Below are 60,948 nucleotides of genomic sequence, written 5' to 3' on the forward strand. Positions count from 1 at the left end.
CTCTTAATTCAAAAAGATACATGCATCCCAGAAAGTGAAGTGAAGTGAAGCAAAAGTTGCTCAGTTGTGTCCAGCTCTGCGACCCAGTGGACTGTATAGTCCATGGAGTTCTCCAGGCCAGAATACTGGAGTGGGTAGCCTTTCCCTTCTCCAGCGGATCTTCCTAACCCAGGGATCGAACCCAGGTCTCCCACATTACAGACAGATTCTTTACCAGCTAAGCCACAGGGGAAGCAGAATTGTTAACTAAAGTATAGATTTTATTTAAATTTAACAAAATTTTATGCTAGTGTTCAATATTTGTTTTCATACTTTATTCAAGACTCCACATTGTACTTAATTGCATTGTGCAGCTTCAGGTGCTTGCAACATATTCTGGTAAATTCTCTTTTCATTTTTATTCTATTATAAATATTTTCTAATTTTCCTTGTTATGGCTTTCTTAGATACACCCATCATTTAAAGAGGACATTTAATTTCCAAATACATGAGATTTGTTAAAGCATCTTTGATAATAATTTCTCATTTTGATATTAATTTCTCATTTAAATGCTTTCCTCTCTGAAAACACTCTGTTTTTTCAGTCTTCTAACTTTACTGAGGCTTTCAATGGCTAAGTCAAAGATCTCTTGGTAAATGTCACATTGCACTTGAAAATATATGGGTTATTTTCAAATATCTTTTGATATTTCTAACATAATTCCACAGTGATCATAGAACAGACTTTGTATGGTTTCAATACCTTTAGACTATGAAATTTTTGCACCTTGTTTATGGCCCTTATGTGTTTCAGAGTCTCCTAGTTTATAGTCTATGGGAACTTGAATAGAATTTATATCCTACTGTTGTGTGAAAATTGTATAAATCTTAATTCTGTTGAATTGGTTCATGATGTTTTCATGTCTACTATATCCTTCTACTTCTCTCTATATTCATTCTATTAATTTTTGAGAGTTTGTTATTGGAACTCCAACTAAAATCTTAATTAATCTACTTAAAAAATAATTATATATGGAACTGTTTTTTTTTAAAAGATACACATATCCCAATGTTCATAGCAGCCTTATTTACAAAAGGCAATCATGAAAGCAGCCCAAAATGCCCAAGAACAGATGACTGACTTAGGAAAATGTGATATATTTATATGCCATGGAATATTACTCAGCCATAAAAAAGAATGAAATCTTGCCATTTGAAGCAACATGGATAGACTTAGAGAATATATGCTTTTGAAATGTCAGAGAAAGATGAATACAACATGACATCATACATGTAATACAAAAATAATACAAATGAATCTGTAAACAGAAACAGACTCATAGATGTGGAAAACAGATTTATGGTTACCAAGGGGGAGGGGAAGACCAAATTAAGATTATGGGATTAAGAGATACAAAAACTACTATACACAAAATAGATAAGCAATAAGGATTTACTGTATAGCACAGGGAATTATACCTAATGTCTTATAATAATTTATAATGAATATAACCTGAAAGAAATAACTATGCTATACATCTTAATACAACATCATAAATCAACTATACTCCAATTAAATAAATGAATAATAAAAACTATAAAGAAAGCTGAGTGCCAAAGAATTGATGCTTTTGAACTGTGGTGTTGGAATAGACTCTTGAGAGTGCCTTGGACTGCAAGGAGATCCAACCAGTCAATCCTAAAGGAAATCAGTCCTGTATATTCACTGGGGGACTGATGCTGAAGCTGAAACTTCAGTACCTTGTCCACCTGATGCAAAGAACTGACTCATTTGAAAAGAACCTGATGCTGGGAAAGATTGAAGGTGGGAGGAAAACGGGACAACAGAGAATGAGATAGTTGGATGGCATCACTGACTCAATGGACATGAGAGTAAGCTCCAAAAGTTGGTGATGGACAGGGGAGCCTGGTGTGCTGCAGTCCATGGGGTCGCAAAGAGTTAGACATGACTGAGCAACTGAACTGAACTGAACTGATACTTTGTTTTATTTAGTTAGTACCCTGGTTCTCATAATATATAAATCTTTTGCATTTTCATTTTGTATTACCTCTTTTATCTACAAAATAGTCAACACATTTAAAATCGTTTAGTTTCACATAATTATCTTTGCCATATAAAAATAGTGACTAAGTTTAGGAAATAACAGGAAACAATCATACACATTGAGGCATATAGGAAATTACAACACCTGGTCTCAAAACATTTGATTAATTAAAAATATTAATATCAAAAATATTAATATATCCTGAGTTGTCACTCTTTAAGTTAGCCAAATATCACCTTCCAATCGTAACTAAATTTAAAAACCTTGTAATTAATTAAATCTTTAGTGTGGATGGCTAAATTCAGACATTAGAAGCCCCAAAATCTCAAAGCTACCTGGAGAATAGTCTTTGTTTCATTTTTTTTTCCTTCAGCTATATAGATACTGAGAAACACAAAGGGCTTGAATATTGGTACATATGTATATTAAAAGAGATACATCTTTGAGAATTTCTATCAGAGAGGAGTATCCAACATTTTGTTTTAACGAGAAACATGCCCAGTATGTGAGATTTCAGCCTTCACCAACATCTGTAAGTTTTTAATAACATTATATTCCAGTGCTGAATTCACTCCTGCCTAGTATTTTCAGTTTCCTTAGAGCAAGGGTCCCTATGTAAAAAATGACCAGCTAGGAACAGAATTCTTGAGGAGAGATTTCACAGTGAATATTGAAAATCATTAAGTACACTGAAAATATATATGTAAAGGGTAATTAGAGAGGTTAATTTCCAAAAGTAGTCAAGATCAATCTGAATTTCTTGGATTGTGCATGAGAACTCTTCCTGAAACTTAAAACCTTACCAAACAGTCTCCTCATTGCCATCTTCATCTCCTTGTTTCTAAATGTATAGATAATAGGATTCATAAAAGGAGTAATTAGAACATCAAAGATGGCTAAAAATTTATCTATGGGTAAGGTAGGGAATGGCCACACATAGACAATAATGCAAGGGCCAAAGAAAAAAACTACCACAGTGATGTGAGCTGAGAGGGTAGAAAGGGCCTTGGATGAACCACCTGAAGAGTGTTTGCGAACTGTGACCAGGATGAAGATGTAAGACACCATCAGGATACAGAAGGTGCCCATGGAGATGAAGCCACTGTTGGCAGTGACCAGAAACTCCAGTCTATACGTGTCTGTACACGCAAGTTTGATGAACCGAGGAAAATCACAGTAAAAGCTATCCATTTCATTGGGGCCACAAAAGGGTAAGTTGACAACAAAAGCCAGCTGGGCCACAGAGTGGATGAGTCCAATGGTCCAAGAAACAGCCAAAAGAGAAGTGCACATTCTAAGGCTCATGATGGTCAGGTAGTGGAGCGGCTTACAGATAGCCACGTACCGGTCATAGGCCATGACTATGAGCAGCACCATCTCTGCACCCCCGACAGTGTGAATAAAGAACATCTGAGTGACGCAGCCTCTCAAGGAGATGACTTTGTGTCTTCTGAAAAGGTCAGAAATCATCTTTGGGGTTGCAATGCTGGAAACACCTGTGTCAATGAAGGAGAGATTGGCCAACAAAAAGTACATGGGCGAATGTAAATGGTGGTCTGAGAGAATTGTGAGCACAATGAGAAGGTTTCCCAACATACTCGCTATATAAAATACTGTGAAAAATAGAAAAAGAAGAATCTGGATCTCCCAAGAACTGGTGAGTCCCTGCAGCAAAAATTCAGACACCACGGAGCGATTTCCTCCATCCATCAACTTCACGCACAAGGTTGACCCTGAGGTTAACTGAAGAGCAGAAGAGGGAGACAGGCATAATTAGTAAGTTGGAAAGAAAGTCCTTGCAAAAATGTCAGAAACTAAAGATCATCTTGCCATTGTACAGAGTTACTTAGAGCTTACACAGTACAAGTATAACAAAGAGCCAGAATCAGAAATGTCCCCCGCATAAATCTTCACTATCGTTTAATCATGTATCTCAAATCTAGTTTGGGCTTTAGAGTCTAATCAAGAAGGGGGAGTGTAGATAAAGGCACCTAAGAATTTAAAAAGAAGTGAGTCATGGGACTTCTCTGGTGGTCCAGTGGTTAAGACCTTGTGCTTCTACTGCAGGGAGTATAGGTTCAATCCTTAGTCAGGAAACGAAGATCCTCCAAGCTGCACGGTGCAGCCAAAATAATAATAATAATTTTTAGATAAAGTTGACTCAGGAAATGGAGATTTGTACTTCCGAGTTTCTCTACTGAAATATGCCACAGAATGAAAACATGTACAAGAAGGTACAGAAAATTGTCTGGAGAGGTGCTCTAATTTATTCTTTACAATGCTGCCTGATTCAGTGTGGATAGACCACAATTTATTTACTAATTTCCCTATTAATAAGCATTAATAAGCAGTTTGCAGTTTTGGGGGCCCAACAAACAATGCTGCAAATATCTTCATGTTTGCGTCCTTTATGTCTTTGCATCCTCTGTATCTTTATGCATGTCATCCTTTTGTGCTGTTTTCCTTTCACGGCATGAATTCTCAGGATGTGATTACTGACACATCCTGAGTACTTATATTTTTAATTTGTGTAGGTTTGCCTGATTGCCTTCCCAAAAGGCTCTAATAAGACATATTTTCACAAAAATAAATGTTAACATTTTTTAAATTGTTGCCAGTATACTGGGTAGAAAGTGATAGCTCTTTGTTACCCTAAATATTCATTCCCTGACAATCAATAAATTTGAACATGTTTTCCTGCAATTTAGATCTGGTCTTTTGTGAATTACTGTTCCATGTATTTTCCTATTTCTCATTGTGCTTTTTCTTGTCATTCGTAAGAGCTCTTTTTATATTGTAGATGTTAAGTTTTTGTCATTTATTATATTTTAAAATCAATTATCTATTACTTTGTTTATAATTTCTTTGGCTATTCCCAAGTTTTTAGTTGTTATATGATTAAATACAGCTGTTACCTGACTTATAGCTACTGAATTTAGTCTTGATAAGATCTCCCTCACTCCTGGATCATACAACTACACCCTTAGGTTTTCTTTCTACATTTCATTGTTTTTTGTTTTCTATACTGTGCTCTATTACTTTTATATATGTTTTAAAATATAAGTCCACTTTTAATTTCTTCCAGGTATAATAGAATTGTAATGGCACTATGTGTTAAGTGGCCCATTCTTTCCCCAATGAATTTAAATACCATTTTTGCATTTTGCTAAATTTTCAGATAATTTGGAATCTGTTTCTAAATTCTTTGTTCTGTTTCCACTGATATATTTACCTACATCTGTAGAAATATCAGAGTATTTCAAAACTATGGCTTTTTCTTATGTCACTTGATAGAGCAAGCCCCTCCTTTCCTGTAATTATTTTTCATGCTTAGTTGGCTATCCTTTTTTTAATTAATTAATTATTTTTGGCTGTGCTGGGTTTTCGTTGCTGTGCCCAAGCTTCCTCTAGTTGCAGGGTGTGTGCTTCTCACTGTGGTGGCTTCTTTTCTTGTAGAGAGCCAGCTCTAGGCATGCAGGCCCAGTAGTTGCAGCACATGGGCTTAATAGTTTTGGATCTCAGGCTCAGTAGTTGTGGCACAGGGGCTTAGTTGCCCTGTGACATATGGGGTCTTCCAGAGCTAGGGATCAAATTTGTGTCTCCTGCACTGGCAGGTAGATTCTTAACCACTGGACTTCCAGGGAAGTACAGTTATTCTTCAGTATATACATTATTCTATATAAACTTTAAGATCATTTTACCCAACCCCTCAAAAAAAATTCCATTGCACTTCTTGATTTTAACAGCATTAAATTTATATATTAACTTGGAATGAAGTAGCATTGTTATTATGATGGTATCTTCCTATTTTAAAATATTATGCATCAAAAACCAATACTTGTAAAATTTTTTAAAAAAAAATTTAAAAAAAGAAAGTATGTATCTAAAGGAAAAAAAAGGAGGGGAAATATGTATACCTACGGCTGATTCATGTTGAAGTTTGACAGAAAACAGCAAAAGATTTTAAAAAAAAAAAAACATTATGCATCTACCCATCTGTTCAAACCTTGTTTCATGTCCTTTAATAAGATTTTGCCTTTTCCTCCATATATATTCTATACCTTCTTTGTCAGACTTATTCCTTGTATTTTTTAACTTTTTCTTGGCATTATGAACAGAATATTTTTTCTCATATCCATTTCTAGATTCCTCTTGCTAGAATGAAGAAAATTTCATTCTGTTATATGTAGCTACCTTACCACGTGTAATAGTGGTAAGGTAGCTACATAATAGTGTTATGGTGTCTGTGTAGTAGTGTTTTACTGCAGTGTCTTGGATTTTCTTGTTTTACAATAATATCTTCAGCAAATAGAGAACTTTTTCATATTTAATTTTTGTTGATTTGGTTAAGATAGTATATTCATTTTATCACTTGTTAATATAGAAGCCCTATATACTTGTCTATTCTTTTCACGTTTATTGTCTCTTCCAGCAATACATTTCTGCACTCTTGTTTTAAAATGATATGCCAACTATTTTTAATTAATTTCCCACTAGTAGGAAATTAATTTTCCTATTAATTTTTTTAAAAATAAATTAACTTTTAAAAATTAATATATTTTCCTCCTACTTTTTCCCAACACCAAATAAGCTGAGACCTTTTAAATACTTTTCACACCCATCTTCTCATTCCTCTCCCCATTTAAATTAAATCAGTTCCTTTTTATCCTCTGGAACTTCTATTTGTTTTACATATTATGCCTCCTAAATCTATCCTCCCTGTTTCATTTCCCATCATCATTTCCATTTCATTCTATTTATCTTATGCACTTTAAAATATCCGCTCCTGGGCTTTCTTGGTGGCTCAGTGGTAAAGAATCAGCCTGCCAATGCAGGAGACACAGGTTAGATACCTGATCCAGGAAGATTCCACATTGCCAGGGGCAGCTAAGCCTGTGGGCCACAACTACTGAGCCTGTGCTCTGGAGCCTGGAAGCTCACATGCCCTAGAGCCTGTGCTCGGCAACAAGAGAAGGCACCGCAATGAGAAGTTCGGGCACCACAACTGGAGAGAAGCTCCCAGCGCTGCCGAGTAGACAGCAGCCCGTGCAGCAAAGAAAACCCAGCACAGCCAAAAGTAAATAAATATATAAGCATTTTTTTAAGATATCCATTCCTTTAACCGTCCAGCCTCAAATCTGGATTTCAAGAATAATCACCCTCTGTTTAAGTCCAACTGAACTGGACAACTCCAAGGGTCTTATTTATAGTACTTATGGGTCCTCTAGGATTTCCCTGGTGGCTCAGACGGTTAAGCATCTGTCTACAATGCGGGAGACGCGGGTTCAATCCCTGGGTCGGGAAGATCCACTGGCGAAGGAAATGGCAACCCACTCCAGTACTATTGCCTGAAAAATCCCATGGACAGAGGAGCCTGGTAGGCTACAGTCCATGGGGTCACAAAGAGTCAGACACGACTCAGTGACTTCACTTTCATGAATCCTTTTACCTGATGTTATTATTTTGTATTGAAATCAGCATCTGAATCTTCCAGAAGCTCTATACTCAACACAGCCTAACATCACATGTATTTAAAATGGGCTTTATACACATAGATTATAATATTTGAATTGAACCTTCAGAAATCATCGATACCATTCATTTCCAAGATTCAGTGTCTTCCAGTCAATCAGAGATGTAAATGCCACCTAAGGCACAGGTAACGTCCTTGTTAAGTGTTTTTGGAATAATAACTTGACAATAGAAAAGTGCTTAAAAATCTATGAAATAGATAAATAACATGATATTAAAGTTTGAAATAAACTATAACTCTCAATAGCTATATTCTTATTTATTGTTTTGTGATTTATTGCTTTGAGAGTTTGACTTTTTAGGACTCCAAACTTAGAAGTAATCTCATCTCAAACATTTTCTTCCACAATGAAAATTGATTTTAAAGATAAGTAAAATTTTCTATAGAAAATAGCAATGAACTAGAATTTAAAAGATAATCCAACCCTGTTAATCTCTCCAAATATACAAATTTGAGTATTGTGTAGTTTATTTAGTTATTCATCTTCCTTCTTATTTTTAATGTTCTGGAGAGAGAGATGTAAAATATTTGTTAAAAATGAAAAATCACACACCAGACTGCTGGATTTAAACTTGACTTGACCACCTGCTGTACCTCTTACACTGACCTTGAACAAATGATTTAATCTTATTATATCTACATTTATTCATCATTAAATTGGAATGAAAATAGTTGGCCTCAAAAATCATTATAGGAGAAGAATTTAGAACAGTATTTGACTCATACCAAGAACCCAATAATTGTTAGCCATATGATATTATTATAAATATCCTCAGTGACACTTAAGTCTCCTGGTAGTCCTATTTCTCAAAATCCTTCTTTCGTCTTTCCCTGGTTTTTCATCACTTATTTGCTATATAAATAATAACATTTTTAAGATTTTGTTGTTTTTCTCTTCACCTAATGGGCTTTCATGTATTCTAATTATACCTTCCCCAAAAGCCTGACCACTGTGTGAAAGACAATATATATGAAAAGGTTTAGTATTTCCCCAGCATGTAAATGCTAGTTGAATCCTAGGAGTTAGTCATTCATCTCCTAATTCTATTCTAAACTGCATAGTCGTATTTTCCATACTCTACCAAACACTATCGCCTACACATTTATATATTAGTGAAATTTCACATGACTACAAAAAAATAATAATTTTGTTAATTTTATTAATTGTATTAATAAATTGATAATTAATAATCATCTCTCTACTTCCCAATGCAGTTTTTCCTCGAGATCTATTATAATACTGCAGGCATCTCATCCATCCTACTCTTCTCAAATCTTCATTGCCTTTCACTAATTATTACTGAAATTCTACAATACAGGACAACCAGTGTCTGCACATCTAACTTGCATATGGCCATCAGCTAACTCTTCCTAAGTAGCACTTTGATGATATAACTACTACCACCAGAAAGTGTCCAGTGATTCTCATTGCCTTTAGAAGTACAAACTCCTAACATAGAATGTGCTCCTATAATTTGGCTCCATGCCATCTTTCCAGGATGATCTCCCTCTCTGCTCTTACTTTCAAGAAATATTTATTCCTCTTTAATACTTCTTGTTCTAAATTACAGTTAGTTGCTCAGTCCTGTCTGAATCTTTGCGACCCCATGCACTGTAGCCCACCAGGAGCCTCCATCCATGGAATTTTCCAGGCAAGAATACTGGAGTGGGTTGCAATTTCCTTCTCTAGGGGATCTTCCTGACCCAAGGTTTGAACCCAGGTCTCCAGCATTGCAGGCAGACTCTTTACCATCTGAGCCACCAGGGAAGCCCATCAATTACCTTCTCCTTAACTCTTTGCAGTCTGACAGCTATCCCCACCACCTTCTTTAAACTGGTCTCATGAAGATCACCAAACATCTCAGAATAGCTGAATCTTCTGATATTTATGCATCATCTTATACTGTTCACCATTTCCTACTTTCTGAAAAATATTGTCGCTAGTGGATTGTGCAAAGACTTTGTCATCTCTCTCCCTATTGATAATGTCTATTCTACAGGCTGGACCTGAAAGCAATAGCTTCTCAAATGAGAATTCAAACTAGAGTCATTTAACATAGGGAAGGAATTAGTCCTTACAGATTTAGGTTCCATTGTGCTGTGAACCTGAAACTAATATAATATCATATTTCAATTGTACTACAGGTTTTTTTAAGTTAAAAATATTAGACAAAGTAGGAATATTTGGAGGAAGAACAAACAACTGAAGGTAATGAAAAAGGAGTAGTACAGACATTATTGGAGGTTTGAATTCTTACTCCATGAGGGGAGAAATAAACTAATTTTTTGTCTGCCTGGTCTATATTTGAAGAAAAGCATCAAAGGCTATTCCCATAAGATGAGCCAGGGACATTTCCATTCATAGAACATACAAAAATATTCATAAATGAAAAGTAAGTCATCCAAAGGCTTAGACATTAGTCTCTGATGCTAGTATAACTTTATTCTGATCCACTGCCAGATGTTAGCTTAGCAATACTATCTTATCTAATTTCCCCATTCCCAAGCATTCTTATGTGGGCATACCTGAAAAAATTACAACTAGAGTTATTAACATCAGGGAGGATTTAAATCATTGTAACCTAGAGGCCGAAGGGAAGATCAAGGCTACATACACAATGCATTACAGAACTGTAGTTATATACAAATGTGTAAATTCTAAAACCTGTTTGGGGCATCATTTTGAGGGCTTCATGAATGGCTTTCTCAATCCTCTCCAAACCTTCAGACATAATTTACTTTGGATGATTATTTAAGATTGTTCACTTCTGCTGACTTCTCAGGAGAGATAGAATTATTATGACTAACAAGATAATGATCTATGTGAAAAATGCTGAAGGAGTCATCTACTAAATCTTTGGTCAGTGACTCGACTACATAATTTTTTTAACTTCTCCTTAATCTTATGACTCTCCTTGGTCATATGATATCCAGAATAAACACTTTTTATTACTAATGACATCTCCTTTCTTTACTCTTTTACAAATGTTGATAGTTCTCTGGTCTTCTTAACTATCTAGACATCGTTTTTATTTCCTTAACATGCTAATGAATCTTGGTTTAAAATGTTAATAAGAGTGTATCTAATCATAAATTATACAATTATTTCCTGAAACTTGCATGATATACTTTTATTTATTCTGATCTCATATTGACTTTAGAAAACATTAATATTATGTATATTATATTTTATAGCTGTGCTATACACTCTAAAAATAAAATACAATTGTAAGAATATCATTATTCCTCATGGTTAACCATATAAGTTATAAACTCTTCGGAATTAAGAATGTTCCTACTTTTCAACTAGGAAAATTTCCTCAAGTTGTGACCTACTATAAATGCTGTTTTTTAATCATGTTTTATTAATAATTTCCAACAGGAGGCAAATGCCAAAATTTATGACATTAATTTCCTCTTTCTAAAAGTTTACAACCTCTAAAAAATCTTTCGTATCTTCTGTTGCACAATAGCAGGATAGAGCATAGAAAGGAGGAATATGACCCATGTTTTACAGATAAGAAAATAAGGACTGAAAGAGATTAAATTAACTGCCTAATTTTGCACAGCGAAGTGTCCAATTCAAACCCAACTCTTGCCATTGTTTTAAAAATGCAAGTGGATTAAAAATAACTTGAATAAATGTCAAAATTTTAATAGCTGTTTTCTAGGAAGGGACTACGGGTGATAAATTTTCTATTTTGCACATGTTTTTCTCTTTAAAGGAAAATTATTAATTTAAAAAACAAAGTTGACTCCAGAGCCCAGGGTTTTTCATTATACTATTCCATAAGTCACTGACAACCTAAAGACAAAGTAACTTCGAGGGTGTGAGGAAGTAGCTTTTACTTCCAAGGTACTTGACAGGCAAATGGTCTGCCTGCAAAGACTTGACAGGCAGCGGGTCTTTGGTGTCTGCCACCTCATCTTCAGCTCCTCTACCATCTCTTGTCGTACTGCCTTCTGCTCCTGCTCATTATCTACTTCTCTCAGGCAGTCCCTGACTGTCCAAGACCTCACCAAGATCTAGTCTCTCCCAAGTTCCTGGCCTCCAAAGCGTCCCTTCCAGAGCTTTTTCAATTAAACCATTTACATGTTGAGTCATTTCAATGTAGTCACCTAGTTTTATATAAAACCCAACTCTAATTACTCTCATAAAATTTTTATTTCAGTTAGGTACATCCCTAATTGTGGCATGCTTCCTGAGTATTCCAAGCTGCTACAATTCTACCACTTTTAGGGGGCAAGGGGCTACACAGCATGTGGGATCTTAGCTCCTTGACCAGGAATCGAACCCAAGTACTTGCAGTGGAGGCACAGAGTCTTAAACACTGGACCATAGGAGAAATCCCACAACTCTCCCACTTTTAACTTGCCCTGCTTACACATCAGAAAGAGACATTAACGACACCCAACTTATGCTATATTGTCTATACCTAATCTTAGTTTCCCATGGAGAGGTTTTCACATGAGAATTTTAGTTTAAGACATCAAGAACAACACAAATGAATTTTCTCTGAATTCTGGAAATTACTCATATCTGGTGATGAAAATGTAACTAACCCTATTTGCAAAGAACCAGAACTCTCTCTTACCTGAGTTAGACCAAAGAACCAATTTTCCTCAAATGGTAGATTAAGTCCCTCCAAATTGTGTGAGAAGATAGAAACTTCCATTATATATTAGCCATAATTTCTAAGAGAGAAAAGTAAGAATTAGTGTGATGGATTCTGGGTACCAAATGACAGAAATTGAGACTTTATAAAACGCAGAAACTGAAAACATCACTTAGGAATTTACCATGAAAAACTAAAAGGAAATACAGAATTGGGCAATAAGAAGGAATAAGACATAGAAAAGATGAAAACATCATGCTTTTCCTCCTGCCAAGAACACCCTCTTCTAGTCAAAATCCCACCCTTCATTCACCACCCAGTTTAGTGTCATCTCCCCCATGACCTTAGCAAAAGTCAAAGAGTTATTCATTTTGAAACTCTTTTCCATGCCGCAAAATCTTCCCCAATACTCTTAACAAGAGTCATAGTTTTATTCATCTTGATGCTCCTTTTCATGCATTGCCCAGAATACATATGTAACAAATATGTCAAATAACAATAAAACCATAGATTAAGTTAAAAGAAGTAGGGAGATTACAGAGAAACCACTGGAGAGAGATTCAAAGATAAGTTGGATTAATTTTGGACTTGCTAAATAGAAAAACATTTGTTTTACATATTCTTTGCATGATAGTGCTTGAAATAGGAACACTTTTCTAGATTCAGGAAAGGATAGTTTCACTCTGACTGAGATTGTAAAACTTTCTGAAACAAAGAACTTAATATTGTTTTTCTCAAGTAAAAAAAAAAAAATTCTAATTAGCATGTGGTGGCCAAGTGTTGGTGGGAATCTTGGGAATAGCCAGTCTTTCATTGATTGGATTTTCCTGGGAATTACGCCTCAGAGTCCATCCTGATTTTCACCTGGGGAATAAAAAGAACAAAAGAACAGAGAAAAGAAAGTAGATTCTTAGTACCCAATTTAATGATGGCTTAGATCGATGTGCAGAAACATTTTTGCTTTAAAAGGAGACAATACAATAAGTATAAAGAAACCCAACACTTTAGAATGCTTGAGATGCAGCAGGTGATGGAAAGAGTATTACTCTACTCTAGTACTAACTAGATGTTTTATGGCAAAAACACTCTTCAATGAAAACTAGGAGGTAACAGCAAATGAGAAATCAGAGAACATAACTTTACTTCAGCAATTTTGGCTCTCTACATGTCTTTCAGTCCTATGAGACTAAAAATCTAGGATCCTAGACTACATACATTTTTTCATGAGAGTGTTGTCAAGTTCTAAACTGTTAATAACTAAAGAATAAGAGGAATTGTTATGCAGAAAGTTTTAAAAATAGATACACCCTTTCCAAATATGTACCCTTCCTTGACCACATCTTATAAAAGAGGTTCTTATATAGTTTTACCTTATTATTCTATAATATTTTCCTTTGTTTCAATTCCCACCATCCTTCTTCAGGTAATATTGTGTATGCTAAGTCTCTTTAGTCGTGTCCGACTCTTTGTGACCCCGTGGACTATGATCCTTTGTCCATAGGATTCTCCAGGCAGGAATACTGGAGTGGGTTATCATGCCCTCCTCCAGGGGATCTTCCTAATCCAGGGATCAAATCCATATCTCTTAAATCTACCTGCACTGGCAGGTACCACTAGCACCAGCTGGGAAGCCCCTAGATACTATTGCTTCATATTAAATCTCAGAAAGAATTATAATCGATTACTGCCATACTTCCACCATACCCATCACCTGATCGGTAAATTCTGGCAAGCAGCAATATGCAATGCGAAACATATAGTCAATATTTAATAAATATTCATTTTAAAAATATGCTTGACTAATTTTTTCTGATGTACTTAAAATAATTTTTATAAATAATCAATATATCCAAATGGTTCATGCCTCATAAATATAACCGTTACTATGACCAGCTGTTATAAGAATTCAGCAAACTAAAGATATTGTTAGCTTTATGTATTTGTAGAGAATATCAAAACAGATCTTAAAAATGCTTCTATGTGATATTTATAAGACACAGACCTAAAAACATGCAGATAGAGAAACTTAATAGGAAATAATTAAATATCACAAAACCCTACTAGCACGGTTATATCTATACCAGACAATATATGTTAATTCAAAAGGCTTTTTTAGGAGCAGGGAGTGCTACTGCATAATAAAACTTCAATTCACCAAGAATATTATAAATTTGTATAAAACTAATATCATAGTCTCAAAATATATCAAGCAAAAATTGATTAAATATAACATTCTTACAAACACAATAGAAAATATCAATACATACCTTACACACCAACTATAAATCAAATCAACAACAAAAAAAATAGCAATGCTACGGAGTTGAACAATTATGCTGTGTCCATCAACAAATGAATGGATAAAGAAAAGGTACCTTTTGTGTATATATGAAGTGAAGTCGCTCAGTCGTGTCTGACCCTGTGACCCCATGGACTGCAGCCTACCAGGCTCCTCCATCCGTGGGATTCTCCAGGCAAGAATACTGGAGTGGGTTACCATTGCCTTCTCCAGGGAATCTTCCCAACCCAGGGATTGAACCCAGGTCTCCCACATTGCAGGAAGACACTTTAACCTCTGAGCCACCAGGGAAGCCCTGCTGCTATATGTATACATATATGTATATGTATATGTATATGTATATGTATATGAAGTGAGATATATATAAATAACAGAATATTACTAAGCCATAGAGAAGGAATGAAATAATGCCATGTTTAGCAACTTGGATGGACCTAGAGGTTATTATGGGCTTCCCCAGTTGCTCAGCTGTAAAGAATCTACCCACAATGCAGGAAGATGCAGGGAACTCAAGTTCGATCCCTGGGTCAGAAAGATCCCCTGGAGGAGGGCATGACAGCCCACTCCAGTACTCTTGCCTGGAATATCCCATGGACAGAGGAGCCTGATAAGCTACAGTCCATAGGGTCGCAGAGTCAGAGATGACTGACACAACTGAGCATGAGCATGAGGGATTATTATGGTAAAGTGAAATCAGTCACACAGAGAAAGACACATATTATATGATATCACTTACATGTGGAATTTAGAAAAATAGTAAAAATGAACTTATTTCCAAAAAAAGATTCAGACCTAGAAAACAAACTTACTTAGCAAAGAGGAAAGGGGAGAGATAAAGTAGGACTAGGGAATTAGCAGGTACACACTACCACACTGAAATAGATATGCAACAAGGATTTATAGTATAGCTCAGAGAAATAGATTCAGTATCTTATAATAAATTATAGTGGAATATAATTTTAAAAGAATATGGATATATTTTGTTGTTGACTGATCGGACTCAGTCATGTCCAACTGTTTGCAACCCCGTGGACTGCAGGACCTGTCCAACACCAACTCCTGGAGCTTACTCAAACTTATGTGTATGGAGTCGGTGATGCCCGTCCAACCATCTCATCCTCTGTCATCCCCTTCTCCTCCTGCCTTCAATCTTTCCCAGCATCAGGGTCTTTTCCAATGAGTCACTTCTTCGCGTCAGGTGGCCAAAGGATTGGAGCTTCAGTTTCAGCATCAGTCCTTCCTATGAATATTTAGGATTGATTTCCTTTAGTCCTGGTTGGATCTCCTTGCAGTTCAAGGGATTCTCAAGAGTCCTCTTAAACAACACAGTCCAAAAGCATAAATTCTTTGGTGCTTAGCCTTCTTCAGAGTCCAACTCTCACATCCATACATGACTCCTGGAAAAACCATAGCTTTGACTAGACAGACCTTCATCAGAAAAGGAATGTCTAGGCTTTTTAATATGCTGTCTAGGTTGGCCATAACTTTCCTTCCAAGGAGCAAATGTCTTTTAATTTCATGGATTCAGTCACCATCTGTAGTGATTTTGGAGCCCCCAAAAATAAAGTCTGTAACTGTTTCCATTGTTTCCCCATCTATTTGCAATTAAGTGATGGGACCAGATGCCATGATCTTTGTTTTCTGCATGTTGAGCTTTAAGCCAACTTTTTCACTCTCCTCTTTCACTTTCATCAAGAGGCTTTTTAGTTCCTCTTCACTTTCTGCCATAAGGGTGGTATCATCTGCATATCTGAGGTTATTGATATTTCTCCTAGCAATCTTGATTCCAGCTTGCGCTTCCTCCAGACCAGCATTTCTCATGATGTACTCTGCATATAAGTTAAATATGCAGGGTGACAGTATACAGCCTTGACATACTCCTTTTCCTATTTGGAACCAGTCTGTTGTTCCATGTCCAGTTCTAACCGTTGCTTCCTGAACTGCATATAGGTTTCTCAGGAGGCAGGTCAGGTGGTCTGGTATTCCCATCTCTTTCAGAATGTTCCACAGTTTATTGTGATCCACACAGTCAAAGGCTTTGGCATAGTCAATAAAGCAGAAATAGATATTTTTCTGGAACTCTCTTGCTTTTTCGATGATCCAGCGGATGTGGCAATTTGATCTCTAGTTCCTCTGCCTTTTCTAAAACCAGCTTGAACATCTGGAGGTTCATGGTTCATGTACTGCTGAAGCCTGGCTTGCAGAATTTGCTGGAGCAGCTGTGAAAATATACCCCACGTCCAAGGTAAAAGAAACCTAAGTAAGACGGTAGATGTTGCAAGAGGGCATCAGAGAGCAGACACAATGAAACCATAATCACAGAAAACTAGCCAATCTGATCACATAGACCACAGCCTTGTCTAACTCAGTGAAACTAAGCCATGCCCTGTGGGGCCACCCAAGATGGGAGGGTCATGGTGAAGAGGTCTGACAGAATGTGGTCCACTGGAGAAGGGAATGGCAAACCACTTCAGTATTCTTGCCTTGAGAACCCCATGAACAGTATGAAAAGGCAAAATGATAGGATACTGAAAGAGGAACTCCCCAGGTCAGTAGGTGCCCAATATGCTACTGGAGATCAGTGGAGAAATAACTCCAGAAAGAATGAAGGGATGGAGCCAAAGCAAAAACAATACCCATTTGTGGGCATGACTGGTGATAGAAGCAAGGTCCGATGCTGTAAAGAGCAATATTGTATAGGAAACTGGAATGTCAGGTCCATGAAAAGTGAAAGTGAAGTCACTCAGTCATGTCCAACTCTTTGCGACCCCGTGGACTGTAGCCCACCAGGCTCCTCTGCCCTTGGGATTCTCCAGGCAAGAATACTGGAGTGGGTTGCCATTTCCTTCTCCAGGGGATCTTCCCAACCCAGGGATCAAACCCAGGTCTCCTGCATTGCAGGCAGATGCTTTAATCTCTGAGCCACCGGGGAAGCCCCATGAATCAAGGCAAACTGGAAGTGGTCAAACAGGAGACGGCAAGAGTGAACATCCACATTCTAGGAATCAGCGAACTAAAATGGACTGGAATGGGTGAATTTGACTCAGATGACCATTATATATCTACTACTGCAGGCAGGAATCCCTTAGAAGAAATGGAGTAGCCATCATGGTCAACAAAAGAGTCCAAAATGCAGTATTTGGAGGCAATCTCAAAAACGACAGAATGATCTCTGTCCGTTTCCAAGGCAAATCATTCAGTATCACGGTAACCCAAGTCTATGCCCCAACCAGTAACACTGAAGAGGCTGAAGTTGAATGGTTCTATGAAGATCTTCAAGACCTTTTAGAACGAACACCCAAAAAAGATGTCCTTTTCATTATAGGGGACTGGAATGCAAAAGTAGGAAGTCAAGAAACACCTGGAGTAACAGGCAAATTTGGCCTTGGAGTACTCAATGAAGCAGGGCAAAGGCTAATAGAGTTTTGGCAAGAGAACACACTGGTCTTAGCAAACACCCTCTTCCAGCAACACAAGAGAAGACTCTACCCATGGACATCACCAGATGGTCAACACTGAAATCAGATTGATTATATTCTTTGCAGTCAAAGATGGAGAAGCTCGATACAGTCAGCAAAAACAAGACTGGGAGCTGACTGTGGCTCAGATCATGAACTCCTTATTGCCAAATTCAGACTTGAGTTGAAGAAAGTGGGGAAAACCACTAAACCATTCAGATATGACCTAAATCAAATCCCTTATGATTATACAGTGGAAGTGAGAAAGAGATTTAAGGGACTAGATCTGATAGACAGAGTGCCTGATGAACTATGGACAGAGGTTCATGATATTGTACAGGAATCAGGGATCAAGACCATCCCCATGGAAAAGAAATGCAAAAAAGCAAACTGGCTGTCTGAGGAGGCCTTACAAATAGCTGTGAAAAGAAGAGAGGTGAAAAGCAAAGGAGAAAAGGAAAGATAAGCATCTGAATGCAGAGTTCCAAAGAACAGCAAGGAGAGATAAGAAAGCCTTCCTCAGTGATCAGTGCAAAGAAATAGAGGAAAACAATAGAATGGGAAAGACTAGAGATCTCAAGAAAATTAGAGATACCAAGGGAACATTTCATGCAAAGATGGGCTCAATAAAGGACATAAATGGTCTGGACCTAACAGAAGCAGAAGATATTATATATTATATATATATTATATATATATATATTATATATTTTATATAATATATATATTATATAGCAGAAGGTGGCAATATGCAGAAGAACTGTACAAAAAAGGGCTTCACCACCCAGATAATCACGATGATGTGATCACTCACCTAGAGCCAGACATCCTGGAATGAAACCAAGTGGGCCTTAGAAAGCATCACTACAAACAAAACTAGTGGAGGTGATGGAATTCCAGTTGAGCTATTTCAAATTCTGAAAGATGGTGCTGTGAAAGTGCCGTACTCAATATGCCAGCAAATTTGGAAAACTCAGCAGTGGCCACAGGACTGGAAAAGGTCAGTTTTCATTCCAATCCCAACGAAAGGCAATGCCAAAGAATGCTCAAACTACCGCACAATTGCACTCATCTCACACACTAGTAAAGTAATGCTCAATTACCACATAGCCACCAAGAACTATATGCTAGAATTATATACATCAGCATGAAAAGATTTACATATTGTATCGTAAAATGAGTTGTGGAATAGTGTGATATTATTTTGTATAATTTGTAAATGCATGCTAAGTCACTCCAGTCATGTCAGACTCTTTGCGACCTTATGGATTGTAGCTAGCCAGGCTCCGCTGTGGGATTCTCCACTCAATAATCCTGGGGTGGGCTGCCATGCTCCTCCAGGGGATCTTCCTGAGCCAGGAATCAAACCCATGACTGCTGCACTGGCAGGTGGATTCTTTACCACTAGCACCATGTGGGAAGCCCAAATGCATAAATAAATATCTCAAAAGAAACATAACAAAATTTTAACTGTTATGTTTGAGTGGGATTGTTTTTGGTGACTTTTTTCCTTTTCTTCTTTGTGCTTATCTATATGTAAGCTATAAATGTACTTTAGACTCCACTAGTTTGTTATCCTGAAAAAGTTAACACAAAATGTTTGTGGTAAATCTATCGGATTTTCCCATTCTTTTCCATTCCTTATGATTCAGAAGGAAAGAGTTGTTTCTTTCTCCTTCTCAGCTTTTATTTATCGTTGCTCTTTGCACAAATAATTGTTGACCTCCTACTGTAAGTCAGGCAAATACTACTGACTTCCTGCTATAACATGGGTATCCCTCTAGGTACAAAGGGCTTCCCAGCTGGCACAGTGGTAAACAACACTCCTGCCAATGCATGAGACTTAAGAGACAAGGGTTTGATCCCTGGGTCGGAAAGATCCCATGGAGGAGGGCAGGACAACCCACTCCAGTATTCTTGCCTAGAGAATCCCATGGACAAAAGACCCTGGTGAGCTACAGTTCATAGGGTCACACAGAGTTGAACATGACTGAAGTGACTTAGCATGCATGCACGCTAGGTACAAATAACAAAAATTCTTACTTCCTGATTTATGGACCTTTCTTTCCAATGGGAGAAAAGAAACTAACAAAGCAATCTCTCAAATAGATTTTTTTTTTAAGTCATGAAGATATTAAACAAAGCATATGGTAGAGAATAATAGAGTAGTAAGGCAAAAGAGAACTTCCTTAGATAAGAAGTGTTTTTCTGGTGTTGGCCTTCGAGCTGATATCTGAATGATGAAAAGGAACCAGCCCTACATTTACCTAGGCAAAACTCTCCACAAGTGAAGTCAAGGGCCAGTGTATAGGTTTCAGACCACGAGCTTGGTATACTCAAGCAACAAAGTCCAAAATGGCTAAGAAGAAGGAAAAGGCTCAATGAAGTTGGCAGGGTCAAATCTTTTCAGGCTTCTGGACCCTGGTTAGGCAACAAGGTAGGGTAGGTATCCATACTCCGTCATGCTGTGGCATCAGTCTACCCTTAGCCTTCAGAGCTCTCCAGGAGCACCTCTCCTTCCCAAGGCATGCACTTAGCTAAGAAGATGAGTCAGCATGACTTCTAACTCCATTCCATAACGTTCACAAGTTCATGAATCCTCTCTACTCAAACCTTTTTGTTCAGTCTGCCCACCCTACCACACTCCTTACTTACTTGCAATGATTTTTGCCTCAGAGATCCATTGTCCCTTCCTAAAATTAAGTTGTATACTTCTAACACAGTTTTCTACAGCTCCTGACACAAGATTCAGATACAGCAAATATTCCGTATATTTTCTGATTAATTGAATTTCTACTTATGTGATTTCTTGCATAAGCTAGTCTGCTTGATGATTTCTTTGAGAACATTAAAAAACACCATAGAAAAATAAAGAGGAAGGATATATGTATATACACAATGACATACAACTCAACCACAAAAAAGAATGAAATATTGCCATTTGCAGCAACGTAAATGGACTTAAAGAATATGCTTAGTGAAATGTCAGAGAGAGACAACTACAACATGATATCACTTATATATGGTCTAAAAATAACACAAATGAATCTGTATACAAAGCAGAAATAGACTCACAGACATAAAAAACAAATTTATAGTTACCAAGGAGGAGAGGAGGAATAAATTAGAATTATGAGATTAAGAGATACAAAAAATACTATACAAGAATAAATAAGCAATGAGGATTTACTGTATAGCACGGGGAATTATACTCAATATCTTATAATAACCTATCATGGAATATAATCAGAAAAAAATAACTATGCTATACATCTGAAACTAACATAATATTGTAAATCAACTCTACTCCAGTTAAATAATAAAAACAAGCTTTCCTTTAAAAAAAAAGAACAGTGAGATACTCTTTGAATATTTACTTATACTATTTCTGAATGGTATATTTATTTTTAATAATTACATGCAACAATTTAACACATGGAAAGTTTAATATATTTCTTCATTATACAGTTTAATAATGGATTTTATTTCTTCATTTATACAGTTTTGCAATAAATTTTCTTTTGTAAATTTATATATAATTCTATATATAAAATTCTATAAATAAAATTCTATCCTTTGTTTTATTTAGTTATTAGCCTCATTCTCATAATATAGATATCTTTTCCTTTTTAGTTCAGTATTGCCTCTTATCTACAAAATATTCAATCCATTTATAATCATTTAGTCTCACATAGTTATCATTGTCATATAAAAAGAGTGACTCTTGTTTAGGAAAAATCATAAACACCGAGGAGTAGAAATTTATATGACCAGGTCTCAAAGCATTTGATTAATTAATAATATTAATGCCTCCTGAGTTGTCATCTATGAGTTATCCAAAATTTAATATTCCAATCCTAACTAAATTTTAAAACCTTATTATTAACTAAATCTGAGTGTGGATGGCAAAATTCAGATGTTAGAAGCCTCAAATTCTCAAAGCTATGTAGGCAGTTTTCATTTTGTGTTTTGTTTTTCCTTGTGGGTATATAGACACTGAGAAACACAAAGGGCTCGAAGAGCAGTGCATATGTATACCAGAAGAGCTGCATCTTTGAGAATTGATACCTAAGAGAAGAGTATCCAACATTTTGTTTTAATAGAAAATGTGCCCATTATATGAGACATGAGCCGTTACCAACATCTAATAAATAATAATAAAAACTAATAAGGACGTTATATTCCAGGGCTGAATTTACTATGCATGTGTGTTCAGTCACCTTAGTCATGCCCGACTCTTTGCAACCCTATGGACTGTAGCCCACCAGGCTCCTCTGTCCATGGGTTGCCATGCCCTCCTCCTCGCGGATATTCCCAGTTCAGGAACTGAACCTGCATCTCCTTCACTGCAGGCAGATTCTCAACGCTGAGCTACCGGAGAAGCCCACTGAATTGGCTACTCCCTAATATTTTCAGATTCCTTAGAGTAAGTGTCCCTATGAAAAACTGACCAGCTCAGAACAGAATCTCTGAGGAGAGGTTTCACAGTGGATACTGAAAATCTTAAATACACTGAAAAGATTTATGAAACGTCTTCCCGACCCAGGGATCAAACCCGTATCTCCTGCTTACAGGCAGATTCTTTACCACTGAGCCACCAGGGAAGTCCAAACAACATCATTAAATACATTGAAAATATATATGAAAAGTGTAATTAAAAGAGGACAATTTCCAAGAATAGTCAAGATCAATCTGAATTTCTTGGACTGTGCATGAAAAAACTCTTCTTAAAACTTAAAACCTTACCAAAGAGTCTCCTCATTGCCATCTTCATCTCCTTGTTTCTAAGTGTGTAGATAATAGGATTCATAAAAGGAGTAATTAGAACATCAAAGATGGCTAAAAATTTATCTATGGGTAAGGTAGGGAATGGCCACACATAGACAATAATGCAAGGGCCAAAGAAAAAAACTACCACAGTGATGTGAGCTGAGAGGGTAGAAAGGGCCTTGGATGAACCACCTGAAGAGTGTTTGCGAACTGTGACCAGGATGAAGATGTAAGACACCATCAGGATACAGAAGGTGCCCATGGAGATGAAGCCACTGTTGGCAGTGACCAGAAACTCCAGTCTATACGTGTCTGTACACGCAAGTTTGATGAACCGAGGAAAATCACAGTAAAAGCTATCCATTTCATTGGGGCCACAAAAGGGTAAGTTGACAACAAAAGCCAGCTGGGCCACAGAGTGGATGAGTCCAATGGTCCAAGCAACAGCCAGAAGAGAAGAGCACATTCTAAGGCTCATGATGGTCAGGTAGTGGAGCGGCTTACAGATAGCCACGTACCGGTCATAGGCCATGACTATGAGCAGCACCATCTCTGCACCCCCGACAGCGTGAATAAAGAACATCTGAGTGACGCAGCCTCTCAAGGAGATGACTTTGTGTCTTCGGAAAAGGTCAGAAATCATCTTTGGGGTTGCAATGCTGGAAACACCTGTGTCAATGAAGGAGAGATTGGCCAACAAAAAGTACATGGGCGAATGTAAATGGTGGTCTGAGAGAATTGTGAGCACAATGAGAAGGTTTCCCAACATACTCGCTATATAAAATACTGTGAAAAATAGAAAAAGAAGAATCTGGATCTCCCAAGAACTGGTGAGTCCCTGCAGCAAAAATTCAGACACCACGGAGCGATTTCCTCCATCCATCAACTTCACGCACAAGGCTGACCCTGAGGTTAACTGAAGAGCAGAAGAGGGAGACAGACATAATTAGTAAGTTGGAAAGAAAGTCCTTGCAAAAATGTCAGAAACTAAAGATCATCTTGCCATTGTACAGAGTTACTTAGAGCTTACACAGTACAAGTATAACAAAGAGCCAGAATCAGAAATGTTCCCTGCATAAATCTTCACTATCGTTTAATCATGTACCTCAAATTTAGTTTGGGCTTTAGTGTCTAAACAAGAAGGCGGAGTGTAGACAAAAGCAAGTTTGGATTTAAAGAGAGGTTACTCAGGAAATAGATTTGTACTGCCAAATTTCTCTGCTGAAATATGCCCCAGAATGAAAACATGTACAAAAAGGTACAGAAAGCTGTCTGGAGAGGAGCTCTAATTTATTCTGTGTAATAGCCGCCTGATTCACATTGTGGATAGACCATAATTTATTTACTAACGTCCCTGTTAATAAGCATTTACCTAGTCTCTAGTTTGGGGAGGCCTACAAACAATGCTACAAATATCCTTACGCACACATCCTTTTGTATTAATTTTTTCTTTCATGGCATCAACGCTTAAAATGAGATCACTGGGTCAAAGTACATATATTTTTAATTTGGGTAGTTTTGCTTGATTGCATTTCCAAAAGGCTATAATAAACATATTTCCACAAGAATAAATGTTAACACTTTTAAAATTGTTGCCAGTGTAGTGAGTGAAAAGTTGTAGGTCATTGTTACTCTAATTTTCATTGTCTGACAATCAAAAAATTTGAACATATTTTCTTGCTGTTTGGATTTGCTCTTCTGTGAATTACCTTTACATGTATTTTCCTATTTCTTCTTGTGCTTTTTCTTGTCATTTGTAAGAGCTCTTTTTATATTGTAGAAGTTAAGTTTTTGTCATTTGTTATATTTTTAAATCAATTATCTGCTATTTTGTTTATGATTTCTTTGGCTATACCCAAGTTACATGATTTAAATGTTATATGATTAAATACAGCTCTTACTTGCCTTATAGCTACTGAATTTAGTCTCAGTTATGATCTCCTTTATTTCTGGATCATACATACCCTTAGATTTTCTTTCAATATTTTATTGTATTTTGTTTTCTATTTAGAACGGTGCTCTATTACATTTGTATATGTTTTAAAATATCAGTCCACTTTTAATTTCTTCCGGGTATAATAGAATTGTAATGGCACCATGTAATGGCTGCTGCTGCTGCTGCTGCTAAGTCGCTTCAGTCGTGTCCAACTCTGTGTGACCCCATAGACGGCAGCCCACCAGGCTTCCCCGTCCCTGGGGTTGTCCAGGCAAGAACGCTGGAGTGGGTTGCCATTTCCTTCTCCAATGCATGAAAGTGAAAGGTGAAAGGGAAGTCGCTCAGTCGTGTCTGACTCTTAGCGATCCGATGGACTGCAGCCTACCAGGCTCCTCCATCCATGGGATTTTCCAGGCAAGAGTACTGGAGTGGGGTGCCATTGCCATCTCCGCATGTAATGGCACCATGTGTTAGACAGCCCATTCTTTCCCCACTGAATTTAATTACCATTTTCATTTTGTTAAATTTTCAGATATTTGGGATCTGCTTCCAAATTCTTTCTTCTATTTCCACTGATATATTTATCTACATCTGTAGAAATATCAGAGTATTTCATAATAGTGGCTTTATGCTTTGTCTCATGATAAAGCAAGTCCCTCCTTTCCTGTTATTATTTTTCATGCTTTCTTGGCTATTCTTGAGTATGTATTATTCCATATAAATTTTAAGATCATTTTATTCCACTGGTCTTGATTTTGATTGCATGAAATTTATAGATTAACTTGGAATGAAGTAGCATTGTTATAATGATATCATCCCATTTAAGAATATCATGCTTGGGACTTCCCTGGTGGTTGAGGCACTGAGACTTCAAGTTCTCATGCAAGGGTACAATGTTGGATTCATGGTCAGAGAAGTAGATCCCACGTGCTGCTACTAAGAGTTCTCATGCTGCAACTAAGACCCAACACAGCCAAATAAATAAATAAGAATATAGTGCATCTATTCATCTGTTCAAATTTCGTTTCATGTCACTTAATAAAATTTTGTCTTTTATTACACATATTCTATACCTTCTTTGTAAAAATTGTTCCTATGTATTTTTTAGCTTTTTTTCTTAGCATTATGAACAGAATCTCTTTTCTCATTTCCATGTCTAGATTCATCTTGCAAGAATGAAGGAAAGTTCATTCTGCCCTAATATGCAGATACCTTACCACATTCTGTGTAATAATTTTTTTTGTTGTTGTTTTGTTTTTACTTTATTTTACTTTACAATACTGTATTGGTTTTGCCATACATTGACATGAATCCACCACGGGTGTACATGCGTTCCCAAACATGAACCCCCTTCCCACCTCCCTCCCCATAACATCTCTCTGGGTCATCACCATGCACCAGCCCCAAGCATGCTGTATCCTGCTGTGTAATAATTTTTTATAGTAATGTCTTGTATTTTCTTGGCTTACAATAATGTCATCAGGAAAAAGAGAACTTTTCCACATTTAATTTGTGTTGGTTTGGTAAAGATAGTATTTATTTTATCACTTCCTTATTAACATGAAACTCCTATATATTTGTCTATTCTTTTCATGTTTATTGTCTCTTCCAGAGATACATTTCTGCATTCTTATTTTAAAATAAGATGCCAATTATTTTCCTATTAATATATTTTATTTCCTTCTACTTTTCCCCAACACCAGTTAAGCTGAGTTCTTTAAAACACGTTTCACACCGCTCTTCTCATTCCTCTTCCCATTTACATTAAATCAGTTCCTTTTTATCCTCTAAAACTTCTATTTGTTTTACATATTATGCCTCCTGAATCTATCCTCCCTGTTTTGCTTACTGTCATGATTTCCATCTCACTATCTTTATCTTATGTGCATTAGAATATGCATTCCATTAACCTTCCAGCCTCAAATTGGAATTTCAAAAATAATCATTCTCTGCTTAAATTTATCTGAATTGGTCTGTTCCCAAAGTTCTTGCTATGTTACTCATGAATCATTCTACATGCTGTTATTAATTTTTTATTGAAATTAGCATCTGATTCTTGAGCAGCCCTGTATTCAACACACCCTAATATCATATATACTTAATATATGCTTTATACATGTAGATTATAATATTTGAACTGAACTTTCAGAAATCATCTATCCCATTCATTTTCAAGAGTCATTCAATGTATCCAGTCAATCTGATATTTTTCACTCTCTGATCTCTCCAAGGATGTAAATACCGCCTAATACACAGTATTAAACTCCTTGTTAAGTATTGTTGGAATAACTACTTGACAATAGAAAAGTGCTTAAAAATCTGTGAAATAAATAACATGGTGCTGATGTTTGAAGTAACTGTAACTCTCAATAACAATATTTGTATGTGTTGCTTTCTAATGAGATGGTTAAAGAAAAGATTATGTGTGTCTCAAATGGTAAAGAATCTGCCTGCAATGCATGAGACCTGGGCTCAGTCCCTGGGTTTGGAAGATCCACTTGAAAAGGAAATGGCAACCCACTCTAGTATGCTTGCTTGGAGAAGTCCATGGACAAAAGACCATGGTGGGCTACAGTCTACGGGGTCGCAGAGTTGGACACGACTGAGCAACTAACTCACTTTTCGCTTTCTTCAACCTGAGAATTTGATTTTTTAGGGCTCCAAAGTCAGAATTAATCTCAGATCAAACATTTTCTGCCAAAATGAAGGTTGATCTTAAAAATAAATTAGATGTTCTCTACAAAATAGCAAAGAATTAGAATCAAGATAAAATCCAAACCTGTTCCTCTTTCCAAATGTACAAGTTAGAGTATCATGTAGTTTATTTAAATTAGTTTATTCATTTCCCTTCAAATATTTAATGTTCTGGAGAGAAAGATGTAAAATGTTGGTTAAAAGTGAAAAATCACAATCCAGATTGCTATGTATAAACTCAACTACCTGCCCTACCATTTACCCTGACCTTGGAAAAATAATTTAATCTTACTGTGTTTAAAAGTTTATTCACTGTTACATTGGAGTGAAAATAGCCTGGCCTCAAAAATATCTAAAGGAAATGAACTTAGACCCGTATTTGACTCATACCAAGAACTCAATAACTGTTCATCATAATGTTATTATAAATATCTTTAGTGGCACTAAACTCTCCTGGCACTCCTATTTCTCAAACCCCTCCTTTTGTCTTTCCCTAGTTTTTCTACACTTATTCACTGTATAAATAGTAACATTATTTGAGATCTTGTTGTTTTTCTCTTCACCTAATGGGCTTTCACATATTCTAATTATATTAATACCTTCCCCAAAAGCCTGACCACTGTGTGAAAAACAATACATATGAAGAGGTCTAGTATTTCCCCAGCATATAAATGCAAGTGGAATCTATTATCCCCTAATTCTATCCTAAACTTCATAGCTTCGTATTTCCCATAGCTCACTAAACACTATCCCCTAGATGCGTATATATTGGTGAAATTTCACATGATTATTACACAACTAGTAATCTCTCTATTCCCCAGTGCAGCTTTTCTTCTGGATCTATTATAATACTTCAGGCATCTTATCCATCCTACTCTTCTTAAATCTTGATTGCCTTTCCTCATCATTACTGAAATCCTGCAATACCAAACAACTGATCTCTCCTCATCTAACCTATATTCTGGCCATCAGATTGCTCCACCTAGGTGCTGTGCTTAATTGTTCAGTCATGTCCGACTCTGTGACCCTGCTCCTCCGTCCATGGGAATTCTCCAGGCAAGAAGACTAGAGTGAATTGCCTTTCCCTCCTCCAGGGGACCTTCCCAACCCAGGGGTTGAACCCAGGTCTCCCGCATTGCAGGCAGATTCTTTATCATCTGAGCCACCGGGGAAGCCCAGGTACCTAGGTAGCACTTTGATTATATAACTCCTACCACCAAAAAATGTCCAGTGGATCTTACTGCCTTTAAAAGTACAAATTCCTTATTACTCAGCTATAAAAAGGAACACATTTGACTCAGTTCCAATGGGGTAGATGAACCTAGAGCTTATTATACAGAATGAAGTAAGTCAGAGAAAGACAAATATTGTATACTAATGCATATGTATGGAATCTAGAAAGATGGTAATGACGAACCTGCCTGCCGAGTGGCAATGGAGACACAGACAGACAGAGAACAGACCTGTAGACTCAGCAAGGGGAAGAGAGCGTGGGATGAATTGAAAGAGTAGCATTGAAACATATATGTTGCCATATAAAACAGATAGCCAGTGAAAATTTGCTGTACGCTGCAGAGAGCTCAAATCCAGTACTCTGTGACGACCTAGAGGGGTGGGATAGAGTGGGAGGCGGGAGGGAGGTTCAACAGGAAGGGAACATACATACAGCTTTGGCTGATGCATGTTAATATATGGCAGAAACCAGCACAATATTGTAAAGTAATTTTTAAAAGAAATATTTATACCTTTTTAATACTCTCTTCTCTATTGCCCATCAATGACCTCCTCAACTCTTTGCCGTCTAACAGCTGTCTCTCTACCTTCTTTAAACTGATCATATGAAGATTACCAAATACCTCAAAATAGATAAATCTTTATCCTTCTGTATAAGATGCATCATCTTATACTGTTCACCGTTTCCTACTTTCTGAACAATATTGTAGCTAATGGGATGCGCAAAGACTTTGTCATCTCTCTCTGTGTTGGTAACACCTATTCTACAGGCTGAACCTGAAGATTATAACTCCTCAAATAAGAATTCTAACTAGTCATTAATGTAGGAAAGGACTTAAATCCTTACAGGCTTATGTTCCCATTATGCTGTGCACCTGAAACTAATACCATGTTATATTTCAATTGCACTCAATTGTTTAAAAAAGTAAAAAGATTAGACAAAGGAAAACTATTTAAAGGACAGACAACTGATAGTAGTGAGGGAGGGACATTACGAACATTAAAGAAGGCTTGAATTCTTACTCCATAGGGGAAGAATTAGGCTATATTTCTGTCTGGTCTATATTTGAAGAGAAATGGGCTTCCCTGGTGGCTCAGATGATAAAGATCCTGTCTCTAATACAGGAGATGCAGGTTCGATCCCTGCGTCAGGAAGAGCTCCTGGAGGTGGGCATGGCAATCCACTCCAGTATTCATGCCTGGGAAATCCCATGGACAGAGGAGTCTGGCAGGCTTTAGTCCATGGCGTCACAAAGGGTCAGATATGACTGTGATTAACATTTTAACTATTTCTTTTCATCAAAGGTTATTCCCAATTCATGCTACTGCTACTGCTAAGCCGTTTCAGTCGTGTCCAACTCTGTGTGACCCCATCGATGATAGCCCACCAGGCTCCTCTGTCCCTGGGATTCTCCAGGCAAGAACACTGGTGTGGGTTGCCATTTCCTTCTCCAATGCATGCATGCATGCTAAGTCACTTCAGTCATGTCCGACTCTGTGCGACCGTATGGACGACAGCCCTCCAGGCTCCTCTGTCCACAGGATTCTCCAGGCAAGAATACTGGAATGGGTTGCCATTTGCTTCTCCATGAGCGACAGATATTTCTGTTCATGGAACATGCAAAATATTCATAAATGAAAAGTAAGTGGTCCAAAGCCTTAGATATTAGTCTCTGATGCTAGTATAGATTTATTCTGACTTACTTCAAGATAGCTTAGCAATACCATCTTATTTAATTATCCCACTTTTCTAAGCATTCTTATGTGGGCATAACTGAAAAGATTATAACTAGAATCATTAACATAGGGGAGGACTTAAATCATTGTAACCTAGAGGCCAAAGGGAAGATCAAGGCTACATACACAATGTGCAGCTTTAAATATGTGCAACTGTGTAAATTCTAAAACCTGTTTAGGGCATCCTTTGAGGATTTCATGAATGGCTTTCTCACTCCTCTCCAAACCCTCAGATGTAATTTACTTCACATGATTATTTACAACTGTTTACTTCTGCTTACTACTTAAGAAAGATAGAAATTATTATGATTCACCTAATAATGATATTTTATACATGTGAAGACTTCCCTGATAGCTCAGTTGGTAAAGAATCCACCTGCAATGCAGGAGACCCCGGTTCAATGAAAGGATAAGCTACGCACTCCAGTATTCCTGGGCTTCCCTTGTGGCCCAGCTGGTAAAGAATCCACCTGCAATGTGGGAGACCTGGGTTCGAGCCCTGGGTTGGGAAGATCCCCTGGAGAAGGAACTGGCTATCCACTCCAGTATTCTAGCCTGGAGAATTCCATGGACTGTAGAGTCCATGGGGTCACAAAGAGTCAGACACGGCTGAGCGACTTTCACTTCACTATGCATGTGAAAAACGCCGAAGAAGTCATCAGCTAAATCTTTGGTCAGTGATCAAATGACACGATTTTTCATATTACACCTCTCCTTAACCTTACATGCAGGATAAACACTTTTTATTATCAATGGCGTCTCCTTTCTCAACTCTTTTAAACATGTTAGCAGATTTCTTGTCTTCTTTACTGTCTACACATATTTCTACTTCATGTGTTAATGAATCTTGGTTGTAAGATATTGAAAAGAGTCTATCTAATCATATATATAATACAATTATTTCCTGAAATTTGCATGACATACTTCCATTTATTCTGATCTCATACTGGCTTTAGAAAACATTAATATTATATATATAATATATTATTTAATTTATACATTATAGCTGTGCTATACCCTCTGAAAATAAAATACAGCATGTAGGAATATCATTATTCCTCACAGCCATATGAGTTATAAACTCATCTGAATCAAGAATGCACTTACTCTCTTATATAATTTCAAATAAGACAATTTCTTCAAGTTGTTTCCTACCAAAATGCTGTTACTTTTTAAACCCTTTTTATTAATAATTTCCTACAGAATACAAAATCAAAGTTTGTAACATTAATTTCCTTTTTCTAAAAGTTTACAGTCTCTAAAAAGTCTCTTTCATCTCTTATGTTTCACAGTACCAGGGTAGAGCATAGGAAAAAGGTATGTGATCCATATTTTGCAGATACAAAATAAGGACTCAAAGAGCTTGAATTAATTGCCTAATTTTGCATAGCTAGGTGTCCAATACAAATCCAATTCTTGCAATTGTTTTAAAGATGCAATGGATTAAAAAGTACTGGAATAAAATGTCAAAATTTGTAACAGTTGCTTTCTATGAAGAGGCTATTGATGATAAATGTTCTACTTTGAATGTGTTTTTCTCTTTAAAGAAAAAATATTAATTTAAAAAGCAAGTTGACTCCAGGGTTTTTCACTACACTATTCTATAAGTCACTGACAACCTAAAGACAACCTGCCCAACCCAGGGGTCAAACCCAGGTCTCCTGCGTTGCAGGCAGATTCTTTACCAGCTGAGCCACAAGGGAAGCCCTTTTAGTTATATATGTCCCTAATTGTGCCATGAACTTCCCTGATGGCTCAGTGGTAAAGAATCCATCTGTCAAACAGGTGATGTGGGTCCTATCCCTGGGTCATGAAGATCCCCTGGAAAAGGAAATGGCAACCCACTCCAGTGTTCTTGCCTGAGAAATCTCATGGACAGATGAACCTGGCAGGCTGCAGCCCATGGGATCGCAAAAGAGTTGGACATGACTTAGCAACTAAACAACAAACTATGCCATGCTTCTGGAATATTTCAGGTTGCTATAACTCTCCCACCTTTTTATTTTCTTGACTGAGCAGTATGTGTGATCTTAGTTCCCCAGCCAGGAATCGGACAGCTGAAGGCCCATGCGGTGGAAGCACAGAGTCTTAACCCCTGGACTGCAGGGGAAGCCCATACAGTTCTCCCACTTTTAACCCACCATCCTTGCACATCAGAAACAGACATCAACAGCTTGACACCCAAATTATGCTATGCTGCCTGTACCTGATCTTAGTTCCCTATAATGAGCTTTTCACATGAGAAATGTATTCTACTGCATTCCACGGTCTGTTTCATGTGTGTTGCATCAAAAACAACACAAGCGAATCTTCTCAGAGCCCTAGAAATGACTCATATCCAGTGATGGAATGTTATTAACCCTATTTGCAAAGAAGAGCAGTAAGAACCAGAAATCTCTCTTACCTGAGTTAAGCTGAGTCTATTTTCCTCAGATGGCACATCAATTACTTCCAAATTGTGTGAGAAGATTAAAAAAACTTCCAATTATATGAGCTATAATTTCTAAAAGAAAAAAATAAGAGTTAGTTTGATGGATTCTGAAAACCAAATGACAGAAAGTGAGAGTTTATAAAACACAGAAATGGAAAACATCACTTAGGAATTTATCTACCATGAAAAACTAAAAGGACACAGAGCATAGGGGAATAGAAAGGAATAAGGCATAGAAAAGATAAAAAAATATCATGCTTTTCCTCCTCCCTCTTTTCCAGTCAAAATTCCACTCTTCATTCACCATGCAGTTCAGCATCATCTCCCCAGTACCCTTAGCAAAAGTCATACTGTTATACATCTTGCTACTCCTTTCCATGCATTGCCCAGAATACATATGTAACAAATACGTCAAATAACAAAAAAAAACTGTAGATTAAGTTAAAGGGAGAGGAAATTACTGAGCAATCACTGCAGAGAGACCCAAGGATAGGGTGGATTGATTTTGGATCTGCTAAACAATAAAACATTTGCTTTACATACGTTTTGCATGATAGTGCTTGAAATAGAAACATTTTTCTAGGTTCAGGAAAGGACCGTTTCACTCTGATTGAGACTACAAACCTTTCTGAAACAAAGAGCTTAATATTGTTTTCCTCAAGTTAAAAAAAAAAATCTAATTATCATATTGTGGCCAAGCATTTGTGTGAGTCTTGGGAATAAACAGCCCTTCATTCATTGGATATTGCTGTGAATTATGCGTCAGAGTCCATCCTGATTTTCACCCGGGAAATAGAACAGAGAAAAGAAAGTAGCTGCTTGGTATCAAATTTAATGGTGTCTTAAATCGATGTACAGAAATATTTTTGCTTTAATATGAATCAGTACAGTAGATATAACCAAGAAACCCAACATCTTAGAATGCTCAAGAATCAGCAGGAAATAGAGTATTTTTCTATTCTAGTACTTACTAGAGGTTTCATAGCAAAAAGACACTCTTCCATGAGAAAAGGAGGTAATAGCAAATGAGAAACCACAGACCATAAGGCTATCTCTTATATCAGCAATTTTGGCTCACTAAATCCCTTTCAGTCCCACAAGACTCAAAATCCAGGGCTCTGGACTACAGACATGCTTCATCAGAGTGTTGTCAAGTTATAAAATATTAATGTGAATTACTACAATTTAAAAGGAATTGTTACCAGAATGTTCTGAAAATAGATACACCTTTTACAAACAGACAGCCTTCTTTGACCTATAAAAAGGTTTATTATTTGTTCAGTTGCTCAGTCATGTCCGACTCTTTACAACCCCACGGACTGCAACACGTCAGGCTTCCCTGACCTTTGCCATCTCCCTGAGCTTGCTCAAACTCACGTCCTTTGAGTGGGGATGCCATTCAACCATCACATCCTCTGTCATCCCCTTCTCCTCCTGCCTTGGATCTTTCCCAGCATCAGGGTCTTTTCAAATGAGTTGGCTGTTCGCATCAGATGGCCAAAGTATTGGAGCTTTAGCTTCAGCATTAGTCCTTCCAATGAATATTCAGGGCTGATTTCCTTTAGGATGGACCGGTTGGATCTCCTTGCAGTCTCCTTGGGACTTTCAAGAGTCTTCTCCCACACCACAGTTCGAAAGAATCAGTTCTTGGGTGTTCAGCCTACTTTATGGTCCAATTCTCATATCCATACATAACTGCTGGAAAAACCATAGCTTTGACTATACTGGCCTTTGTGGGCAAAGTAACGTCTCTGCTTTTTAATATGCTGCCTAGTTTGGTCATAGCTTTTCTTCCAAGGAGCAAGCGTCTTAATTTCATGGCTGCAGTCACCATCTGCAGTGATTTTGGAGCCCAGGAAAATTAAGCCTGTCACTGTTTCCATTGTTTCCTCGTCTATTTGCCATGAAGTGATGGGACGGGATGGCATAATCTTTGTTTTTTGAATGTTAAGTTTTAAGCCAGCTTTTTCACTCTTCTCTTTCAGTTTCATCAAGAGACTCTTTAGTTCCTCTTCCTTTCTGCCATAAGGGTTGTGTCATCTGCATATCTGAAGTTATTGATATTGCTCCCAGCAATCTTGATTCCAGCTTGTGCATCATCCAACCCAACATTTTGCATGATGTACTCTGAATATAAGTTAAGTAAGCAGGGTGACAATATACAGCTTTGATATACTCCTTTCCCAATTTGGAACCAGTCGATTCCATGTCTGGTTCTAACTGTTGCTTCTTGACCTGCATACAGATTTCTCAGGAGTCAGGTAAAGTGGTCTGGTATTTCCATCTCTTTCCATCTCTCCAAGAACTTTCCAGTTTGTTGGAGTCACACAGTCAAAGGCTTTAGCGTAGTCACTGAAGCAGAAGTAGATGTTTTTCTGGAATTCTCTTGTTTTTTCCTATGATCCAGTGCATGTTGGTAATTTGGTCTCTGGTTCCTCTGCCTTTTCTAAATCCAAGTTGAACATCTGGAAGTTCTTGGTTCACGTACTATTGAAGCCTGGCTTGGAGAATTTTGAGCATTACTTTGCTAGAGTGTGAAATGAGTGCAATTGTGTAGTAGTTTGAACATTCTTTGGCATTGCCTTTCTTTGGGATTGGAATGAAAACTGACCTTTTCTAGTCCTGTGGCCACTGCTGAGTTTTCCATATTCACTGACATAGTGAGTGCAGCACTTTAACCATATATCTTTTAGGATTTGAAATAGCTCAGCTGGAATTCCATCACCTAAGGAGACAAATTAAAAAAAAAAATATTGCTAAGACTGAGTTTAAAGGGAAACTGCATATGAAGACCACATAGGTCATGCTTTCTCCTAATTTTATGGTCTCAGGGCTTATCTTTAAGTCTTTAATCCATTTTGAGTTTTTTAATATATAGTGTGAGAAAATGATCTACTTTCACGTTTTGTTTTTTTTTTCAGGTAGTGGTCCAGCTTTCCCAGCACTGTCTTTTCCTTGTATATTCTTGTCTCCTTTTGCCATTTGTTGTTATTGTTTAGTTGCTTTGACTGTATATGCATGGGTTTGTTTCCAGGCTCTCTATTCTGTTTCATTGGCCTATGTTTCTGTTTTGCAACATTATCATGCTGTTTGGATTACTATAGCTTTGTAGTATAGTTTGAGGCCATGCAGTATGATACCTTTAGCTTTGTATATCTTTCTCAAGATTACATTAAATATTCAAATTCTTTTATGGTTCCATACAAATTTAAGAATTGTTTATTCTAGTTCTGTTACAAATGCCATGGATATTTCAATTGAGATTGCACTGAATCTGTAGACTTCCTTGGGTAGTATGTACATTTTAACAATATTAATTCTCCCAATCCATGAACACAAAATTTCTTTTCACTTATTAGGGTCATCTTCAGTTTCTTCCATGAATATCTTCTAGCTTTCAGAGTATAGGTCTTTCACCTCCTTGGTTAAATTTATTCCTAGATATTTTATTATTTCTGACACAACTGTCAATAAGATTGTTTTCTTGATTTCTATGGATTATTGTATATAAATGAAGCAAATTTATGTATATTAACTTTGTATCCTACAACTTTACTGAATTCATTTATTCTATTGGTGCAAAAGTGATATTGGCTTCAGACACTGGATTTTAAATCATCATAGCTAGGCTCAAACACATCTTTATTCATAAGAATAGGAACCATTACAATCAGTACATTTTTGCCAATGAGAAATAAGTTTGTTTATTCCTGTAGCAAAAAAAAAAAAAAATCCATGGCTCAGGATTCTATGAACTCTTGGAAAGCATTTTGTGCATTATCCTGCTGGCTGTGGAAGCATTTTCCCTGCACAAAGTTGTCAAGATGCTTGAAGAAGTGGCAGTTGGTTCGTGAGAAGTCAGCATAATTTGACAGATAATGCAAAACTTCATAGCTCAATTCATTCAACTTTTGAACAGTTGCTTGTGTGATGAGCAGTCAGGCATTGTCATGGAGAAGAATTGGGCCCTTTCTGTTGACCAATGCTGGTTGTAGGCGTTGCAGTTATCAGTGCATCTCATGGATCTGCTGAGCATACTTCTCAGATGCGATGTTTTCACGGGGATTCAGAAAGCTGCGGTGTATCAGACAGGCAGCAGACCACCAAACAGTGACCATGACCCGTTTTGGGTGCAAGTTTAGCTTTGGAGCTTCTTCTCAGTCCAGCCACCGAGCTAGTCACCACTGATTGTCATATAAAATTCAGTTTCCATCCCACATCACAATCAGATCAAGAAATGGTTCATTGTTGTTGCATAGAATAACAGAAGATGACACTTTAAAACAATGATTTTTTGTTTTTGATTTGCAGTCAGCTCATGAGGCGTCCACTTATCAAGCTTTTTCACCTTTCCAATTTACTTCAAATGCCAAACAGCCATAGAATGATCAGCATTGAGTTCTTGGACAACTTCTTGCATAGTTGTAAGAGGAGAAGCTTTGAGGAAGCATAAACAAAAAAATCCTGAATGTTGATTATATCTGAATGGGAAGCAGATTAAAGGAATAGAAGTTAGGAGAACAGGTGCAATGATGGATGGGTTAGCAGGTATCATGCTTTCTAACTAAATATGTGCTACCTTTTTGTAAATATGTAATATTTGATCATAAAAAGTAAGAGATTTTTAATTATATCAGTAGATAACATTTTTCAATTTTTCAGTTTGTAAAGATTCAAATTATAGATCCAGCTTTTCCAAAGGTGGGAGCAACTAGTCCTCTAATTCACCACTGATGAGGAATTTTAAATTGACACAACCATTTTAGAGGGCAATTTTACAATATGTAATGAAACCCTGTGAATATAGTTTAGCAATAATTTCATTTCTATTAAGTTGCCATGAGGAAGTAATCAAAGCCATATATATATATATATATATATATATATATATGTATATATATGCCAGGAGAAATATCAATAACCTTAGATATACAGATGACACCACCCTTATGGCAGAAAGTGAAGAGGAACTAAAAAGCCTCTTGATGAAAGTGAAAGAGGAGAGTGAAAAAGTTGGCTTAAAGCTCAACATTCAGAAAATGAAGATCATGGCATCTGGTCCCATCACTTCATGGGAAATAGATGGGAAACAGTGGAAACAGTGTCAGACTTTATTTTGGGGGGCTCCCAAATCACTGCAGATGGTGACTGCAGCCATGAAATTAAAAGATGCTTACTCCTTGGAAGGAAAGTTATGACCAACCTAAGATGGCATATTCAAAAGCAGAGGCATTACTTTGCCAACAAAGGTCCGTCTAGTCCAGGCTATGGTTTTTCCAGTAATCGTGTATGGATGTTAGAGTTGGGCTGTGAAGAAAGCTGAGTGCCGAAGAATTGATGCTTTTGAACTGTGGTGTTGGAGAAGACTCTTGAGAGTCCCTTGGACTGCAAGGAGATCAAACCAGTTCATTCTAAAGGCGATCAGTCCTGGGTGTTCTTTGGAAGGAATGATGCTGAAGCTGAAACTCCAATACTTTGGCCACCTCATGCAAAGAGCTGACTCATTGTAAAAGACTCTGATGCTGGGAGGGATTGGGGGCAGGAGGAGAAGGGGATGACAGAGGATGAGATGGCTAGATGGCATTACCAACTCGATGGACGTGAATTTGAGTGAACTCTGTGAGATAGTGATGGAGAGGGAGACCTGGCGTGCTGCAATTCATGGGGTCGCAAAGAGTCAGACACGACTGAGTGACTGAAATGAACTGAACTGAACTGATATTGAGATATATATATATATATATATATATATATATATGTTTATATACATGTATACATACAAGGAGGTACATCAAGATCTTTCATAGAGGTATTGTTGGTAACTGGTTCAATTCCTGGGTTGAGAAGATCCCCTGGAGAAGGGAATGGCTACCCACTCCAGTATTCTAGCCTAGAGGATTCCATGGACAGAGGAGCCTGACAGGCTATGGTCCATGGGGTCGCAAAGAGTCAGACATGACTGACAGACTTTCACTTTCACTTTCAAAAATTGGAAACAAATGTTAACAGTAAAGTATTCTTTAAAGCAATATAGGTGGCTCAGACGGTAAAGAATCTGCCTGCAATGCAGGACTCCCAGGTTCAATCCCTGGATCAGGAAGATCCCCTGCAAAAGGAAATGGCAACCCACTCCTGTGTTCTTGCCTGTGAAATTGAACAGAGGAACCTGGCAGGCTACAGTCCATGGGACTGCAAAGAGTCAGACATGACTTAGCAACTAAACAACAACAAAGCAATGTAACTCTTATCTATTCATTATATTAACAAATAGCCATCAATTCTAGCCACGTGCTAGAATACATCAACATGAAAAGATTTACATCATATCATATTGTTAAATGAACTGTGGAACTGAGTGATATTATTGTGTGTATAATTTTTGTGTGTATATTTTGTGTGTATAATTTTTAAGTGTATAAAGAAATATCTTAAAAGAAACATAAATTTTTTACCATTATATTTGAATGGGATTATTTTTGGTGATTTTTTTTTCTTTTCTTCTTTGTGTTTCTCTATAGGTAAGCTTCCTTTTTTTTCTAATTTTTGACTTGGCAGTATTTTTTTGTATTGGAGGATAATTACTTTAAAATGTTGTGTTGGTTTCTACCATGCAACAATGTGAATCAACCATAAGGGTACATATGTCATATGTCATCTTCCTCTTGAATCTCCCCCCAACCCACCACCCCAACCCACCCCTCAGGTTGAACTCCTTGTATTATGCCACCGCTTCCCATCAGCTATATATTTTATGCATGGTATGTATGTCAGTGCTGCTCTCTCAATTCTGTCCCACCCTCTCCTTCCCCCACTGTGTCTGCAAGTCTGTTCTATGCCTGCATCTCTATTCCTGCCCTGAAAGTAGGTTCATCAGTACCATTTTTCTAGATTCCATGTATATGCATTAATATACAATATTTGTTTTTCCCTTTCTGACTTATTTCCCTCTGTATAACAGGCTCTAGTTTCACCCACCTCACTGGAACTGACTCAAATTCATTCCATTTTATGGCTGAGTAATATTCCATCATATGTATGCACCACAGCTTTTTAATCCATGCATCTGTCGATGGACATGTAGGTTGCTTCCTTGTCTGAGCTATTGTAAATAGAGTTGTAATGAACATTGGGGTACATGTGTCTCTGAAAAAGTTTAATGGTTGTGCTAAATCTACTAGGTTTTCCCATCCTTTTCCATTCCTTGTGATTCAGAAAGAAAGAGTTGTTTCTTTCTCCCTCTCAGCTTTTATTTACCATTGCTCTATGCACAAACAATTATTGACTTCCTACTGTAGGTCAGGCAAATATTATCAACTTCCTACTGTAAGTCAGGCATCCCTCTAAGTACAAAGAACAAAGAAATTTTACTTTCCATTTTATGAATCTTTTTTCCTATGGATAGAAACAAAAATAATTGACAAAGAAATATTTCAAATAGATTTTAAAAATATGAAGACATTTTAAAAAGCATATGGTAAAGAATAAGTAGAGTTTTAGAAAAGCAAGAGGGAACTTCCTTAGATAGGATGTCTTTTCCTGGCATTGACACTCAAGCTGATATCTGAATGATGAGCAGGAACCAACCCTACATTTACCTAGGTGAAACTCTAGGCAAGTGGAGGAAAGGGCCAGGGTATGGGTCTCAGACCACAAGCCTGGTGTATTAAAGCAAGAGAAAGTCCAAACTGGTTAAAAAGAGTAAAAATACTCAGTGAAGCTGACAGAGTCAAATCTTTTCCGTCTTCATGGACCCTGGTTAGACAATGAGGTAGAGGAGATATCCATGCCCTGACGTGCTGTGGCATTGATCTACTCCAGAGCTTTCCTGGAACTTCCCTTCTTCCAAGGCATGCACTTACCTCAGAAGAACAATTGTAATGGTCTCTAACTCCTTTCCAAAATGTTCACAAATTCATGGATCCCCTCTACTCAAACATTTTTGTTGAGTCTGCCCACCTTACCACACCCCTTACTTGCTCACAGTGATTTTTGCCTCAGAGATCCACTGTCCTTTCCGACAGTTGATTTGTATGCTTCTAACAGTTTTCTACAGATCCTGGCACAGCATTTAGAATATAGAATGGATTCATGTATATGTATGGCTGAGTCCCTTGGCTGCTGACCTGAAACTATTACAACATTGTTAATCAGCTATACCCCAATACAAAATGAAGTTTGTTTAAAAAAGAATATAGTGAGCATTCAGTATCTTTTTTGATTAATTAAATTTCTATTTATGTAATTTTCCTCATAACCAAATCTGCTTGTTAACTTCTTCTAGCACATTAAAAAGCACCATAGAGGGCATATAAGGAATCTACCTCAACATAGTAAAGGCCATATATGATAAGCCTACAGCAAACATTATTCTCAATGGTGAAAAACTGAAAGCATTCCCCCTAAGATCAGGAACCAGACAAGGGTGTCCACTTTCACTACTATTACTCAACATAGTTCTGGAAGTCCTAGCTACAGCAATCAGAGAAGAAAAAGAAATAAAGGAATCCAGATTGGAAAAGAAGAAGTAAATCTCTCCCTGTGTGCAGATGACATGATCCTGTACATAGAAAACCCTAAAGATAGTATCAGGAAATTACTAGAGCTAATCAGTGAAGTTAGCAAAGTTGCAAGATACAAAATCAATACACGGAAATCACTTGCATTTCTATACTATAACAATGAAAAATCAGAAAAAGAAATTAAGGAATCAGTTCCATTAACCACTGAAACAAAAAGAATTAAATATCTAGGAATAGGCTTACCTAAGGAGACAAAAGAACTGTACACAGAAAATCATGACACTAATGAAAGACAACAAAGATGACATAAACGAAGAGATATTACATTTTCCTGGATAGGAAGAACCAATATTGTGATAATGTCTATACTACCAAACGCAATCTACAGATTCAATGCAATCCCTATGAAATTACCAATGGCATTTTTCACCAAACTAGAACAAAAAATTTCACAATTCATATGGAAACACAAAAGACCCTGAATAGCCAAAGAACTCTTGAGAAAGAAGAATGGAGCTGGAAGAATAAACCTTCCTGACTTCAGATTATACTATAAAGCAACAGTCATCAAGACATTATGGTACTGGCACAAAAACTGAAGTATAGACCCATGGAACAAGATAGAAAACCCAGAAATAAACCCATGCACCTATGGTACCTTATTTTTGACAAAGGGGGCAAGAATACACAACGGGGCAAAGACAGGCTCTTCAATAAATGGTGCTGAGAAAACTGGACAGCTACATGTAAAAGAATGAAATTAGAACACTTCCCAACACCATACACAAAGATAAACTCAAAATGGATTAAAGACCTAAATGTAAGACCAGAAACTATAAAGCTATTAGAGGAAAACATAGGCAGAGCACGCGATGATATAAATCAAAGCAAGATCCTCTATGACCCATCTCCTAGAGTAATGGAAAGAAAAACAAAAGTAAACAAGTGGGATCTGATTAAACTTAAAAGCTTTTGCACAGCCAAGGAAACTATAAGTAAGGTGAAAGGACAACCCTCAGAATGGGAGAAAATAATAGCAAATGAAACAACTGACAAAGGATTTATTTCCAAAATTTACAAGCAGCTCATACAACTCAGTGCCAGAAAAACAAACAACCCAATCAAAAGGTGGGGAAAAGACCTAAACAGACATCTCTCCACAGAAGACATACAGATGGCTAACAAACACACGAAAAGATGCTCAACATCGCTCATTATTAGAGAAATGCAAATCAAAACTACAATGAGATATCACCTCACATGGGTCAGAAGGGCCCTCTTCAAGAAGTCTACAAATAACAAATGCTGGAGAGGGTGTGGAGAAAAGGGAATGATCTTGCACTGTTGATGGGAATGTAAATTGATACAGCCGCTATGGAAGACAGTATGAAGATTACTTTAAAAACTAGGAATAAAACCACCATGTGACCCAGCAATCCCACTACTAGGCATATACCCTGAAGAAACCAAAATTGAAAGAGACACATGTGTCCCATTGTTCATTGCAGCACTATTTACAATAGCTAGAACATTGAAGCAACCTATATGTCCATCAGCAGATGAATGGATAAAGAAGTAGTGGTACATATACACAGTGGAATATTACTCAACCATATGAAGTAATGCATTTGAGTCAGTTCTAATTAGGTGCATGAACCTGGAACCTATTATACAGAGTGAAGTCAGCCAGAACGAGAAAGATAAATACCGCATTCTAACATATATATATGGAATCTAGAAAAATGGTACCAAAGAATTTATTTACAGGGCAACAATGGAGAAACAGACATAGAGAATAGATTTATAGACGTGGGGAGAGGGGAGGAGAAGGTGAGATATATGGAAAGAGTAACATGGAAACTCACATACCATATGTAAAATAGATAGTCAATGGGAATTTGCTGTATGGCTCAGGAAACTAAAAAGGGGGCTCTGTATCAAACTAGAGGGGTGGGATGGGGAGGGACATGAGAGGGAGTTTCAAAAGTGAGGGGATATATGTATACCTATGGCTGATTTAGGCAAGAATACACAGAAGAACTGTACAAAAAGTCTTCACGACCCAGATAATCATGATGGTGTGATCACTCATCTAGGGCCAGACATCCTGGAATGTGAAGTCAAGTGGGCCTTAGAAAGCATCGCTACAAACAAAGCTAGTGGAGGTGATGGCATTCCAGTGGAGCTATTTCAAATCCTGAAAGATGATGCTGTGAAAGTGCTGCACTCAATATGCCAGCAAATTTGGAAAACTCAGCAGTGGCCACAGGACTGGAAAAGGTCAGTTTTCATTCCAATCCCAAAGAAAGGCAATGCCAGAGAATGCTCAAACTACTGCACAATCACACTCATCTCACACACAGTAAAGTAATGCTCAAAATTCTCCAAGCCAGGCTTCAGCAATACGTGAATGGTGAAATTCCTGATATTCAAGCTGGTTTTAGAAAAGGCAGAGGAACCAGAGATCAAATTGCCAACATCTGCTGGATCATGGAAAAAGCAAGAGAGTTCCAGAAAAACATCTATTTCTGCTTTATTGACTATGCCAAAGACTTTGAATGTGTGTATCACAATAAACTGTGGAACATTCTGAAAGAGATGGGAATACAGACCACCTGACCTGCCTCTTGAGAAATCTGTATGCAGGTCAGGAAGCAACAGTTAGAACTGGACATGGAACAACAGACTGGTTCCAAACAGGAAAAGGGGTAAGTCAAGGCTGTATATTGTCACCCTGCTTATTTAACTTCTATTCAGAGTACATCATGAGAAATGCTAAACTGGAAGAAACACAAGCTGGAATCAAGATTGCTGGGAGAAATATCACTAACCTCATATATGCAGATGACACCACCCTTATGGCAGAAAGTGAAGAGGAATTAAAAAGCCTCTTCATGAAAGTGAAAGAGGAGAATGAAAAAGTTGGCTTAAAACTCAACATTCAGAAAACGAAGATCATGGCATCTGGTCCCATCACTTCATGGGAAATAGATGGGGAAACAGTGGAAACAGTGTCAGACTTTATTTTTTGGGCTCCAAAATCACTGCAGATGGTGACTGCAGCCATGAAATTAAAAGACACTTACTCCTTGGAAGAAAAGTTATCACCAACCTAGATAGCATATTCAAAAGCAGAGACATTACTTTGCCAACAAAGGTCCATCTAGTCAAGGCTGTGGTTTTTCCAGTAGTCATGTATGGATGTGAGAGTTGGACTGTGAAGAAAGCTGAGCACCGAAGAATTGATGCTTTTGAACTGTGGTGTTGGAGAAGACTCTTGAGAGTCCCTTGGACTGCAAAGAGATCCAACCAGTCCATTCTGAAGGAGATCAGCCCTGGGATTTCTTTGGAAGGAATGATGCTGAAGCTGAAACTCCAATACTTTGGCCACCTCATGTGAAGAGTTGACTCATTGTAAAAGACTCTGATGCTGGGAGGGATTGGGGGCAGGAGGAGAAGGGGACGACAGAGGATGAGATGGCTGGATGACATCACTGACTCATTGGACATGGGTTTGGGTGAACTCCGGGAGTTGTTGATGGAGAGGGAGACCTGGCGTGCTGCAATTCATGGGGTCGCAAAGAGTTGGACACGACTCAGTGACTGAACTGAACTGATGGCTGATTTATGTTGAGGTGTGACAGAAAACAGCAAAATTCTATAAAGCAATTATCTTTCAATAAAAAATAAATTAAGTTTTAGAAAAGCACCATAGATAATAAAGAGGATGCTGTATATATATATACATTATATATATATACACATATATATATACACACACACACACACACACACATATATATATATACACAGTGAAATATAACTCCACTTTGAAAATGAATAAAATAATGCCATTTGCAACAACATGGATGGACTTTTAGGGCATTATGCTAAGTGAAATGTCATACAGAGAAAGACAAATACTTAATTATATCACTTATACGTGGAACCCAAAAATTATAACAAACTAATGCATATGACAAAAATAAAAGCAGACTCACAGATATAGAGAACAAACTAGTGGTTACCAGTAAAAAGAGGAAAGGGGAAGGAGCTGTATAGGAAAGGGGGATTAAGAATTACAAACTATTATGTATAAAATAAGCTGCAAGGATATATTGTACAACACAAGGAATATAGCCAATATTTTATAATAACTATAAATGAAACATAACCTTTAAAATTGTGAATCAGGATGGCCCTGGTGGTCCAGGGGTTAAGATTTCACCTTCCAATGCAGGGGGTGTAAGTTTGATCCCTGGTACAGAGCTAAGATCCCACATGCCTTGTGGCAAAAAACAATAATAATAATAAAATAAATCAGAAACAATATTGCAACAAATTCAATAAAAGCTTTAAAAATGGTCCACATCAAAAAATATGGGGAGGGAGATGGGAGGGGTGTTCAGGATTGGGAAATCATGTACACCCATGGCAGATTCATGTCAATGTATGGCAAAACAAATACAGTATTGTAAAGTAAATTTAAAAAAAATAAATACATAAAAAATTGTGGATTATATCCTTCAATTAAAAATAAGTAAATTTTTAAAAATTGTCTCATTATATTATGTAACATATAATATTGTAGCATATGTTGTACATCAACTATACTTCAATTTTAAAACTTTTTAGAATTTTAAATCTTAAAAAGAACCATAGATAACAAAGACAAGCTTCATAAAACTATTGAAGAGCATATAAGAATGCAATTGATAGCTTAAAAACTTAAACATAAGACATGATACCATAAAACTCCTAGAAGAGAACATAGGCAAAATATTTTCTGACATATATCATACCAATGTTTTCTTAGGTCAGTCTCCCAAGACAATAGAAATAAAAATGAAGATAAACAAAAAAGAGAGTGAAAAAGTTGGCTTAACACTCAGCATTCAGAAAACTAAGATCATGGCATCCAGTCTCATCACTAGACAACAAGAAAAAAATGGACAACTCAAACCAAAAAAAATGAACAGAAGACCTAAAGAGATATTTCTCCAAAAAATATCGACAAATGCCCAATAAGCAAATAGTTGGGGAAACAGTGACAGACTTAATTTGGGGGGGCTCTAATATCACTGCAGATGGTGACTGCAGCCATGAAATTAAAAGAGTGGATGAAAAGCTATGACCAACCTAGACAGCATATTAAAAAGCAGAGACATTACTTTGCCAACAAAGACCCATGTAGTCAAAGCTATGGTTTCTCCAGTAGTCATGTATGGATGTGAAAGTTGGACTATAAAGAAAGTTGAGCGCCGAAGAATTGATGCTTTTGAACTATGGTGTTGGAGAAGACTCTTAGAGTCCCTTGGAATGCAAGGAGATCCAACCAGTCAATCCTAAAGGAAATCAGTCCTGAATGATCATTGGAAGGACTAAAGCTGACGCTGAAGCTTCAATACTCTGGCCATCTGATGCGAAGAACTGACTCATTGGAAAAAGACCCTGATGCTGGGAAAGATCAAAGGCAGAAAGAGAAGGGGATGACAAAGAATGAGATGGTTGGGTGGCATCACCAACTCAGTGGACATTAGTTTGAGCAAGCTTCAGGAGTGGGTGATAGACAGGGAAGCCTGGCATGCTACAGTCCATGGGGTCACAAAGAGTCGGACAAAACAGAGCAATTGAACTGAACTGAACTGAAACAAAAGTGCCTAGTCAAATTTACAAGCTTCTGCACAACAAAGGAAATCTTAAACAAACGAAAAGACAAACTACAGAAAGGGAGAAAAGACAAACTACAGGAAGGAAGGAAATAATTGCAAACAATGCAACCAACAAGGGCTTAATTTCCAAAATATACAAACAGCTCATACAACTAGACAACAAGAAAAAAATTAACAAAGCAAACAAAAAAATTAGCAGAAGATCTAAAGAGACATTTCTCCAAAGAATAAGCACAAATGTCCAATAGGCACATGAAAAGATCTCAACATCACTAATTATTAGAGAAATGCAAGTCAAAACTACAATAAGGTACTACCTCACATTGCTCAGAATGGCCATCGTTAAAAAGTCTACATGTAACAAATGCTAGACAGAGTATGGAGAAAAGGGAACCCTCCTACACAGTTGATGGGAATGTAAGTTGGTGCAGCCACTGTGGAAAATAGTACAGAGTTTTCTTAGAAAACTGAAAATAGAATTATCTTATGATCCAGCAATCCCATTCCTGGGCATATACGCAGACAAAACTATAATTCAACAGGGTGCATGCACTTCTGTGTTCATAACAGCACGAGATGGACATGAGTTTGAGCAAGCTCCAGGAGTTGCTGATGGACAGGGAAGCCTGGCATGCTGCAGTCCATGAGGTCACAAAGAGTCGGACACAACTGAATGACTGAACTGACTGATTCACAATAGCCAAGACAGGTAAACAACCTAAATGTCCATAGACAGAGGCCTGGATTAAAAAAAAAAAATATGTGGTACGTGTATACAATGGAATACAACTCAGTCATAAAAAAAATAGCAAAGTAGTGCCATTTGCAGCAACGTATATGCAACTAGAGATTATCACACTAAGTGAAGTAAATCAGAAAGACAAAGAGAAATACCATATGATATCACTTATACGTGAAGTCTAAAATGAACCTGTCTATGAAACAGAAACAAAATCAGGAACATAGAGAATAGACTGGGGGTTGCCAAGGGGGAGGAGGTTGGGAGAGGGCAAGAATGGGAGTTTGGGGTTAGTAGATGTAAACTGGTATGCATAGAATGGGTAAACAACAAGGTCTTACTGTATAGCACAGGGAACTATATTCAATACCTGTGAAAACTATAATGGAAAAGAATGTGAAAAAGAATGTATATGCATGTATAACTGAATCACTTTGCTGTACAGCAGTAATTAACGCATTATAATTACACCATAGGCACAGTGTGCTCTGTCGTAGACGACTCTTTGCAGCCCCATGTACTTCTAGCTCACCAGGCTCCTCTGCCCATGGAATTTTCCAGGCAACAGTACTGGAGTGCCATTTCCTACTCCAGGGGATTTTCATGACCCAGGGGTCAAACCTGTGTCTCTCACATCTCCTGCATTAGCAGGTAGATTCTTTACCACTAGCCACACTATACTTCAATTTTTTAAAAATAAATTTTAAAAAGAATGCAATTTGAAGAGAAAAAGTGTAGAATGAAAATTGAACTGTGGCATTTTGAGGTCTCTTTATCTAAGGAATTCAATAATTTAAAATACTCCTTTTAGAAAAAGAACAATTTCTTGACCAATGACTGATGAAAACGGAGTTAGAAAGGAAAGAAATAAACTCTAATAACACGGAAGAAGTTTGTCAAAACTGAGAAGTTGGTTTTAATGTTTTATTTTATTTTATTGAACATGCATGTATATAATGCTATAGGCCAGGAACTGCTTTAAGCACTTTGCAAGTATTAATTTAGTTAATCCTTATCACCTTATAAGTATGAAACGTATGAAAGTACCTTTAGCCATAAGGAACTGCTATTTTTGTAAGTCAATAGCAGTCAAATAGAAATTCCAGATGATTCATTTTACAGATAACAGAATTTAGGGATAAAGAGGTTAAACAATTCATGCATTATTGAAAAAGCAAAGCTAAGTTTTGAATTCATACAGTCTGACTCAGGAGTCTGCACTTGTAACCATGTCACTGAAAAGAAAACAGTTACCTAACTCTGAGGAGGCCTCCTCTGGTGGCTCAGTGGTAAAGAATCTGCCTGCCAATTGGGTTTGATCCCTGGGTCGAGAAGATCCCCTGGAGAAACAAGTGGCAACCCACTCCAACATTCTTGCCTGGAAAATGCCATGGACAGAGATGCCTGGAAAGCTACAGTCCATGGGGTTGCAAAGAGCTGGATACGACTTAAACAACTGAGCACAACAACTCTGAGGAATTATAGGTGACTTCAATATAATTAAGGCAAGGATTAGCACTAACTGGGTCATTGCCTTTGCCCATTACCTGATCTCCATTGTTCAAATCCCCAGATGATACAGGAACAAAGATTTTGGAAAAACTGTAGTAGTTACAAGGCTTAATTCATACTTACTGTGTGCATTAGCTGAAATGCTGATGAAGCCATACCCCAGTGATCCGATTTTAGGCTGATATTGTGATTTTTTAACTCAAAAATAATTCAAAATAACTTTAACTTTTTTATTTTATTGAAGGGCAATATTATACTGAAGGGAAGAGATAGCCAAAAATAACTCTTTAAAATCCCCTTTTTACCTTTCATCTGTTTTTTCACACATTACAGCTGAAACACAACACCATGGATGCTTTACTTACTTGTTTACTTACTACACACACATCTCACCACTGAACTTCAAAAAAAAAAAAAACTATCCTGAATAATTTCAAATTTTGTCATATTTCCAAAGCACTGTTCTTCAGATTCTGTATCACAAAATCCAAAACTCAGTCTGACAAGTGAGGATCCTCCTCAGAATCCAGAGGGGAAAAGAAATAAAAGAGACCAGTCCAAATTCATTTTTATCAAGGAGACACAAGAAAATGTGGAAATAGTCCTGCGTTAATATTGTTATTCTGTCACATTGCACAAGAAAGAATACCATATCTTTCTTGGTTATGGGCAGAAATCACATTAAGAAAATTCTGGACATTGGTAATTCAACTAGTAAATAAAGCATCCATGGTACTATGTTTCGTTAATTCATGTCTGTGGCTTGGGCAGGGAATAGTAGGGTTGTTCATCTTTATTGATATCAAAATCACTTAAAACAGCTTCCTGAAACTCAACATCTGACTGAATATCCTCCTCATTGCCACCTTCATCTCTTTGTTCCTCAAACTGTAGATGGCAGGATTCAGAAATGGAGTAATAACTACATCAAAAATAGCAAGGAATTTATCCACTGGTACTGTGGGAAATGGCCACGAATACACAAAAATACATGGGCCGAAAAATAAGACCACCACTGCGATGTGAGCTGACAGTGTAGAGAGGGCCTTGGACAAGTCACCTGAGGAATGTTGCCAAACAGTGACCAAGATGAAGATATAGGAGGTAATCAGAATGAAAAATGTTCCCAGGGAGATGAAACCACTATTGGCAGTAACCACAAGCTCCAGTCTGTAAGTATCTGTGCAGGCAAGCCTAATAAATCGAGGAAGATCACAGTAAAAACTGTCCAATTTATTGGGGCCACAGAATGGTAGATTTACGACAAATAGAATCTGGATGAGTGAGTGGATGATCCCAATGGTCCAGGCAGCAACCAAGAGTGAAATACAAGTTCTGAAGTTCATGATGAGCAGGTAATGGAGAGGCCTACATATAGCGACATAACGGTCAAAGGCCATGGCAATGAGCAGAACCATCTCGGTTCCTCCAATAACATGAACGAAGAACATCTGAGCAATGCATCCTTGGAAAGAGATTACTTTTCTCTCTTTGAAAAGATCAGATATCATCTTGGGAGCTGTAATGGAGGAAACCCACATGTCAATAAAGGAGAGGTTGGCTAGCAGGAAGTACATAGGGGAGCGTAAATGGGAGTCAGAGGTCACTGTGAGAACAATGAGGAGGTTTCCTAAAATACTTGTTACATAAAACACAGAGAAAATTAGAAAGAGGACAAGTTGCATCTCCAAAGAACTGGTGAGTCCCACCAACACAATCTCAGACACCACCGAATGATTTCCTCCCCCCATGGTCTCAGTCACTTTGGGCTCCAAATCTGCCTGAAAAAATAGGAAAAATAAGAAATTTGGATTACTGGCCATATTACTCAGGGTTCCAATGGAGAAGCAGAACCACCAGGAGGTAATATACCAAAAGATTTGGGACAGTGACTTGATCTTACTGACCCTGCAGAAGCTGATTCAGCAGTCTCTACCAGTCTATTGTCCTTGCATCTAATGCTATAGTTTGAAGTCCACAGGACAGGCAATGAGGAAAGGAAGATGGATATAAAATGGGGAAGAGCAAAAATGAACCGGAACCCACAATCAAGAACTAAAGACTGCACAAACAACAAATGCTGGAGGGAGTGTGGAGAAAAGGGAACTCTCCTACACTGTTTGTGCAGCCACTATGGAAAGCTTTGTGGAGGTTCCTTAGAAAACTAAAAATAGAGTTGTCATATGATCCAGCAACCTCACTCCTGGGTGTATATCCGTAGAAAACTAATTCAAAAAGATACATGTGCCACAGTGCTCATAGAAGTGTTATTTATGATGGCCAAAACATTGTGTATACGCATGCACACAACTGGATACTACTCAAATAAAAACCTGCCTCATGCGTCTTGAAATGTTCATTTTTCACAGCCCAGTTTAAATGCGGCTCATGAAACCGCCCCAATTCTCCTAGCTAGAAAAGAAATCTTCTTCCCCTCATTTCCCGCAGCACTTTGTATTTATCACAGCACCTTTCACCCTTCGGTGTGGTTACATGTGCATGACCTATTTCCTCTGTTTACAAGCACTAAAAGGTGGAGATTTCTGAATTTTCATCTCCATCATGATAGTCCCTTGGACAGTTTCAGAGGGCAGAACAGTCAGTTCTAGAAAATCAGTATGTGTTTGTTGAATTAATTTTAATTAATTCCTTTGCAATTTCAACTTAATTGTTTAATGTAAGATCATTTAGAAGATGAAAATAAAGGAAACATACAAAGAGAAGAAATTGAAAGATGGTGAGGGATAGGAAGAAAAAAAAGCTTTCATGATAAATAAAGGAAACAAGAAAATTAAGCAAAGGAGTAAGAAATAGAGAAAAACAAATGATGAAAGAATCATGTAGAATAGAAAGAGGAAAGAAAAAAGAATGCTATAGAAACTTCCCTCAAATTCTGAGACTAGAGACTCGCAGGCCTAAATGGAAAAACACAGAAAAGGAATTTAAAATTAGCTTACATCTTGGATGTTCCAAAGAGCCCTAACAACATGCCCATTGAAAGATTTTAGATGGAAAAACTAATATCACTAAGAATGGGTCTGAATTTTCCTTCTCAGAAAATATTTGACAGAAAACCTCATGGATAGAGATAGCAGATCCTCAATTTGAAACTAAAGTTTTCCCCATTCTTCTACTTCTTTCCTAAAGCAATATTTTCCTAAAAAATATTCCACACTTCCTTACCTTCCACCACTCACCTATTCCTGTTCCAAGTGCACAGTGATGCAATAAAACTTGCTATTTCTGAGTTTTTCTCCCAGTGCCAGGCTGTGAGCTCATGGGAGAGTGAAATGGTGTCTTTTTTCTCTGTACTCCCAGCTCCCCAGACAATGCTGGAAACATAACAGAAGCTTAAGAAATGTTTTTTGTTGAATGAAAAAAATGGATGTACAGATAACCCAGATATTAAGTTTCTCTAATATTTCAGGAAGACTGGGGTTCGATTCAAAAAATTAGAATATTCAATCTCAGCAGTCACTTTAAAAATTTTTCTCATCAGTCATTTATTATAATAACTGATTAAATGGTCAGTGTAGAAGGAAAAAGCATGCAATCCCTGCTTCTTTGGCAAATACAGCCTAATTGCATACTTTTATTTGCTTGGTCTATGGAGAAGCTGTCTTGAGCAACCAGGGCCAATGCTGCTACCAACTCTGGAATGTATGTTTATCACCAAACTAATCTGAATCAAGAGCTAAACATAAACATCCCATATGTATCCTGTGTGCCTCCACATCATGCCTGACTCTCTCACATCATAGTTCTTATCCTTGAACTTGAGTAGAGTGGAGGAACTCAATGAATCAATGCTATCTGATGTTACATTAAACTCTGATCAAGAGTTGTAGGATTAACCAACCTAAGAACAATAAATTTTTCTTCTCAGTTCAAGTTTAAAAATATATATATCATTTTTGTCCAGGCACCTTCTTTGTCCCCATTTAAAGACCAAGGTAGTCTCCCTGCCAAGTATTTTTTCAAGCCTGGCAACACTGACTCAACTACTGTTCCCAACTCATTCTCTTCTGGATGTTTTCTTCCACACCACAACTAAATCACAGTTTGAAATCTCTAGTGATGATTTAGTTACCAGGAAATATCTTAGTTGACAAAACATAGCAATCTAAATGAATTTGTTCTGCCGATTCTTCTCACCCACCTGATCTCTGTTGCTGCTGCTGCTAAGTTGCTTCAGTCATGTCCAACTCTGTGCGACCCCTTAGATGGCAGCCCACCAGGCTCCCCCGTCCCTGGGATTCTCCAGGCAAGAACACTGGACTGGGTTGCCATTTCCTTCTTCAATGCATAAAAGTGAAAAGTGAAAATGAAGTCAGTCAGTGGTGTCCTGATCTCTAGCAGACCTAAAATAGCTGCATCTTCAGAAAAATCACATCTGGCATATGGAACTATTGAAATTTCCCCAAAGTAGAAAAGAGGTAGCTAATTAATAATACAAAGGTTAGTAAAAAGTGGTACCAAATAGAACATGGAAGGCCAATATGACTTTAATCTGTGTGGAGAATGGTCTCAGAGAATAAGACTGATTTTCCCAGAGCAACAGGAGGAGGCAGTTAATGAGTCACCTAGGGGAAGAGATCCCTCATGAATATACAGGTTTTATCAGATTATTTTCCTAACCCAGGACTTGAGGTGAAGGTAAAGTCCTAAAATTTATGAAAATATTGGGCCATCCCTGGCAGATTCTAGTGGTTAAGAATTCCTGCTTTCACTGGAGAGGGCATGGGTTCGATCTCTGGTCAGGGAACTAAGATCCCATCCCACATGTTGCATGCAGATTCCCCGCCCCCCACCCCATCAAAAATTATGCAAATATCTTTTAAGTAGTTTTTAGTGAAAATCATTTTTATTCTCACATATGCATATATTATTATAAGACAGTCACAAACACACACAATTTATTTCCTAGATACATGCATTTGGGGAAGTTGAAAAAAGAAAAACACAGAAAACTACTGGAACTCATCAATGAATTTGGTAAAGTTACAAGATACAAAACTAGAACACAGAAATCTCTTACATTTCTATACACAAGCAATGAAAAATCCAGAAGAGAGATTAAGGAAACAATCCCATTTATCATTGCATCTAAAAGAATAAAATACCTTGTAATAAATCTACCTGAGGGCTTCTCTGGTGTCTCAGATGGTAAAGAATCCACCTGAAATGCAAGAGTCCAAGGTTTGATCCCAGGGTTGGGAAGATTCCCTGGAGAAGGAGATGGCAACCCACTCCAGTTTTCTTGCCTGGAGAATTCCATGGGCAGAGGAGCCTGATGGGCTACAGTTCATGGGCTCGCAAAGGGTCATACATGACTGAGCAACTAACACTTTCACACTTTCAAGGAAGCAAAAGACTTGTACTCAGAAAACTATAAGATGATAAAAGAAATCAAAGATGACACAAACAGATGTAGAAATATACCATGTTCTTGGATTGGATGAATCAACATTATGAAAAAATAATTGCAGTACCCAAAACAATCTCTAGATCCAGCACATCCCTATCAAATTATCAAGGGTATTTTTCACAGAATTAGAACAAAAAAACTCTACATTTTTTATGGAAACACAAAAGAACCAAATAGTGAAAGAAATCTTGAGAAAGAAGAATGGAGCTAGAGAAATCTGGGCCCCTGACTTCAGACAAAGGTACAGTAATCCAAACAGTATGATACTGGCACAAAAGCAGAAATACAAACCAGTGAAACAGGATAAAAAGCCCAGAGATTAACCCATGCATCTATAGCCACCTACTCTATGACAAAGGAGGCAAGAATATACAATGGAGAAAAGACAATCTCTATAACAAGTGGTGCTGGGCAGACTGGACAGCTACATGTAAAAGAATGAAATTAGAACACTCCCGAACACTCTACACAAAAATCAGCTCATGGAGACTTCCCTGGTTGTCCAGTGGATGAGAATCTGCCTTGCAGGACAGGGGACAAGAGTTTGATCTCTGGTCAGTGCAGTACAGGGGACAAGGGTTTGGTGTCTGGTCGGGGAACTAAGATCCTAAATGCTTTGGGCAACTAATCCCATGAGCCTCAACTAGAGAGTCTGTGCATCACAACTAGGACCTGAGGCAATTAAGTAAATACACAAAATTTTTTTTAATTTTTTAAATAATAAAATTTTAAAAATAAACACAAAGTGGATTAAAGATCTAAATGCCAGATAATATAAAACTCTTAAAGAAAAATGTAGACAGAAGAACACTCTTTGACATAGATCAGAGCAAGATCTTTTTCAATCCACTTCCTAGAGTAATGAAAATAAAAACAAAAATAAACAAATGGGACCTAATTAAACGTAAAAGCTTTTGCACAGCAAAGGAAACCATAAACAAAACAAAAAGATAACCCTCAGAATTGAAGAAAATATTTGCAAATGAAGAAAAACAAGATACTATTTGTGAAAATATACAAACAACTCCTGCACCTCCATAGCCAAAAAACAAAACAAAAAAAAAAAAACAAAACAAACAAAAAAATGCAGTCAATAAATGGGTGGAAGAACTAAATAGACATTTCTACAAAAAAAACTATACAGAGGGCCAACAAATACATGAAAAGATGCTCAATATCACTTATTATTAGAGAAATGCAAATATTTCTGAAAGTCCATCAACAGAGGGATGGATAAAAAAGATAAGGTACATATACACAATGGAATATTAATCAGCCACAAAAAGGGGTGAAACTGAGTCATTTGTAGTGAACCTAGAGTCTGTCATACAGAGTGAAGCAAGTCAGGAAGAGAAGAACAGGTATCCTATGTCAACACATATATATGGAATGTAGAAAAATCTATGGTACTGATGATTCTATTTGCAGAGCAGGAACAGAGACACAGACCTAGAGGACAAACTTGCGGACATGATGAGGGGAAGGAGAGGGTGCAACAGAGAGTCGAGTAGCACCAACATATACATACCGCCATTGCAAAACCGACAGGTGGTGGGAAGCTGTGGTGTAGCCCAGGGAGCTCAGTCCAGCGCTCTGTGATGACTAAAAGAGGCTGAGAGTGGGGTGTGGTGGGAGAGAGACTCGAGAGGGAGGGGAAACATGTGTACTTAGAGCTGATTCCTGTTGCTGTACAGCAGAAATTAACACATTGTAAAGCAATTATACTACAAACTAAAATATGTATATTTATTTGGGGGTGGGAAGAGATGTTATTTTGGCCAACTTCTGCATTTCAAATCAAAGGAAAATTGCTTAAACTGAACATTTAATAAATATTCATTTTTAAAAAAACAGTAAAGTTCATAATATCAATATTTAAAAATAGAATGTATTACCAAATTAAGGTTTATACTATGTAAAAATAATAATGTCAATAACATGAGTGACCAATTTTAAAAAAAAAGAAACAAAATTGGGTCACTTGTAAAGACATGGATGGACCTAGAGACTGTCATACAGAGTGAAGCCTGGAAGAGAAAACAAATACTGTATATTAATGCATATATGTGGAATCTGAAAAATTGTTCAGTTCAGTTCAGTCACTCAGTAGTGTCTGACTCTTTGCGATCCCATGAACTGCAGCACGCCAGGCATCCCTGTCCATCACCAACTCCCGGAGTTCACTCAAACTCATGTCCATAGATTTGGTGATGCCATTCAGCCATCTCATCCTCTTTGTCCCCTTCTCCTTCTGCCCCTGATCCCTCCCAGCATCAGAGTCTTTTCCAATGAGTCAACTCTTTGCATGAGGTGGCCAAAGTACTGGAGTTTCAGCTTTAGCATCATTCCTTCCAAAGAACACCCAGGACTGATCTCCTTTAGAATGGACTGGTTGGATCTCCTTGCAGTCCAAGGGACTCTCAAGAGTCATCTCCAACACCACAGTTCAAAAGCATCAATTCTTTGGCGCTCAGCTTTCTTCACAGTCCAACTCTCACATCCATACATGACTACTGGAAAAACCATAGCCTTGATTAGACGAACATTTGTTGGCAAAGTAATGTCTCTACTTTTGAATATGCCATCTTAGGCTGGTCATAACTTTTCTTCCAAGGAGTAAGCGTCTTTTAATTTCATGACTGCAGTCACCATCTGCAGAGATTTGGGAGCCCAAGAAAATAAAGTCTGACACTGTTTCCACTGTTTCCCCATCTATTTCCCATGAAGTGATGGGACCAGATGCCATGATCTTCGTTTTCTGAATGTTGAGCTTTAAGCCAACTTTTTCACTCTCCTCTTTCACTTTCATCAAGAGGCTTTTTAGTTCCTCTTCACTTTCTGCCATAAGGGTGGTGTCATCTGCATATGTGAGGTTAGTGATATTTCTCCTGGCAATCTTGATTCCAGCTTGTGCTTCTTCCAGCCCAGCGTTTCTCATGATGTACTCTGCATAGAAGTTAAATAAGCAGAGTGACAATATACAGCCTTGATGGACTCCTTTTCCTATTTGGAACCAGTCTGTTATTCCATGTCCAGTTCTAACTGTTGCTTCTTGACCTGCATATATATAGGTTTCTCAAGAGGCTGGTCAGGTGGTCTGGTATTCCCATCTCTTTCAGAATTTTCCACAGTTTATTGTGATCCACACAGTCAAAGGATTTGGCATAGTCAATAAAGCAGAAATAGATATTTTTCTGGAATTCTCTTGCTTTTTCGATGATCCAGCGGACGTTGGCAATTTGATCTCTGGTTCCTCTGCCTTTTCTAAAACCAACTTGAACATCTGAGAGTTCATGGTTCACGTATTGCTGAAGCCTGGCTTGGAGAATTTTGAGCATTACTTAATGTATGTGAGATGAGTGCAATTGTGTGGTAGTTTGAACATTCTCTGGCATTGCCTTTCTTCGGGATTGGAAGGAAAACTGACCTTTTCCAGTCCTGTGGCCACTGCTGAGTTTTCCAAATTTGCTGGCATATTGAGTGCAGCATTTTCACAGCATCATCTTCCAGGATTTGAAATAGCTCCACTGGAATGCCATCACCTACACTAGCTTTGTTCATAGTGATGCTTTCTAAGGCCCACTTGACTTCACATTCCAGGATGTCTGGCTGTAGGTGAGTGATCCCACCATCGTGATTATCTTGGTCATGAAGATCTTTTTTTGTACAGTTCTTCTGTATTCTGTCACCTCTTCTTAATAGCTTCTGTCCATTATCAAGCCCATCTTTGCATGAAATGTTTCCTTGGTATCTCTAATTTTCTTGAAGAGATCTCTAGTCTTTCCCATTCTGTTCTTTTTCTCTATTTCTTTGCATTGATTGCTGAAGAAGGCTTTCTTATCTCTCCTGCTATTCTTTGGAACTCTGCATTCAGATGCTTATATCTTTCCTTTTCTCCTTTGCTTTTCACCTCTCTTCTTTTCACAGCTATTTGCAAGGCCTCCCCAAACAGCCATTTTGCTTTTTTGCATTTCTTTTCCATGGGGATGGTCTTGATCCCTGTCTCCTGCACAATGTCACGAACCTCCATCCATCTTTCATCAGGCACTCTATCTATCAGATCTAGGCCCTTAAATCTATTTATCACTTATTTCATTTAGGTCATACCTGAATGGTCTAGTGGTTTTCCCTACTTTCTTCAATTTAAGTCTGAATTTGGCAATAAGGAGTTCATGATCTGAGCCACAGTCAGCTCCCAGTCTTGTTTTTGCTGACTGTATAGAGCTTCTCCATCTTTGGCTGCAAAGAATATAATCAATCTGATTTCAATGTTGACCATCTGGTGATGTCCATGTGTAGAGTCTTCTCTTGTGTTGTTGCAAGAGGGTGTTTGCTATGGCCAGTGTGTTCTCTTGGCAAAACTCTGTTAGACTTTGCCCTGCTTCATTCCGTATTCCAAAGCCAAATTTGCCTGTTACCCCAAGTAGGAAGTCAAGAAAAATTAGTATAGATGATCTTATTTACAGAATTAGACAGCAGAAATAGTGACACAGATAGAGAACAAATGTATGGATACCAAGGAGGGGGTGGGATGAATTGGGAGATTGGAATTGACATATATACACTACTGATACTATATATGGAATAGGTAACTGAGTAGAACCTTTTGTATAGCCCAGATAACTCTATTCAATGCTCTATGGTGACCTAAATGGGAAGCTAATCTACTCTAGGAAGTCCCTAGGGTAAATAGGGACTTCCAGGACAGTCCAGTAGTTAAAACTCTGCACTTCTAATGCAGGGAGCGTGAGTTCAGCCCCGGGTCAGAAAACTAAGATCCCACATGCCACATTGCACAGCCAAAAAAAATTTTTTAATTAAAACATCAGAGCTGGAAAAGTAAATATGGTTATTTTAGAGACATACATTTATATTTAGCCAAAAAATATTTGTAGCAGGTATGACTCTTGGTCCACAAGTTCAGGGATACAAGAAATACTGTGTTGCCTTATTTTCTTTCAATCATCTGAAATCTGACTTTGAGCCCCATTCTGCCAGGCTGCTGGAGAAATGCCATTCCATCTACTATTCGGATTCCCAGTTCCCAAGCTGTGCCAAGATCCTGTGTCCCTTCAGTGCCAAAGCATGAGAGAGTTTCTCGGTCATCTATCTAGATTGCTTCAGAAGCCCTTTGTACCAATAGACTGTGGTCCCTTCTGGTTCAGCATCTCACCTCTACTGTGCACACTTTGAGCAGTGGAGTCAGAAACAAAGCTATGAGTCCCAATGCCTGGGACTCTAATAAGCACAAATTCCAGTGACTCTTATCCAAGTTTCCTGGTATCTTTTCCTTTTCTCTCTCTGTTCATTTATTCTTCTCTTTCTTACCCCTTCAGGACTTAAACTCAATGGAGGTTATACTCTATCAAAATCAGAAAAGATTTATTGACATCAAAATTTGTATTTATAGCCTGCAATAAATATCTGAAGCAAGGAATTTCTAAAAGGCCCTGGCTATGCACTTGGATTGGAAGATCAGAAATAAATACATGGCACAATGCAAGTGAATACTTCCAAAAATTATCCTACCACACATTAAAAATCCAATGTAATAGCTTTTCTTATTTAAAAGACTTGGCTCTGAATAGCTTTTGACTATTTCAGAAAATAAAAGATACTTTCAACAACTCCATCTTCTATGGATATTCAAAAAACACTATGACCCTGGGATAAAACTAGCAGGATTCATCCCTAAATTACAAAAATAGTAATGTTGTCTTGGAAATATGAAAACACATATTTTTATTTTACAAGTGCTATAGTGACTGTCTTAGTTCAGACAAAGTGGAAACCAGCTGATATAAAAGAAGTTACTGGTGAATATATGAATAATCACTTCAAATCTCTGGGAAGTAATGACTTGAAATTTTGAAGTGACTGGATTTTTAAAGTATTATTTTGGAGCAGAGGTCAGCAAACTATGGCACATGGGCCAAAGCCAACCTGCTATGTGATATATGTATATAACCCTTTCTGCATTTTTAAGTTTGAAGGGGAAAAATATCAAAGACCAATATTGCATGCCATGTGAAATGATATGAAATTCAAGTCTCATTGTCCATAAAAACTTTATTGGAACATAAAAAAAATCTATTATGATATGTAATTCAAGTATCATTGTCCATAAATAAAAGTTTATTGGAACATGAAAAAGATCTATTTTTTATTTTATTTTTATTTTACTTTTATTATCATAGATCAGGTGACTTAAGCAACAAACATTTCTCACAGATCTGGAGTCTAGAATTCCAGCATCAGTACACCAGCAGATTTGGTGTCTGGTGAGAACCTACTTTCTGGTTGACAGATGTCCTTCTTCTTTCTGC

General features: G+C 37.5%; 3 protein-coding genes across 3 annotated transcripts; all 3 read right to left on the minus strand.

Annotated features, from left to right (window-relative positions):
* Positions 1–1,968: 1,968 nt before the first annotated feature.
* LOC101109974 (olfactory receptor 4F3/4F16/4F29-like) lies at positions 1,969–13,058 on the minus strand. Its single transcript, XM_015096725.4, has 2 exons — positions 12,174–13,058; positions 1,969–3,788 (listed from the first exon to the last, which is right to left on the minus strand). Exons 1-2 carry the CDS (start codon positions 12,252–12,254, stop codon positions 2,769–2,771), a joined length of 1,101 nt encoding a protein of 366 aa, XP_014952211.4. The 5' UTR covers positions 12,255–13,058; the 3' UTR covers positions 1,969–2,768.
* A 9,580-nt stretch (positions 13,059–22,638) lies between these two features.
* On the minus strand, positions 22,639–23,613 carry LOC114115837 (olfactory receptor 4F3/4F16/4F29-like). Its single transcript, XM_027972240.2, has one exon. It carries the CDS (start codon positions 23,602–23,604, stop codon positions 22,639–22,641), a length of 966 nt encoding a protein of 321 aa, XP_027828041.2. The 5' UTR covers positions 23,605–23,613.
* A 26,393-nt stretch (positions 23,614–50,006) lies between these two features.
* On the minus strand, positions 50,007–50,951 carry LOC101121605 (olfactory receptor 4F3/4F16/4F29-like). Its single transcript, XM_004010412.4, has one exon. It carries the CDS (start codon positions 50,943–50,945, stop codon positions 50,007–50,009), a length of 939 nt encoding a protein of 312 aa, XP_004010461.3. The 5' UTR covers positions 50,946–50,951.
* Positions 50,952–60,948: the final 9,997 nt, after the last annotated feature.

This window comes from Ovis aries, chromosome 7 (assembly GCF_016772045.2).
Source record: "Ovis aries strain OAR_USU_Benz2616 breed Rambouillet chromosome 7, ARS-UI_Ramb_v3.0, whole genome shotgun sequence".
Classification (NCBI taxonomy): Eukaryota; Metazoa; Chordata; class Mammalia; order Artiodactyla; family Bovidae; genus Ovis; species Ovis aries.

What these genes read in the sequence shown, in the direction of transcription:
- LOC101109974 (XM_015096725.4), bottom strand. Translation starts at nt 12,254, where the DNA reads ATGGAAGTTTCTATCTTCTCACACAATTTGGAGGGACTTAATCTACCA. An exon ending in GGTTCTTTGGTCTAACTCAG is followed by an intron (nt 3,789 to 12,173) that starts GTAAGAGAGAGT and finishes TCTGCTCTTCAG; the next exon opens with TTAACCTCAGGGTCAACCTT.
- LOC101121605 (XM_004010412.4), bottom strand. Translation starts at nt 50,945, where the DNA reads ATGGGGGGAGGAAATCATTCGGTGGTGTCTGAGATTGTGTTGGTGGGA.
- LOC114115837 (XM_027972240.2), bottom strand. Translation starts at nt 23,604, where the DNA reads ATGGATGGAGGAAATCGCTCCGTGGTGTCTGAATTTTTGCTGCAGGGA.